At 55.1% G+C, this 55,135-nt stretch overlaps 3 protein-coding genes across 8 annotated transcripts; 1 reads left to right on the top strand and 2 right to left on the bottom strand.

The window, feature by feature from the left end:
- Positions 1 to 8,735: 8,735 nt before the first annotated feature.
- Positions 8,736 to 16,587, bottom strand: MAPRE1 (microtubule associated protein RP/EB family member 1). Its single transcript, XM_080558669.1, has 7 exons — positions 16,432 to 16,587; positions 15,905 to 16,028; positions 13,486 to 13,631; positions 12,124 to 12,328; positions 11,659 to 11,768; positions 10,798 to 10,950; positions 8,736 to 10,407 (listed from the first exon to the last, which is right to left on the bottom strand). The coding sequence occupies exons 2-7, from the start codon at positions 16,023 to 16,025 to the stop codon at positions 10,351 to 10,353; spliced, it is 792 nt and encodes a 263-aa protein (XP_080414795.1). The 5' UTR covers positions 16,026 to 16,028; positions 16,432 to 16,587; the 3' UTR covers positions 8,736 to 10,350.
- A 700-nt stretch (positions 16,588 to 17,287) lies between these two features.
- DNMT3B (DNA methyltransferase 3 beta) lies at positions 17,288 to 36,530 on the bottom strand. 5 transcript variants are annotated; one of them, XM_080558678.1, is made up of 19 exons: positions 36,368 to 36,530; positions 31,577 to 31,718; positions 30,853 to 30,956; positions 29,488 to 29,640; positions 28,843 to 29,031; positions 27,608 to 27,766; positions 26,887 to 26,994; positions 25,855 to 25,996; positions 25,158 to 25,286; positions 24,731 to 24,775; positions 24,282 to 24,361; positions 23,864 to 23,976; positions 23,357 to 23,540; positions 23,158 to 23,242; positions 22,538 to 22,683; positions 22,352 to 22,442; positions 21,971 to 22,206; positions 21,578 to 21,663; positions 17,288 to 19,103 (listed from the first exon to the last, which is right to left on the bottom strand). In XM_080558678.1, the coding sequence occupies exons 1-19, from the start codon at positions 36,374 to 36,376 to the stop codon at positions 18,962 to 18,964; spliced, it is 2,343 nt and encodes a 780-aa protein (XP_080414804.1). In that variant the 5' UTR covers positions 36,377 to 36,530; the 3' UTR covers positions 17,288 to 18,961. The 5 variants fall into 5 exon arrangements, with proteins under 5 accessions (XP_080414804.1, XP_080414802.1, XP_080414803.1 ...); XM_080558676.1 differs by having other exon boundaries at positions 29,488 to 29,568; positions 36,272 to 36,530; XM_080558677.1 differs by having other exon boundaries at positions 21,971 to 22,119; positions 36,272 to 36,530.
- A 9,012-nt stretch (positions 36,531 to 45,542) lies between these two features.
- On the top strand, positions 45,543 to 51,104 carry COMMD7 (COMM domain containing 7). Of its 2 annotated transcripts, none has more exons than XM_080558680.1 (9): positions 45,543 to 45,719; positions 46,817 to 46,870; positions 46,969 to 47,071; positions 48,684 to 48,740; positions 48,819 to 48,856; positions 49,396 to 49,486; positions 49,608 to 49,657; positions 50,156 to 50,204; positions 50,716 to 51,104. In XM_080558680.1, the coding sequence occupies exons 1-9, from the start codon at positions 45,636 to 45,638 to the stop codon at positions 50,790 to 50,792; spliced, it is 603 nt and encodes a 200-aa protein (XP_080414806.1). In that variant the 5' UTR covers positions 45,543 to 45,635; the 3' UTR covers positions 50,793 to 51,104. The 2 variants fall into 2 exon arrangements, with proteins under 2 accessions (XP_080414806.1, XP_080414807.1); XM_080558681.1 differs by having other exon boundaries at positions 45,585 to 45,677.
- The last annotated feature ends 4,031 nt before the right edge of the window (positions 51,105 to 55,135 follow it).

Raw genomic sequence — 55,135 nt, forward strand, 5'->3', positions numbered from 1 at the left:
AGCAAACACATTGCTTGAAGACCTGAAGGAAAGTTACAAACGGTTGAAAAACGTATACCTGAACTGACAATCAAATGTCAGTTTTTACCTCTATACGTTTTAGTAGTGGGAATAAAAATGCCGTATTCTTGCAAAAGATGAACAAGCAACAAGAACCTGAATTAGCCCACAAGGAACACACTGGCGATTACCTGGAATTTGGCACGGGGAGGCTGCTGCACACTGCAGCCACCCAGGCCAGCACAGCACGGGCGGTGCGGAGCTCAGAGCCCAGGCACTGACAGCTCCCACCTCCGGCGCTCGGAGTCGTCGTCCCCAGGAGCAGAGCGCCCAGAAAGAGCAAGCATCATTTTACACCCCAAGGAATGCAACCAGAGCTCATGAGCCGTGTTTTTTTTCCCCCCTCAGGAACCTCTCTTGTAGAAGGGAGGCACAGGCCTCTGATCCAAAGTCCTGCTGTAAATAAGTCATTCACCCGTCTGGAGAAGCATCCTGCCAGTAACCCAAGGCCGTGGCACAGCTGTCCCGTTCAACGAGGCAAAAGATCCCGTCACATTTGTTGCCACTGATACCAAGGAATTCTGTGCCAGATCCGTGGGGAGATCCCATGACATAGGGCTAATGACACGCTGATGGCACCGTGTCTTCACACGCTTCTAACCGAAGGCATGCACAGCCATGCAGACAGCAATTCACAAGCATACACAGCATTAAATATGCTGGCAACATCCTCATTACAAACCAAGGATAAATTTTCTTTGACTTCCAAGGTGAAGACACTGTGCACAATCCCAGAACAGGTAGTCATTTTTATAATTTTTTACCAATGGTTTCATCAATAGATCCAATTGCCAGCAGGCTGGCGTTGCTCAGACACACCACACCAGTGACCTGCACCCGATGCACTCCCCGATGAGTGCAGCCAAGCTGCAAAGAAACCAGTTCCCGGCACAGGCAAGCCGGGTGCCACTGTCTGCCGCTCCGTCACCTTCACTGTCACTCCAAGGCACAAACGGGCTCCCTTGTGCCTCTGCTCCAGGGTGAGCTCCACCCCAGAGGAGCTGCAAGTCAGATACTTTTCATCTGCGATAGCCTTTAGAGAAAATTAAGAAATTCAAGAAAACTCTACAAGGAGCGTTCGTTTGAAGCTCACTAATGACAAGATGGAAAGAAACAGGAATCAAGGGTCTAATTGCACCTCTCCAGCGCTCAGCCCTGATTCCTGATTCATTACCTTGCACTCAATCTAGAAGTTGACTTAGCAGGCAGTAATTTGAGCCAAGACCAGCTGCTTCTGTTTAAACAGACTCTCTTAGGAAACCAATTTAAAATATTCCTTATATGAAAATTTGATTGTTTGCCCTCTTAGGCTTCCTAAAAATTTTTCAGGAGAGCAGCAGCAATATGGAGGAAAAGCATTTCTCGCAGACATCTTCAACCATGAAGTCCTGCACACTTCCACCACCTCGCAATACTCAGAGGGGGAGCAGAAAACCTCCCCATTGCTGGGCACAATCTACTAAATTCAGGGTTTTATGTACAACAGCCAAACTAGATTGATTAAACCCAAAGGAGAACCCAAATTTGCTAACTTTCAAATCTCCGGGGTTTCGCCCCAAAGGCTCTCTCTGGATGTAGAGTTGCAAGGCTAAGGAAAAAGATGGTTATGAAATGCAGCAGGAAAAGGGATATTCTGCTTTGATTAAGAGGCAAGCATACACAAGAAGCACATCATACTTCACCTCAGTGAAGACCTCTACAACCCCTAAAAAATCAGAACCAATTGTCTTTTGAACCATAGATTCAAGAAAAGTAGAAGGAACCTCAGGGCCAGGGGGACCTAACCCAACCCCTGCCTACAGTGGAATCAGGATCTTTACCTCTCAGCTAAATGTTTGTGAAACCTTTCCACTCCTCTTACAAAGTCACGTTCTGCTCGGCCTTTGGTATTAGAACAGGAAAAAAAAAGTCTGTTAAATATGAATAATTGAAGTTTAATTCCATTAATTTGTCCTTTTTCACCACGGACGAAGTCAGACTCTTTTCTTTGCAACAGCCTCTTATGCATACAGGCTTAAGCCTCTTCCTCCATCCTCAGTGCAGTCTTCTCCTCTCTAGGTTAGGAAGATTAAAAGAACTGAGGTCGATCTAAATAGGCCATTTCACCTTTGTAAATCTAAAACTCATGAAGGAGAATAGCTGTAATGTCTTATATCCTGGTTTGTCTTGGTAACAGCACAGTCTTGCACAATCTACTAAATTCATGGTTTTACATACAATAGCCAAACCAGATTGATTAAACCCAAGAGAACCCATCTCTAGGAGTCATTCATCAGCAAATCTATTATCTTATAATAGACACTGCTCTTAAATGAGGGACTGGTTTATTAAGCCAATTTCATCTGGGAAGATGTTCATGTTTTCCATTTGATGTAAAATGAATGCTTAAGTAGTAGATATTTTTCATGGCTTCACAGGAGAGCCATTAAGTGGAAGATAAATACAAGCAGCTCTTAATGTAGGATTGCTCCTCAAAAATATCTTACAATGGGATTACGGTGGTGGGCATCTTAGAAAGCGGATGTGATTTGTTTTCCAACATGGTAGCATTGCTTCTGAATTCCTGTAGCACATAGTCCAGATACTCTTCCTACAAGACAGACACTGATCTAATTTGCACAGCAACAAAGGAAGAGCAGAATTAATTATCTCAGGTTCTGTGGTGTTGACAGAGTGAGAATTATGGTAGATAGCTATGAAAATAAACACTGCCCTACCACCAGTAACAAATGATATTCGATTTTTTTTTTCTTTTAAATAAATCAGGAAATTACTTTTGCAACTGCTATTCCTTAACCCTCATCTTTCATCACAGAGGACAGTGTCATTACCCGGGCTATGAAGCATCACAATCAATGTCAGTCTTCATAACATATCAAAGTCTTTATTGTTTATATTATAATTTCTTTCATTGCAGTGCAGAACTCGTTCATATCCAAACCTGTGGAAATAAGCATCACAAATTGACAACCTGGACTAAATCAGATAATTCATTTCTGAGCAAAAAGATCACAAGGAGGGCATTCTGTAAAAACACTGTGTTAGAGGTGGTCCCAAAAAGAACCCTGCAGCAAATTTCTAAAGCTTCCAAATCAGCAAATATGTTTACTGGAAGTCTAAACTTTGCAGACAGTTTATAACTTTCATGCACATGTCTAGCATGCAATTTTTTCTAAATTTGGTCATTTATACATGCACAGAGATGCATGCATTTATTCTGCACAGAGATTCTGATAACAGCGTCCTGCAGAAATGAAAGACCTGCAGCAGAGCAAGTACACTGGAACACTCTTACAAGGTTACTAGTTCTGGCATATTATCTAGAGCTATAAGAAACTCTCTGCTTCAAAACCTTTACCATCCAAGGTAACCAAGCTTACACCTCTTGCTAGTGTAAGCAGACTTTAAATAGCACTGTGAGATCAGGGCTAAGTAGGAGAAATTTAGGATAACGGAAGTGTTACGACCCAATTTAGACACTGCTTTATAACAAATTCTAATCCATCCTTAGTAGCACAGGCTTCAATCCATAGCTGTGGTGGAGCTGACAAAGTTATCAAGATAGAGAGAACACCCAGCCCTTGTGGACACAGCTGACGTAGGTGGCTGTCCAGCCACCGTGCTGCAGCAGCTGAAACAGTGGCATCTTGTGGCTCATTTGCCCAAACAGCAGAGTGAAAATAGTAAAGCCTTCCAAATGATTTGCTCAGTACTGAAAACAAAGTCTCCTCTCCAGAAGTATTATGTAAACTTGGATGTTTTCCACCCAGAGCACAGTTTCAAAGGTAGGGGTAGCTGGATGCACATATTTCTGAGCAAAGAGAATTGCAGAAAACCCAGTACCAAAGAAGACTTATCTCCACTGTCTCTCTTCAGGACCCTGAAAGCATCCCCTTTTCCTGGAGATTTGGCTGGAAGAGATTAGAGCATTCACCGATTTCGATATATTTCATACAATTTTTATAGTTGTAAAAATATAACTTAAAATATTAATGTTTATTATGGACAAACAGTTAAAGTTATATAGAATACCCAAAGCAGTGATCAAAAGTTTCAAAGCACCGAGTGACCTGTTGCAGCTGTTTCACTTAGCCCATCAGAACTGTTTTCAGACTTTCTGCCCTCTATTTATCTGCACCGTGGCTGCTCGCTCACGTTGTGCTGGTTTTGAAGACAAAGCGATCATTAAACAGGAGCAACCCGTGTCTGGATGAATGGAAATAACCTTTATGAACATGCTCTCCATGACAATGCCTTTATTGCAGCTCACACCCATGCTAGTTTAAGATTAGCCAGCTCAAATAATACTATCAAGGTAGCCATGGCAGCACCAAGCCCCACACATGCTAATCACCCCCACTCTTCACCTCCCAGGCCCCCAGGACTTGAACTAACCTTAATAAAACGGCAGTAAGAGGGAAGATCTCCCATTCCTTTGTTACACCGAGAGTTACACCGAGAGCCAAGCTCTGCCTACCCGTCCAAGTATTTAATAAGGATCTGCTGTGACTGGGATTTTGAGGAGGTTCCAAAAGAACAGCCTTATTTGCAAAAGGAGGAAACTATCTGCCACCAGGTGCTTGTCTTGTCTCTCAGCAGTGTTATCGGAGAGAGTTGTCACTTCTTGTGGTGCTACTCACCCTTGTAGCAGCACGCATTTATTTCATCTGCCCCTGCTTCCCCTGCACATCCACTGGGAACCTGCCTGCGAAGCCATCAGCAAGGTCTCTTATTTCACAGACCCCAGACAAAAAACAAAGGATGCAAGAGAAGAGCAAGAAAGGGGGAAGGTCTCAGGACCTATTTGTCAGGGATGCACCGATCTTGCCCCATCTGGTCCTGATGGATGAAGTGGTTCCTCTCCAGCTGTTGTGTAAAAGCACTTTCACATAATGCCAAGCAGTCATGGGATGTGTCGCTGCTCCTGGGGTCACCGGGACGGTTCCCAGGGTGACTGCTCCACCTCTTCACCCTTCCCTACCTTTACATGGGGCTGCTGCAGAGCCGCACAGTAACCGTCACAAACCTCTCCATTTTCTCCCTCCTCCTCCTCCTCTCGGAAAGCCCTTTCTGGAGAAAAGCCAAGAAATATGGTTTTGTATTCAGGTTTTGAAAATACACCCACCTTCACTGTCCCCGTCCCCGCCCCCTTTTAACTTCATCCGCTTATCACTTCATAAATATCAATCTGCAGAGCTTTGAATGCGTTGAGATTTATATCCAGGCAGCCCCGTGAGATTTAATGCTTCCTGAATGTCCATTCAGCCTTACGCATCCCCTGGGGACAAAATCAGAGTCAGAGCACTATCAGAAGATTGGCAGCCAACCATTTTACAAAATTACTTTCAAGAGAAAAATCTCTGCAAAACATCTCTCAGAAGTAAAACAAGAACCACATCAGTTCTTGTTTCCTAAAGACCTGATAGGTCAGCCAAAGATTTAATTGACATATACATATATGTGTGTGTATATATATATGTTTTGTATGTTTATATATATACACTTTATATATATATATACTTCATGAAAATTGTATATAAAGAGCACAGTTCAAAAAGCTAGCCAGCTGTGTGGAGAAAGAATAGTTTTTACAGAGATTGGCCTTTGCGCCTTCAAAGCTGGAATTGCCTTCTGCAAATGTTTTTTTTTCCACCATAGAAAATGTTCAGGTTGAAGTTTAATAGAGAAGGAACAAAACTAAAGAGAAAAAAGTTTCTTGAAGACAGATTGTCTGTCTTAATTAAGGTTTATTAGTTAAGGTTTAAGTATGCGTATTTTCAGAATACCATTTCCTTTCTGATAGTCAAATCGTTCAGTTTAACAGGTGTTACTCAAAAAAGAAAATGTTTGTTTTGTTTCTTTGGATGAGCATTGCTTGTATTAAAACTCTAGCCCCTCTTCTGCAGTACTACTTCCTAACCTCATATTGCCTGTCCAGGATTTGTGTACTGATTATTTCTCTTTAACCCCGGAATATTCCGCTACTCTTTCCTTAAAAGTGTTCTCCCACACCAGATTCCTTTCCAGTTTTTTTCTACCATTTCATGGTATGATTTTATTCACATGCATTTATCTTGGTCCTTTTACAAATGCAACCTTCTATAATTTCTACTTCCATATATACCCCTAAACGTTCTCTAGTCACATTAGTTTAGCACACTTCCTTCCTCTAATTCTAAGATTAACTATCCAAATACTTTCTGCGAGGAATTGACAGCCGCAGTCCCAAAATCTCATCCCAGGAGCTCTCACTTACCAACTGAGTTTACTGAGATCTCTTTTCTGCAAAACCATGGTTGTATCCCTCTGTTCCAAGCATTGTCAGCTACAGCACTGTACGCTCTCATCCAAACCGTTTGCAGTTTCGTATTCCAATTAGCCAGAACTAGACATGCAACAACTTTGTGCCCTTGTTTTCTCTGCATCAAAGGACCAGAAAATTCTTCAGCTGTCCTGCCAACAATGCACAGGTGCCCTAATGCATTCCTTTACATCCACCGGTAGCCTGAGTACTTTGCAGCCCCTGCAATAGTTTAGTACATTCTTCCAGTTATTCACAAGGTTGCAACCACCAAACCCCCACTTGTTTGCTGACCTACAAAGCTGGAATTTTACTTTAGAGCTCATATTCTTTTTCCATCTTAAATTGGTTTACACTATTTTATACGTGCTCAACTCTAGAAAAGATATACTTGACCTAACACTCAAGCATGAAGTCTTTTAGCTCAACCCATGCCTTGCCAAGAAGCCACTACCCTTGATTTAGTTCTAGACACACAAGTTATCCCAGCAATGTTGCTAAGCCCATGCTACTATCCCCTGTATTTTTTCCGCTAGGTTTACAAACTGACTTGCCAAAAATATCTCTTGTGAGAAGTAGATTCCAGCCTTACCCTTGGAAGGGTATTTTAAGAAAAAATCCCACTCCTGAAGAACATGGATATTCTTGAGAATAGACATTTGACTAGACAGACAAGATCACCGAGTGCTCCAACAGTCACATTAAATAGTGATATGATACAACAGTGAGCAAGTTTCTGGCCTTTATTTGAAGGCTTTTAACAGTTACAGTAAGAATTGTCATTGCAAACCAGGAATTTTGAAAAAATTGAACAATAAGAGTTAAAAATATCCACAAGCCCACCTGCAAATAAGACGTACAGAAAGGAGATGTGAGCTTTTGGTTCTTCCTTTCCGTTCATTTTTCAAATATCTGACAAAACTAAGATGCTAAGAAAAGTTGGATGCTATCTGAATTGTTCCAGTAGGTGAGCATTTACTATTTAACAGCATATACTGTACCAGTGTAACAGAGTAGCTATGTTAAATCTATGGGTTTGAGTTGGTTTTGTTGTCATTTATTTCCCAAAAAGGACATTAAAAACAGATTATGCCAAGATATCTGTAACATAGTCATTTAAGTTGACCACGAGCTTGGCCCCATTCTAACTCATCTTAGTAGCACAGAAGCTATTTAAGCAGTTTGAAATCTTACCAACATTTGACTTACAAGACTGCAGTTTCAGTTTAGTTTCACAATGCACATCCAACAGGCCCACACATTGTCTCACAAGGCGCACTGACAGTTTTTCTGACTCATCTTTCTCTCAGCATAAAAGGATATTTGCTTGCTTTTAGTAGCAGTTGCTTGCTTGTAACAGCAAGAGTTCAAAACTGACCTAATGCATCCCATCTGATGACCTGGTTGCCTCATAGTTCCAAACATGCAATCTCATTAAAAGTAGACTTTAAGCAACCATGTTCCAGTGTGCAACTGGACTGCAAAAAAGCAGACACCCCAGAAGTCACCTCCAAATTCAGCCATATGCTATCGCCATCTTTTGCTTTGAGTTGCTGGAATAACAGAGTATTTGGAGTTGATAAAAGCATGCTTCTGACCTCAAAGCAAACAAGTAATGGTAAAGAAGATTTTATGTGCATCAAACACCCTGTTCTACGTCTGCACTCCCGTAGTCCAACACCAGTTTTGAAATACCAATGATGCCAATTCTTTAGAATGAGGCATCCATGGAGCGCTTGGGCAGGCCAGGAGGGTGTTCTCCAGCATGACAGAGAAGCCCTTCAGGGACCACTTCCAATTTCAAGGTTAGATACATCACATAAGCACTTCTCTGAAGAAGCTGGTCTGCGCATACATCTGAAAGAGTAACATTTAAGCTCATTTATGAAACATAATCCAAAGGAAACAAGTCAACTACTAGAGACTGGTGACAGGTGCAATTAACATTATTTGTTTATAGAACCACAGAATGGCTCGGGTTGGAAGGGACCTTAAAGATCATCTAAATCCAACCCTCTATTAGTTATAAATAACTACTAACCAGTGTTTTAGCAGTTTTAAAAACACTTTAGTCATACACTGGCATTCCTGTTCTCCAGCCCCTTTCTTACACCATTAGGAGGAAGTCAACAATACACTCACATTTCATCCGCTTGTGGGGGAAAAAAGAAAAAAGAACTCAAGCAATGTTTTCCCCCAGCACACTCCAAAGAAAATTTCAATATTGCTGCTGCTCAGGTTAGCAATGAATGTAAGTAGGACCAGAGAAGGAAAGTAGATATTCCAGGTCCTGCAAGCTTCATAACGTAAACCACCACGATCTCTAGCTTTGCCTAATCATATCTGAAAGTATGAGAGACTCCAGCAGACATGACACTCTTGAAATACAGAACTTTATTTAGAAACTGCGTAAAATAGAAAAACCCTGTCAAGAAAAGTCCGAGTCAAATATGGTTTCTCAGTAAAATGGAGTTTTAGGGCAACAAAAGTCTAAAAGGCCACAAGAGAAATAGCACCACTGCAATTTTAAACAATGGCTAGATACTTGCATTTTTTGGCATTCACTGAATTTGGGTTTTTCTCTGAATTTCACAAAGATTCATGCACTACACAACAATTACCATAAAATGCTCTCCTACACACATTTTAGGACAAGCTACCACCAGGAACAAATGAATACAAGCACAACAGGACTGATCAATCTCAGTAGTGAAGGGGAATCAGAAGTCTTGCAGGATCTTGCCAAACACAACAGTAACGCGGGGCATGATAGCAAAAAAGAGGGACAGTTAAAGAAAGTACTTTAAATATTAATATTTAAGTTAGTCTCAGTACTGTATTTTCTGCAGGAACATTAGCTCTGTTAGCCAGCATCTTTTACTTTTGACCCCAGAAAACTAGTGAAGTGGCAAGTATTATTATTATTAGATACGTCCTGGTTTAAAAAAAAAAGGACAAAATCATCCTCACGTGCTCAATTCATTTTCATTCTAAGAGAGTTGCACAGTGCAAGTCCCGTTACAACCATTGGGTTTGATAGCACTCCTTGGGATTGGAAAGAGAAGAGAACCAGTGAGAGACCAAAAAGCATACCAACAAAAATAAACAGTTATAGAAACAAGAGCCAGAAAAGAAAATTACTTCTGAAGAACCTTTTAGGCAGTAAGACTGGATGCCCTTTGCTTTTTGTTGTTTTTTGATTTGTTTTTAAACAGAAAACACAGTACGTTTTGGCAAAGTCATTAGCCACAATGCCATAGAAAAAGGCTTTAGCACTCTTCAAGGTAATTTATGTGTCTCAGCTGTTCATACTCCCTCTAATCTTGTGACAGGCAACGTTAAGGCCTATTTCATCGAGAACTAATCACTCAGTAAGCAGCTTTACATAGGAATGAAGTTTTGTTTTAATAGCCCCTTTTGAGCACTTGCTGACAAAGTGAGACTGCCATGCAAGGCCTCTCAGACAGCAGTGAATGGAGTTAAACAAGCGTCTACCCCAGTATGAAGCACATAAAATCTCCTGTCACATTACTTCAATTTGGCATATGGAAGCATATTAAATACTCTTAAGGCATTTTATTATAATTTCTGTGCTGCAATTTCACATTAACTCAATCTTTCTGTGAGTCAGAGTCTTTAAGTTCTCTACTACACGCCACCTCAGATACAAAAAGAGTCTTTCCACAAACCAGTGTTTTACCAGCAAACCATTCTGCAACAAGTTCCAAATATTCAGCCTCTTGCTCCCTAAATATACCACCTAGATGTGAATACTGCTCTGCTACAAAGTGAGAAAGAGCTCCTAACTCAAACCCACTGTAAAAAGAGTGAAACTTCTGCAAAGTGCACTTTAAGAAGAGGTACTTTTTTGCTTATGAAAAGAAACCAGTGAGTCCTCTAAGAATAAAGTGGAGTATTTTACAGTTAAGCACATGATCTGGGGCAAAGAATTCTGATGTTGCTGCTCTGCTGGTACAGTATGTGGTCTGTTAATACTCTTCTTGTTCTTCCTGCGGTGCTCCTTCGTCAGGTATCACAAAGCCTTCCTGAAAGGGGATAAAACAAGTGCTTTAATGAAAAACTGATGTTAAACCAGTTCCCAGCTACTCTGTACACTCCTTTAATGTATTTATTTATACTTAGAACAGTGAAAAGGAAGTACCCTTAAGTCAACCATTTACAGTGTCAAGATAAATTACAGTAGGCTTATTTTCCTCATCTTTGATCTATTTGTTATATACTCTTCATGAGAGCCTGATCTTGTTTGTTGCCTGACTATAATTATGTTATCTGTTCCTTTATTGCAGGAAAAAGCTATGTCATAAACCTAAAGAAAAGAAAGTAGAAAGGGGGAGCACTGTAAAGCAAACCAGCTCCCAGTAACAAGGCGCAGTGCGGGGAGAACTATGCAATACAATTTATACAAGATTACTTACATCTGTGGCATAAAGAATTTCCACAATCCTCTGCAATACTGGATCATTCTCCCCTTCATTCTCCTGGCAGATCAATTCAATGTTCCTCAATTTGCCAAAGTAGAAGTCTCTCTCCTTCTCCAGATCTTCAACAGTAAGTTTCAATACATTGATCTGTCACAGGACATCAACGATAGTTTATCCACCAAAGAGAAGGCAGTAGCATCTATTCAAAAGGCAGGATCCCCAAAGTTCTCAGAAAGGTGGTTATATGCAAAGCACTTCAGAAATAACCAAGATACTGGAGAAAGGCAGGGGGAGGTCTTACGAGGAAGAAAAGGTCTATTTCTTAAATTATAATAGTATTTCCAGAATAAACACCCAACCCAACACATGCAATACCACTTGGAAATTCCAAAGGCTTAGTACATGACATAGGTAAAAATTTAACTGCCTGCAGTTTTCTTTGCTAACACATTCCTTCAAGACAACTCTCTCACACTGAGGGCAGTTTTAGTTGTACTACGTTCAGTATTTCACTGAAGTAGCAGCTGCTCATAGCTCAGTTGGAATGCTGCAATATCTGCAACACAGCTGTGGAAATGCTTAAAAACAATGCTATGTGTGATATGGCACATACTAGATTTAAATGCCTGGGCGCTCATGTACTGCATAAGTGGTTTTGCTCCTATCAGGAGAGCAAAACCTTTATAACAAAGGCTCCTGATTAAGTGATTCCAAATGAACTTAGTAGATACAGATCTCTTTCTGCTATCTCCCTAACACAGTCATTTCATGCTATTAAAATATATATATATGCATAAAAGCACAGGGCAGTTCACAAAGCACAGGGCAGTTCAGAAGGCCATTTTGGCAACACACCTGCTCAATCAATCCTGCTGATTCATCATCTCCTGCAGCCTTTTTCACCATTCCAGTCCCAGCTTTCGCAGTCGTTGGGGTCCTCTGTGTAACGATGGGCCTCTGTGGGGCTGCAAGATTGACTTAGCATTAGCTCTTCCTAGCGCACCTTTTTTCCTGCCCTAAGAGTACTGTCCCCCTTCCAAGCATGCAAAAATTTGAAGACATTTTCGTATATGAAGTATTCCTCCTTTACTCCATGTGACGTGCATTTTCTTTCACGTCTTGGCAGCAATCCTAGCTGTTTTCTCTTTCTGTAGCTCCAAGATAACCGGGTACGAAAGCATGGTTCAGAGTTTGAAGCCTAGCATCTCAGAAATAAGCTGCAAAATAATACAGTTTCATACACTGATTTTAATTAGCAACCCAGTCTCATTTCCCCCAGAGTTTTTAATGATTTAGAGAATCTTTAACCGTCTTCTCTACCTGCACTGCCAGAACCGAGAGATTTCTTGGGTTTGTTCACAACTGGTGCAACAAGATTTGGCGCTACTGTCTCTTGGCCTTGTCGGGCTGCAACGGGATCGTACTCCTTCCCATCATAGTTCGCATCAAAAAATTTTTTGAACCACTGAACAAATTCAAAGTTGTCCTGAAATTTTCCTTTCACTAGTTTGTCCACAGGAATTATCTGAAAAAAAAAAAGATTCAACTTGTTTTAAGGGTAAAGAACCTCTCTCTTTCTTACTACATAAGTTTTAAAATAATAAGCAAATGCAATTCTTTATGCAGTCCAAGGAGGATTTTCTCTATAGACATAACTGTATATAACACAGATTTTTTCCTAATAATTAGGAATTAAAAACAAATCTGGTTTCACTGCGAGGGCCGAACTAACTTGAAATAGTTCTGCAGCAAGATTTCTTCTGCATCAAGTTTCATTGAAAAAGCTTATCTGTAAATTTGAAGGTGGCTCACCCAGTGCTAGCTTTCATATACCTGAACTGCTGACCAATTTCATAGCCTGCTCACACAGAACTGCTACAAGGTTTAAACATCACCTTTTTAGTTTATTACAGCGTCTCTAGAACGAGGAAGATTACTACAAAAGCAGCGAATTGTGAAGATCTGTCTGTAGGCCACAAGCTTTCAGTCTGTGAAGCCTGGCAGTGGCCGGGAGTCATTACTGTTAGGTGATCGTTTGGCACTTTGGGCACAGCTGCCCAGTTCTGGGCAGGCTGCACAAGTTCCTTCCCCAAGGTATAAGACCAACCAAGCACGTGTTCAAGCTGTTAGCCAACAAAGAACGAGATGCCTTCTTAATCAGAAGTTTTAACAAGGGAATGTTCTGCGTTGTACCAAACATGCTATCAGTAACTAATAACTAGATAAAGCACGCTTCCATAAGCATAACACACACTTGATCTACGAAAAAACTTACATCTCATTGTCACCAGTTTAAAGTTACACATACCTGTAAAGAGGAATTTGAAATCCTTAAGACTACCATACCAATAGCTTATGGGAACACACTGTTTGAACCATCTTTGTAGTATATAAGCTCGAGTAAAATTTATCTCAAATTTCAGCATTAGTCCGTGCTACAGAAGCTGTACGGAACTAAAATGGAAGAAATCATCTCCATCATTAAGAAATGCACACCTAACCTCAGCTGGAGTAAAGCAGATTGTACCAATACAACTGAGGACCCCAGTGCAAGCCAAAACTTTTGAGATCTGCAAGCCAAAAACAAACTCTGTCCCCAGATTTATTCAGCTCCAGATCTGAAAGTACATTCCATCTACTTGGGTGTTAAGAGCAAGGAGAACCAGTTACAATCCAACTTACTTTGTCAACACCCATTCGTTTAAAACCCGCTTGTAGAACCTTGAAGTTTTGAATGTATTCGTGTTCCAATTTTGCTTGAAACTTCACTTTCTTGAGCGCTACAGAACCCGGAAAGAGCATGTCCATGAACTGACAGTACGCAGCACCTGCCGAGAGAAGCACACGGTTGAGGATGAATCAAGTCACCTCAGCAGCCTACACAAGCTGTTTTTCAGTCAGATCAGCAACCTGACCTGACTCATTCCGCAGCTACACATTCCCTTAAAGGCAGCAACAGCAAGATAACAGAACCCTTTGATCTGTTTTGGTGCAGCATGGCTGTAAATAAGCTTAAGGGAACCGTAGAACTAAACTTTTGGTCTCATGGCTTCAGGTCTCATGAAGAAGAGCAACAGCGCCTCTATAACTCCCAGAGAAAAATCCAACGTAATTTGGCTTTCCTTTACTCGTGGGTATCAGTACAGATCTGTTACATGCATCTGACAGGCATGTAATCTATTCTCATCAACACTAACAGAACTAGAAAAAGAATTATTCTAAAAAAGTATACTTAATCATCAAAATAGTGTCTTATTTACTTACTAAAACCAGAACATAAACAAAATTCAAGGGGCTCTCCAAGTTAAGAGGCCAAATTAAGCTGAATTATATTTAAATCAAACTTTAATCAAAGAACTGATATGAGACTATTTCTCTCCATTCATTTTAAATCCTTCGTGTCCTTCAATTCAGCTCTGGCTGTAAGAAGAGCAGGATCCAGTTCAGCTACAACGAGCAGACAACCACCTCCAAAAAGTGAGCTTTTGTAAAACGTACACCTCTACTAACGAAAGATATTTAAAACTGTTATTTTATCACTCTACAGTGATGATCTGCAACCGTACCATTGAAAATACACGCATCAAATTCTGAGCATTATTTCCCACCCCACGACATCAAAGAATTAAGTGCACCAGGAGAGTAACGTGAGCCTTGCCCTAAAACATCCAATAGCTACATGAAAAGCCTTTTTTTTGTGATATACAGAAGGTCAAGCAGTAACACACCCTGATGCTGCCCTGAACTGGCCTATTCATCTCAGGCAGGGGTAACGGTCCCGCACCACCCACGTTCTGTCAAGATATTTAGCAGGTTGCTTGGAGCTCCCACTTTCACCTGTGACTACAAGATTGCTGCTCATACACTGACACAAAGAAAGAAATTCCCCATCTCAAAACAACTTGTGATCTGTAAAGCAAGCATGATTTAAAAAAAAGAAAATACACATGATTTAAAAAAAAGAAAATACACAGCATAAGCCAAAATGATCTGTGCATTTATGCAACCCCAAATTGCTGCTGCCAATACTGCCCTTACCAAAGGTAGCAAAGCCTGGAAACCTCTGCTCTCACATGCCTGCGACAGTAAAAGCCACCTCCACACCTGCAGAGGCTGGGAGTATTTTTGCAGGCACTGGAAACGTACTGACAGTTCCAAACTTATTTTAAGCTTTTTCCTTTTACTCAGCTCCCAATTTCCACATCCCTCATTCTTTGAGCAACATCTTATCTCAAACTCACCGTATGAGACACGCTTCCACTCTTCACCAAGTCCCTTTCATCTCTCTGCTGCAGTTATTCAAATCACCATCTTCTACCTAGGCTGCATTTTTAGCCTTAGGTTTTTTTTTTCTGCTGTTACTCCACACACTATTATTTTTTATTCATTCCTACAAGCGCCCTCCCACACACACAAACACACACACTCCTCCCTGTGATGACATGTGACTTCATCTCCGTAGCGTAGTCACTTCCCCTTTTCTGCTCACAGCTATCAGATATTCATCTTTGCTGAAGTCAGCTCAATCCACACTAACTTGGGGTCCCACCGGCTGATGGAAGGGCAGTTTAGTAAGAGCAGTTCACTAAAAGCAGTTGCAAATTCCTCAAGGTGAGCCCAAGAATTACCAGGACGCTTTCCCTCACGCCTCTCCTTCCGCCCAACCTGAGCCTTTAGGCACTTCCCAAACCTCCTCGTGGTTCTCCTCCACAAGAAATCACATTTGTTTACGCTACTTACCATCCTTGCAAGGCTTAACACACCCATCAGAGTGAAGTCCCTACAAGAAAACAGCTTCTCCTAAGAGTCTTTTATGCACGTTAGTCCCCATCCCTTCTTACTCTGTTTATGCCGCAGTGAACCTGGAGAACACACCTTTTTTTAGCAACACAGTGCTAAAAAAACATTTTGAAGAAGCTCCAGCTATAACCAGACTGCACCAGCAGACGCCAGGTTAACGTTAACCACAGCCCTGCTCCTGCCCCCTGCTCACCCAACCCGGGGCTGCGGAGGCCGGCACGGGCAGCTCGGACGGGGCAGGTGGGCCCCGGCGAGCCCGGGCACCACCCGGCCGGGGCTCCCCTCCCCAGGCCCCCCTCACCTGAGCAGAGCTGCTCGATCTTGGTCAGCGCCAGCTGCAGGGACTCGTTGATCCACGCCAGCATGTCGTGCCGGCTCAGGTTATCGCTCGTCACCGACGTGGAGTACACGTTCACCGCCATCTTCTGCGGGACACAACCGGGCCGTCAGCCCCACGGGGCGGCCTCGCTCCACCGGAACGGCGGCGCTTAAAGGGGGGGGGAGCAGCCCGACCACCTCTCGCCTCCCGGTGCCTGCCCAGGCGCCGGCCCCGCTCCGCTCCCGGCCCCGGCGGCACAAAGCGGGGCCCGGCCGCGCCCCCTCCCCCGGCCCGGCCCGGCCCGGCCCCGGGGCTGCTCCGCGCCGCTGTGGGCCGCGGCCCGGCTGAGGGGCGCGCCCGGGGCAGGCGGGGCCGGGCCCTGCAGGCCGCACGCCGGGCCCCGCTCCGCTCCCCGCCGCCCGGCCCCGCTCCCCGCTCCCCTCAGCCCGGCCCGGCCCCGCTCCGCTCCCCGCAGCCCGGCCCCGCTCCCGCCCCTCCCCGCCCGTTACCTGCCCGCTCCGGCCCCGTCTCCCCCGCGTTCAAACCGGCCCCGCCCGCCTGCCCCGGGACCACGTCACGCGCACGCTACGCGCTCACGTCACCGGCACCGTCACGGCGCCGCGGCCCCAGCGCCGCGCGCAGCAAAAAGGGCGGGCGGCGGCCCGGGGGGGGGGCGGGGGGGCGGGGACGGCCGCCGCGCCGCTACCGCGCGGCCCCGCCCACCCCGCCGAGGGCTCGCGTGTGATTGGAGGAGCCGGCGGGCCCCGCCCCCGCGCCGCGGCCCCATTCATTAGAGCCGGCCTCGAGGCGCGTGCCGGCTGGGACGCCCCGCCCCCAGCCTCAAGCCCCGCCCCCAGCCTCAAGCCCCGCCCCCCGCCGTACGGGGCCGGGCTCAGCGCGGGGCCGGCGGTGGCGGGGGGCGGGACCCGGAGCCCCGAGCCCCGAGCCCCGGGGCCTCCCCCTGGGACAGGCAGCAAAGTGCTGGGGCAGGGCACCGGTGTGAGTTCCCAGAACAAAAAAAAAAAAAACAAAAAAACCACACACGAAACGCGTTGACCAAAACACTTTTTTTTTTCTCTTATTTTCAAAGATTGTATAAAAACCCGCAACACTTTTGACATCAAAAATCCTTAACTCTAAAAAAAAAAATAGCACCGGGGAGAGTGAGGAACCTTTACCGAGTACTAAAAAGGCTTTTCTGAGCTCCACCTCTCCTTACAACAGCGTTACAGACGCGCAGGAGGCTCCGGACCAGGGCCCGGCCGCTGCAGCCCCCAGGCAGCCCCCCCGGGCCCGCTCGCTCCCCTCCTCTTGGTTCGCTTTCCCCAAGTCCTTTCCGATTTTTTTTTCCGTTTTTCTTTCGAAGGGAGAGGAAGGGCCGTGAGGTGCGGCGCACGAGGTGACGGGTGCGGCTGAGCGGAGGTTACACGTTCACCTGCTTTGGAAGATAACGCTCCCAGGACTGAACGGCAGCAGGACAGGCAGGAGGGGCCGCCCGAGCCCCCCCCCCAGCACCAGCAGAGCCCCCCCCGATGTGGGACGGGTGCCGGGAGGTGCCGGGGGGGGGCCTCGTCCCTGCGGGGTGTGCACGGCGGCAGGTTGGGGTGCGCTGCTGCAGCGCAGTCACTGGGGAGCACCGCACGGAAGGGGGGGGACTCAGGAGTGACCCCCAGGCAGCATCAGGAAAAACGCCTCGGCCTTCAGCTGGGATTTCAGCTGGGCTTCCCCTGCTGCAGAGCCCCGCAGGCGGCCTCAGCGGGGGGACGGGAGCAGGCAGCGGCCACGGCACAGCCCGGGCGCAGGGGGGACACCCGCGAGCCGCTGGGCAGAGAGGTAGAAGGAGCAGGGGGAGCCCTCGGTCCCACGGGTGCCACAGACCCCAGGTGCGTGCGGCACCGAGCACCCAGCACTGCACCGGCTGCGGCTCGCCCCGACCAGCAGGGGGGCTGCAGGGCGAGCGGCCCCGGCGCAGGGACACGGGGTCCCGGTTAGGGCAGCGGCGCTGCCACGAAGCCCCGCGGTGGCCGCCCGCTGATGCTCAGCCCCGGGGGTCCCGGCAGCGCTGCCCGGTGATGCTCGGAGGGGCTGCGGTGTGGATGGCGGTGGCCACTGTGCTCTGTCCTTCCTGCCCCTGCAGCGCGTTCATTTGGGAAACGAATGCTCAGAGAACATTTTCCTCTGCGGACGCTAGAGCCCAGATCCTCCCTGCTCTGCTTACTCTTTAACCTTTCAATCCACTCAGCAGGATTTGGAAATGCGAGGAAAAAAATTGTAAATGCTTTGAGAAGGACGTAGTGAATATTCGTAAACTACAGCCAAACATAGAAAACAGTATCTCCCTGTAGAAATATTTTCTAACTAGAAAAGTAATTCTATCAGCTCACAGTTCAGTTTCAGCTACATTCAGGTCTAGGAGTCTCCACATTCTTATGTAATGCCTTAAAGCAGCAATAGACGTTAAACAAAATTAAAGTTTATCAAAAAAGTCTTTTTTTAAAAAAAAAAATAAGATTTGGTTTGTGTATCCTGCATGTTCAGTGTACGTAACCTGACCAGGGTCCCTTACACCTGCTGCTGCAGTTTGGGGATTTTTTGGCAGTCATTTCAAGAGAGGTTTTGTTTGTTTAGGAAAAGCAATCAGCCTCTATAGTCCGCGTTTGTCTGCAGCACGCCAGCAGCTGCCTCCACCACTTTCTCCTCTTCAGCTCTGGGGTAAAATGGAATATTTAATGCTCTGGAGGAGACTTCTCGCCTCGTCAGTGATGCACGCAGCTTCCTGGGCTGGGTAATTAAAGCTCTTTTGTCCGTCATTTCCTACGTATCGCTGTCATCGGTCCCTTAAGGAAGGGTTACCCTGCCAGGTTCTTTGGTTGAAGTTCCCCCAGCCCTGCTGCAGGGCCGTGCGTCCTTCCCGCAGCGGAGGGACGGGGACGGGGAAGCCGCAGGGGCCCGCGGGAGAGACTGGCGGTCGCATCCTGCCCTCTCCCCCCAGGCAGCTGAGCTGCGTCGTTACCCGAGAGACGAGGGACGCTCCGCTTGCTATTCACAGGCAAAGTAATCCTTGAGCGGGGTGAAGAGGTGCTGGATGACGGGGATGCTCCAGGACCTCCCGAGCAGCTTCTGGCGAGCCCCGCGGCTGATGTTGGAAACGTCGGTGTAGTGGAGGGGGAAGCCAAAGATCCTGTGGAGCAGAGGCATGGGGTGATGCTTAGCAGCTGGCCCCACCAGCCTCCTCTCGCCTCCCTTCCCCGGCCCAGGGCAGCCGGTCCCCACGCCTCGTGCTCCCGCAGGAGCCCCAAAGCACCCGCGGAGGTGCCCCTGGCAGAGCCGGCAGGGGCAGAGAGCCTGCACCTCCTGAGCCCCAGAGCCTGACCGACCGTCCCTGAGCACCGGTCACAGCTCACCTGCTCGGGACACTTCCCCACAGAGCCTCAACCTACAGCCCATCAGATGCAACACAAGTGTCCCGTGCTTTCCCGAAGCACAGCAATGAATTCACCTCACCGGAGGCCTCTTGTAGAGCCTCCCCGGCTTCCCTACCGAAATACAAGAGACCTCGGCAGGCCGCTGCCCTCGGGGGCTGCAGAAGGCGTCCGATGCCAGAGCATCGCTGCTCAGGGCGGCTGCAGGGGAGGCAGAAGCCCTGCGGCCCCGTGAGCGCAGCACGGCCGCGTCCCGTGCAAGAGCCAGCAGCCCCGCAGCGGCCGGTTCCCCCAGCACGCCTCCAGCAGAGCTCAGGCCGCTCAGTTAGAGGGAGATGCTGGCAGGGATTAAGACCCTGGGGTGCTGGCTCTTTTAGGACTGGATTACAAAAATAAAAGGAGAAGCAAAACTGAAGAGCCACCAGTAACGCCTCAGCCGAGAATCAGCACTAGCCTTGAATACTGGCCAGCGAGAAACAGACACCAAAAGGCTGAAGACAATAGACCGTTCCTGCTCCCTCCCAGCTCTGTGGCAGGTCCTCATGCAGCTCTGCCTTGCCCAAGGCCAACAAATCACCCCCGCGTGGCGCCGAGTTGTTGGAGGGCACTCGCCAAAGCTCGCACCCTGCTGCCCGCTCCAGCCAGATCAGAGCGGCTCCTCCCAGGCACAGAGCAAGAGCTTTTACCCAGGGCATCGCCCATCCCGAGCCACCCAACGGCGACGTCGGGAGCCCGTGGGTCCCTCTGCTCCCCATGGGTGACCTGAGGCAGGGACACACAGCGCTGCCTGGCCGCAGCCTGCCCAGGGCTGGGAGCTGCGAGCCTCTCCCTGCTCCACTGCAGCAGCTTGAAGAATCCTGAGCACGATCTCCTGCGGCACCACTGGGACGGGGAGATCATGCTGGGGTTCAGGAGCAGAGGCACAGCACGGGTCTGCCCCGTGATGCGCACAACGGAGACCAGCGATGGCTCCTGCAGCCTCCTCCTCATCAGCTGCTAAGGAAGTGGCTGAACTTGCAGGAGAAGGTTTTGCATACATGCGTATGCATGTAAATAATAAAAATACTGCTCCCCAGCACAGCTCTTGCCGTGTGCACACCTCGCCCCACACGCCTGCTGCTCTCCAAATGCACGGGGAGCAGCTGTGGCTCTTCGGGTCCCAGCAGACCAGGGAGGTTTAACCCCAGCCCCGGCTGCCCCATCGGCCCGTGGCCACGGCAGGGAAGGGAGGAGGCAGCGTGGGAGCCTGCAGAAAGGACTTGCAAGGTCAAGACCAGAGGGCGATCCTGGCTGGTGCCTGTTCCCTGTCCACCGTCCTAAAGCTGGGCTCCCCAGGCAGCTGCAGCCTTCGTCACAGGGCACCTTGCACAGGTTGTGCAGTGCCAGCCCAGTACCCCCAGCACCCGCCCAGTATCCCCAGTGCCTGCAATGCTTTGGGAGGAGCCCTGAGCCCCTGCCCACGCTGAGGCACCCACGGGCCCTGCCCCGGCCACTCCACAGAGACAGCTCCGGGTCAGAGCCACGTCTCTACCAGCTGCGATCGGACCAAGCCCAGGTGCCACCTCCGTGACAACGGCTCGGTAGCTGCTATTTAACTTTCAAATCCCTACATGCCTCTGGCTCAGCTTTCATTAGCTTTAATTCCAACAAATATTGGCAATTTAAATATAAACATGGAAAAACACTTAGCATGAGTCCGTGTTTACTGGCTGAGGCCTCAAGAGTGCCAGAACTCCACCTTTTGCTGCTAGGAACGTGCGGTGCACAGGGCTGCCAGCGACCGGTTTACCCCCAGCCATTCCGCTGGGTTTTGAGGTGAGCTTTGGGCTGCTCCAAAGCATGCACAGGGCCTGGAGCAGCGCAGCCAGGCTCAGCCGAGCACCCCCATTTCTGGGCTCTCCCCTGGCAAACCCACGCTCGCGCTGACCCACACAGGTCACCCGTGCAGGACCCCCGCAGCAGCCCCCACCTTTCACAGAGGCGGGTGCACGCGTGCATCTCCAGGCCAGGGAATCCCGAGCACCCTGCTCACACCCAGCACGCTTCCCTCCGGAGGCTGCAGCCCTGGGGACAGGGACGCCGCTGCACTTCTCCCAGATTCTCATCATCGCTCGTTAGTGAGCACATCACCACCCGCTGCTCCCCGCAGGGAAATCGCACCGCCTGTGCTCCGGGGCGCAGGGGAAGGGAAGGCAAGCACCACGAAACCAAACCAAACCACGGCGAAAATTACCTGTTCATCCCCGGGAGGTTGCCCCAGAAATAGCGAGCTCTGTGGGTAGCAGATATCTTGATAGCGTCGATCATAACCGGGTTACACTGCAGCCCGAGAGAAGGGAGAACAAATTAGGGGGGGGTCAGTGCACGTCTTCTGCTCCCATGGGTGTGTGCGGGTGCCCCGGGCGCCTCGAGCCGCAGGGCTGCGGCGCGGTGAAGGTGCAGCACGGCCCTGCCCTGCACGCGGGGTCCTTCCGCACAGCACCACGCTCCTCCGCCGGTCCCTGCGTCAGGCGACAGCATCGGGGCTGTGCCAAACCGCAGCCAAATGGCACAGCCTGGCCCGCTCAGCGCGACCCGGCACGCGCCCGGCTCCTGCGCCCTTCCCGAAGCCGCGGCGCGCCCTTACCTCCAGGAAGCGAGAGATGTCCCTCTTGTCGTTGACTCTCATGGCCACCACGTTCTCAAACATCCAGAAGAAGGGGCGCTCCTCGCCCGCCTTGGGCCGGGCGTAGTTGAGCAGGTGGTAGAACTCGAAGAAGAGCCTCCCGGTCCCTTCTGCACGGGGGGAAGCGGGAGTGCTGGGTGGGGACCGGCCGCGGCCCCGCAGGGGAGGCTGCGGCGGGGGCGTGGGGGCCGGCGGGCCTGGGTGGAGACAGCATTTGGCAGGCAGCCCCCGTGCTCTGCGGCTCAGAGCGGGGCCGCCGCCACCACGGAGTGGTCAGAGACGTGCGGCCCCGGACCTGAGCGTCCCAGGGGTACCCAGCCCTCGGGGGCGGAGCGGCCTTACCGTACAGCGCCTTCCTGGACGGGCTGACGAGGGACAGGTCGTTACAGGGGCTCCCGCCGATCACCAGGTCAAAGGGACCCCACTCCTCGATCTGAGCGGGCGGACAGACCCGGTTAGGAGGCACCAGGCGGGTGACCCTCCCCGTGTGGCCGCGGCACCGCCCCCCACCGTGCCCCCAGCGCTCACGTTTCTCTTGGTGATGTTCCGGACGTCGTGCACGTAGGTGATGTTGCCCTCGTGCCGCACGGTGCCCACGGCGATGGGGTCCTCGCAGATCTCGGAGGCGATGTACTTCTCCACCTGGATGCCCAGGTCCTTCAGCACCAGGTACCCTGCCCCGGGACACGGAAAGGGCTCTGAGGCAGCTCCGCTATCGTCGGCCTCCTCCGGGAGCACAGAGACCCGGCGGGTGCCGTCCCAGATGACTTCTGGGCAAGCAGCCCCCTTTTTGCTGTGTTCTGCCATTTAGGTTTGCTCCCAGAAAGCAGAACGGCCGTGCTGACCCAACTGGAGCCAAACCAGTGCCCTTGGGCACTCCTTGTCTTGCGGCCGGGTCCCCAGCACCCCCACAGCTCTTGCTTCTCAGTGTGCCAGGGCAGCCGAACAAAAAATTCCCTCCCCTTCCTTCCCCTGCTCCCTGCTTCCAGCCCCATCCAGCAGGAAGGGAGCTGCTGCCCTCACCCCTTCTGATGGGGACCCACCTGTCCCTCGTCCCCCTCTCCCCACCAAGCTTTCCAAGACAGGCTCGAGGCTACGAAACACCCAGGGCTGCGAGCCCTCGGAACAGTGCTCCTCCCGTGCCTCACCTGTTGCTATGCCGTCGAACAAGGAGAGCACTCTGATGGGTCTCCTCTTGGCTGGGGGCACTGCTGGGTAGATTTTGGGTGCGTCCTGCGATGGAAGACAGCAACGGATGAGTGGGACCAGGGCTGGGGGATTTTGAGCTGTCCCCGTGCCCTTGTCAGCCCTCTCCCCCCAAACCCAGCGTGCCAGGCTTATCCTTACGTATTCCTGTCCCTTGTCGCTGGTGAAGAAGTCCTGCAGGCGGGTGTTCCAGTCCTGCCGGCGCTGCAGCACCCCGTAGCTCCGCTGGGGCTGGCACATGTAGCAGTTCCAGGGCTCCTGCTCTTTTGCCTTGGCCGACGTCCCTCGCCCCACCAGGACCTCCAGACACTCTACGCAGAAGCACCTGCCCAAAGCACACCACCTCGTGCCCGTCACTGCCAGAAACCCCGTGGGGTCACCCCAGCCTCCCCTGCAGCCTCCCCTGCCATGCACCACAGCCCTATGCCCATGTTGCAGGATGCGCTTTGCAATGGTACCCTGGCATTTAGGGCTGCTGACAAAAGAGCTCCTGCCACCCTCACCGGGATCTATTCAGGTGCAGCCTGGCTCTGAGGGACAGACAGGCTGCACTAGGAGGTGCTGGTGGCACCGACCCACGCACAGCCCCGCTTCCCCCCAGCCCCGCACCGAGCACTGCAGGAGCCCCTGGGGGCGCGGGGGTCCCACCTGCAGCAGCTGGCGTTGCTGCAGAGCAGCAGCTCCTTGCCCTCGCAGCAGACGGTGCAGTAGGACTGGTAGCCGTCTTCATCGTACATGTAGAAGAGCTCCAGGAATCTATCCTGGCAAAGGAGAGCCAGGAGGAGGGAAGGGCGAGGATCAGGATCCGTGCTCAGTGCAAGAACAGGGAACGCGGCTTCGCCCCGTCCCCCGTGCACGCCGAGAGCTCGGAGATGCGCACCCTCGGTGCTTCACGGGCAGCACCCAAAGCACGTGGGAAGCAGAGAGGAGAGCATGCAGAGGGACAACCCCGTGGTGGGTACGGGGTCCAGAACGGATTCCCCACCCCGCCCCATCCCGGCGGTGCAGCTGGAGCCCCGCGCCCGCACCGCAGCCTCCTGCTCAGCCCCGGCACGGCGGCTCTTACCCTGCACGTCTGGCACAGGCCTCCCTCGAACAGCGGGTGGAAGGTGGCCGGGTTCCTCCTCCCGCAGGACAAGCAGCTGTCTGAGAGGCAGAGAGCTCCGCTCACCCGGGGCTCGGGGTGCTCCGCACCAGCGGGTGCCCAGGGCACAACCAGGCGCACCCACCCAGGGTGATCGGGCTCGGCGCAGGATCTGCGCCTCCGGAGCGGGGCTGGAAACGCCCGCAGGCTTTTGCCCCGCTGTGGGCAGGTCCTGGCCCAGCTGTGGCTCCCCCAGGGAGGATCGGAGCAGCTTGTCCACGAAAACAAGCAGAGGCCCGTGGATCTGCAGCACCACCCCCATTTCTGTGCGGTGCATTTCAGGAGGGACTGACGGGTTTTGTCTAGTGCTGCCCTCGGGCACCCACATCGTCCCCAGGCCCCTTCCCAAGACAGGACAGGCAAGCGATTACCTTCGAGACTCCCGCTGTTGTTCGTAACTTCGGAAACCATTTGCTCTTTATAAAATAAAATATACAGAAGTAGATTTAGCATTCCTTAACGTAACAAACTGGAATTGTGCTCTACTTAGAACTGACTTATTGCATTAAAACTGCACAGAGAAGGCAGGCTATGGGCATGTTAGAAATGTTGGGTGTACCCAGGGTGTACCTGCGAGTGGCAGACAGAGGGCTATGTCCCGATTGCTAAACCAACCCCGTTTGCAATGCCACAAAACGGAGGTGGTCTCCAAGGTGAGCAGTTAGGGGAGCCCAGCTCACCCTTTGGTCTGCCGGTGCCCTGCAGGGTGCAGGCGAGCGAAGCGAGACCACAGAAGCTTTTCCCTCGGGGAACCCCGCACAACCCACGCTCCTGCCAGCCCACGCCGCGCCCCGGTACCTCGGGTCTGGTCCTCTTCCACTCGCTGCTCCTTGTTGTTGTTGCAGAGGGTGGCCTTCAGCCTCTTGGTAGGGGGGCACTGCTCGAGGCACAGCACCTCCTCCGTGCCGTTCCGCGGGGCCCCGTTCTCTACAAGGGACAAGGGACAAGGGACGGGCGGCTCGGTGGGGACGCCTCAGGGATGCCTCCTGCCCAGCCCTGCAGCCAGGTCCCACCTCAGAGCCCCACGGCACGGCCCCCGGGGGGTACATGGGGGGTACATGGGGGGATGGCACCACCCTGCACTTCAGGGGAGGGCATCCCTGCCCCGCCTGCATCCTCCTCCATCACGGTGCAGAAGATGGGTGCTGAATTCCCGCCCCTGCTCCTTTCCCTTTCCCATCCCAGCTTGTGCCCTGTGCCAAAAAGGCTCTAGGCTGGGGGAAGACCACCAAGGGAAGACCCAAGTGGGACCCTGCCCAGTATTTCCTCAGAGCTGGCAAGCTTCCTCCCATGCCCTCCTCACGGGAGGGCTGGGTTCCCGCTGCTCTTCCCAGAGCCCACCGTCCCCAGGGAGCCACGGATCACATCTGATTTCCAGCAGCAAGGTTCCTGAGGGTGCTTTACAGGGTTTTCTGGCAAAGCTGCCCCAGGGCCACCCCAGCCAGGCCAGCTCCCCCAGGCCCCCACAGCGTGCCCAGCTCCTGCCCCTGCGCACCTGAGGTTTTGGGCGGCCGCAGCCCCTTGAGGCCCAGGGGCTTGAAGCCGGTGAGTGCCCAGTCGATCATGGGCTTCAGCTGCTCCTCCAGGGACTCCCCGGGGGTGGCTGCAAACGTCTTCCCTGACCGGCTCCGGGCAACCTGCCGAGACAGGAGGGGTGGCGGGGGCCACAGTGACCGGGGTCCGGAGTGACCGGTCCCCTCCGCTCCCTGTGCACCGGGCTGGGCTGGCCCCGGCACGGCAGCAGCTGCTGGATTCCTGCGCTGGGTGTGCCGTGGCCACGCTGGCCCCCAGCGAAAGGAAGCGAAGAGAAGGCACAAGAAGTGCCCGCAGGCTTGCGGAGCTGCAGCCAGGAGCATGGCTCATCCCCTGGATGGGGATCAGGCCCACGGGGCACTCAGTGCCAGCCCATCCTAGGGAAGGATCCCGGAGTGCCAGGCACATCCCAGTCATCAGCCCAGGACAAGTGTGCCTGGTGTGACACTGCCTCGTGTGACACTGCCTAGCAATTGCTCCCGATTCCCCCGGGGAAGCCAGGGCAGAGATCAGCCCCATGTCTGGAAACCTCCCAGCAGAAAGAGGCAGGTTTTCCTGCACACTTCTGTCCACGTAACCCCAGCACAGATGGGGGGGGGGGGAGAAATGATTAATTGTGGATCGTGGTGTGGGCTCCTTTTGCTGAGAGCTCTCAAGGTGACTCACATGCATCATCCAGAGCCACCCCAAAGGCAAAGCCAAGCCACGTGCCATGGCAGAGCAGCGAAGCCCCAGCCCCCTTCCCGCAGCGCCTGCATGCACCAGGGCTCGCTGCTCGCAGCCGGTGCCCAACTTTCCGGCAGAGGCTCCTCTTCCTGCCCCCAGCCAGCATTTCAGTCGTTTCCTCAGCACCGAGCCCCCGAGGCAGCCACCCCAGGCCCCAGCCCTGGCCAAGCCCAGCTCGCTGCTCCCCCAGCCCCCGCGCTGCCCGCAGAGCCCAGCGCTTTGCTTTGTGCCCTCCCCAGCCGCAGACCCAGCTCTGCTCCGCAGTTACCTCCAGGGCATGGAATATGGCTCGGCGATAGGAAACCAGCTTATTAAACGTGGCAGAATTGAAATGCTGCCTAAAGGCCATCAGCCCCACCAGCTTGTCTGCAGAAACCTAGGACAGAGCGACAAAAGCTCAGCGTTGGGCACGGGCACGGCTCCTTCCTGTCCCCCATAGCACGGTGCCCTCGCGCCCTGCAGCGAGCACCGCTCTCGCGGGGAAGCCAGCGCCGGCTTTGCACCGAGAGCAAGCCAAGCTGCAGAGGGGAGGGGGGCAGCGGCATTGCACATGCAGCTAGGACGGGCTGTTTGCACCCTCTGCTGGCACCGCACCTCTGTCAGCGCAGCCGAGCGCCATAGCAAGGAGGGCTGCGGGAGGGCATCGCGCACCAGGGCAGGGAGCGACCGGGGACGCCTGGGACAAGCCAGGACAGAGCCCGCAAAGGGGCCAGGCGGGGGTCTGGAAGGGGACGGGATGTCACCCTGCCCCGCTGCTGGATCCCGCTGCCAGCCCACGGTGGGTGGTCAGTCGCTGGTTACTGGCACCAGAGCCACGAGAGCACACCAGAGCCTGCGCTCCAGGCAAAACGCGGTGGGTCCCTGCCCTGGGGAGGCTGCAGGTGGACACGTGCACACCACTGGGCGCAAAAGCAGCCCCAGAAAGGGAAACAGGCTGCAGGAGGAGGAGACCTCGGCCTGTCCCCAGCCAGGAGAAGCAGCAGGCTTACCTCAGAGAACTTCCCGTCTCCAAACCACTGCACCCATCGCATGCCCGAGACCGCCTGGCGCTTGGACGTGGCTCTGTAGGAGACGACGATCGCCGGCCACCAGGAGAAACCTTTGATCTTTCCCCAGACGAGTTCCCCAATTCCAAATTCCTTCCCGTCCTGAAAGCAAAAGATAGAACAGATAAGCAAAAGAGCAAGCACCCACCCATGCCTTATCCCTGCACGCCGCCAGCCCTGTGCCGAGCCTGGCACGCCGGCACACGCTGCCTGCTCCGTCCTGCACCCGCAGCCGTGCGTGCCCACTCCTGCCTGCCCTCGCGGGGTCTCTGCAGGCAGCACAGAGCCCATTCCTGCGCTCACACAAGCCAGGAGCGAGGAAGCTCCTCCAGCTGCACCACAAAGGGCTTGCAGTCCCAGGGAGGGGAACGGGCAAGGCAAGGGGGCAGCAGCTCCCGAGCAGCACAGACATTCTCTCCCGAGCCCTGAGCCCACCGGTCACGTTTGTCCAGACAAACTCGGCTCCTGAGCTGCCGTGCATGGCCCGTGCTGCTGGAGATGCAGCCCGGGATGCCGCGGGTCCCACCTGGCTGCAGGGGCTTGGTGTTCTCTGGGCTCCCGAGCAGCCGAGGCAGCTCCTTGGCTCAGCAGAGCCCCTCTCGATGGGGCCACAAAGCAACCCAGGGAGAGAGCAGCCCCCCGCCTCTGCTTCCCCCAGGGCAGAACAGAAAACAAGGCAGAGCTAAAACCGAAAGAGAAGGGCTGGGGAAGCTGGTGAGACCATGCCAAGGGCCTCCAAGCTGCAGCCCAGCAAGGAACACGCCGACAGTGCTGGGAGCAGGAGTTCTGCACGGGAGCTGAACGCTCCTTGGAGCTTTGTTCTGCAATTAGGCACCTAATTATGCAGCAAAACGCTATTGCCCAATTCCTGCACGTCTCAGGCCCTGCCCCGACGCCTGCAGGCACTAAATCATTCTGCAGCTCCAGCAACTTTGTTCCCCTTCAGCATCTCCCGACAGAACCACTTTCTGCCCGTCTCCGCGGGGCACGGCTCCCAGCCTAGCGCACGCCACGCTCGGGGGCTGTTGGCAGCGCTGCAGCACGGCACAGACAGCTCAGTGCTGCGGCGGGGCCCATCCTGCCACAGGGGACGGGGATCCACCACCCTCCCACCGCCCAGCACTCGGGGAAGGGGAGGCACACAGCGGCGAGGCTGTGGAGCACGCAGCCCCCCGTACCTGGTACTCCAGCGCTATCCGCGCCTCTCGGCTCTCCGGCTCCTCAGCCGCCAGCTCGGCGGAGCCGTTCTGGCCCTCCTGGGAGCTGCTCCCCGAGAGCGTGCTGCTGCTCTGCGACGAGTCCCGGGAGTCGTCCTCCGTGAGGTCGATGGTGGTGAGGACGGGCATGGCCGATCGCCTCCTGGAGCTCTGCGCGGGGGAGCGAGGTGTGAGCACCCACGGGGAACGTGGAGGGTGCAGGAGGGAGCAGGTCCCTCACCTGCCCCTGCAAACGGCACGTCCCCCCCCCAGCCTCTGGAGCCAGGGACCGGAGAGCACGGACCAGGGGCACTGCTGCGGCTGGGAAAGGATGGGAGGAGAGGGCCCAGGACTGGGCGCATCTACGGGAGCGCTGCTTTTGTTTGTAAGACACGCAGACAGCAGGGCAACTCTTGCTCTCTTCCCTTCTCTCTCCCCAGTTCATCCCAGGCAGTCAAAGCACCCAGCACAAAGCAAGGGCAAACAATAGCACACACACGCACCGCCTCAGAGGGAAACTGAGGCACAGGGCAGCTGCAGTGTGCCCAGTCAGCCACCCGGCCGCACGCAGCAGGACCACGCACGTCCCCGGAGCCCCGGGAAGCCCTCGCCCTGCAGGGCCCTCACCCGCAGCGGCGTTGGCAGGTCCCTGAGATTCTCCTCGCTGTTCGTTTCCTTGATTTTCATCTCGTGCCGGGTCTGCCCTGCCTGGAAGATGAGGCGGACAGGAGGCTTCTGCCTGAGGCTGCTCTCCCAGCCGGCGCTGCCCCGAGGCCGCATCTGCAAGCGGAAACAAAGAGGTCCGTGGCATGGCCGCCTGCAGGGCGTGAGTGGCACGTGGGGACAGGGACAGGGACAGCAGCGGGGACAAGGGCCCGGGGAAGGCAAGAGGAGTGCGGTCGGCTGCAGGAGGCCCCTGGGGTGCAAGACCCTGCCTTTCACTCTGTACTCTGCAGCAGCCCCCCTGCGCCAGCCCTGCACCTCACTGCCCCGCGGCAATCCCCAGCACCCCGCGTGCGGGTAGCAGCACCAGCAGCCGCTTAAATCAATTCGTGTTTCCAGGCATCGTGTGCATCCTCGGCTGTATTCTCCCCCTTCTCCCCTACAGCCACAGCAGCACAACAGAAAGCAGCGGGAGGCAGCGGCTGGGAGAGCCGCGGGCGCCGGGCAGAGCTCACACAGCACCCTGCTCACACGGGGCTGTGCTCGGTCCCGCAGCCCAGCCCTGCGGAGGCTCCGAGGGCAGCTTTTCCTCTGTGGTTTGCAGCAGCCGCAGTTTACAAAACAGTCTAAACCAGGCATGCTTCCGGCATCCGGCGTAACAGTTTCAAAATGAAATGAGATTTTGCAGTGGGCTTTGCTAGCGAGCAGCCCCTGAGCCCAACGTAGTGGGAAAGCAGAATTTTCACCCAGCTGAATTTATGGCTCTCTCTTTGGGAAGCTTCATAGTCACAGGCAGATCTCCAACCTTGGGGTTTTATTTCAAAGTCAAGACAATAAAGCCAGAAGGCAAAAATGCTTCCAGACCCTAGAGGTTTGTCAACCTAGTAAACAAAAGGGAGGGGGAGCAAAACTGGGATCCAGCCCCCCAGCTGCTAAAACCAGGCCACCCTGAGAGTGGGAGCCACGAGATGTTTCTGTCCACCAATACAGCAGACTTTTTAAGGAAAATATCCGCACAGTAAGAAATTAAGACTGCTGCAACACATAGCGGGCATCACTACATTACATACCACACCCTCCTGCTGCTGCTGACATAATGTAAATCACCTAATTTCAATATGAAAACAAATATTATGCTTGTAAATGAAAAATGCATCTGCTATCGGACCATTCCCTGGCACTGCACACGAGAGCCACAGCAGCAGGGCCACGTTCCCAGTTAAGACGGGAGGGCGAGGGCCCCGGCCGTGACGCTGGCACCAGCTGCCCCCGCAGTGTGTGGCTGCCCGCGGGCAGCAAGACCTCGCAGCAGCCTCGGCGCACACTCACCTCCTGTGCCTCTGAGAGCGCGAGCGGCCAGGACAGGTCCTCCTTGGAGAGTTCCTTGCTCACCCTCTTGTTCTTCAGGGTCGGCAGTCCCAGGCTCCCAGCGTCTGCACGAGAAGCCAGAGCAGGCTCAGCTCCACGAGCCGTCCTGTGCCTCTGCCCGTGAGAGCAGCCAGTCATGACCTGAAGAGACTGAAATCTTGCAGAACCATGGCTGAGAGCAGAAGACAAGTCCTTGAAGCTGCCATGGTTGTGCTGCCACCACAGCAGTCCCAAGCCCCAGACCTGCTCTAAAATCTGCCAGGGACTTGAACAGCAAGTACGGGGATCTTACGGATCTTTGTGTTTCTGAAGCTCAGAGGAACAATGAAACTGTGCACCCACTATTCAGGGCTTCATCAGTTCATTTAAAGCACTTTCTGAAAGAGGCAGGTTCTGCCATTCCCTCCAGCAGGGCAGAGCTTGGCAAAGAGCAAGCGGCTTCGCTGGTGCTGCCTGGGCTTCCCTAGGGCCAAGGGCCAAAGCATCCTCCAGGCATGGCCCCACCAACCTCGGTTTCTATTCCCTTCTAAAAGCAGAAATCTTCCCCTGACCTCGTGAGTCCAAGAGCCAGGATCTGGGGACCATGCCCAGAGCATCCCAAACCCAGGACACATCCCCTCCGTGGCAGCAGGCAGCTGGGACATCCCCAGCCCCGCTCACCCGGGCACGGCACAGCGGGACTCACCCGGAGCACTGGGCTTCCCGTTAGCCTCCAGAAGAAGGGCAGGCGTGTCTTTAGCAGCATCCGTGCAGTCCCCGTTGAGGCGGATCAGCCCTGCCCTGCAGTCCGCCTCATCCCGGCTGTGGTTCTCCTTTTTCATGGTTGCCTGTGGAAGCATCAGTGGAGAGGAAATTCAGCCACCCAGAAAGCCCCCCGGAAAGGCAGAGCAGACTGCGTGCGCTACCCAAGCCAGCCACAGCTTATTCCCTTGGCAGCTCCCCTAAAGCACCCAGGGGGCAGGCAGAAGGCTCTGGTTGGAGATGCATCTGGAAGTGCTGGGCGCTGATGAGCACCTGGACAAAACCTCCCCAGGCACGGCCCTGAGGATCCACCAGCTTCAGCGAGCAGAGGCCCCAGCCACAGCCCACTCACATCCTTCGGGAAGCGCCGGGGCTTTTCCCCAGGGCTGGCCCACTGTGGCCGCTCGGAGCTCCCAGGCTCCGGGATGTTCCTGCCCCGACGGCCACCAGCCTCACCGTGCTCCCACCACCCCACAAACCTGGCAAACCCAGCAGCGGGGCAAGCGGTTACAGAAGCGGGTACAGCAGAGAGCAGGACACGGGGGAGCAAAGTCCTGGCGCCTGCCGCACGTTCAACTCCCCTGAAGGCCAAAGGGGCCTGGCTGCAACAGGCTCCAGGCAGGAGACGCAGAACCCGCCTCAGGAGATGGGCCTTCCCGACACTGAAAAAGCAGCAAAAGCCACTTACACACGTGCAGGGCGCGTGGTGGGGAGGGCAGCAGGCGTGCAGGCAGCACCCACGCAGGGACGGTGCCTCCTGTCCCCATCACAGCCCCAGCGCTCGCCTCCACACCGCTTAGACCAGACTGGAGCCCCAGCAGCTCCCAGAGCCGAGCTGGCCGTGGGCACGCCAGCTGATGCAAACATCTGCATTTACGGGCATTTGCACTTTTGTCGGCCACTCGGGCACTCGCTGCTCTTCACACGGGGACACGCAGCTCTGCGCAGCAGTGCGGCCGGTCGATAACCTCCCCGTGGCTGCTGTAATGATGCTTTCGAGCCCACAAAGCCAAACCCGCTGGGCATTTCTAGGCCAAGCGTCTTTACGCGCAGTCTGACCCCAAAAGAGCAGAGCAGAAACCAGCCCAAGGCGGGCGTTTCCAAACATTCCCACCACCGAAACCTCTCCCACCTCCCCACGCCGCCCGGCACCCTCTGCCCTGGCGGAGCAGCCATTTCACTGCCGCAGCTCCGCAGGCCGCACACGGCGCTGTGAAGCGAAGGGTTCCTGTCCGCGGCCGCCCGGCACGGCTCGGGCACGTCCCCTCCCCAGGCGTGCCCCCTCCCCGGGCACGCTCCCCCCACCCACGGCCAAGGGCAGCGCTGCCTGCGCCCCGTGCCCCCCGGCCGCCTGCCCCGGGGCCGCCCGGCCCAGCCCGGGCGCAGATAAAGGCTGCCCAGGCGCTCCCCCGGGAGAGGTGGGGCCGCCTCGCCTGCACCCCGCCGCCTCTGCCTTCCCTCGGGTGCCCTTCCTGGATCCTGTTTTCGGAAGCGGGAGCTCCCAGACTCTCCCAGAGGCACCCAGGGCTGCGCTAACGAAGCTGCCTCATTGCCGGGCTATGGATCTGTGCTGCGACTTGCCCCTTCGCCAGCACAGTCATTTCAGGAGCACGTAACGCAGCTCGACGAGCTACGGAGCGGTCGGCTTTACCCCTCTCCAAGGCCCTTTGAGGAAGGGAAGGCAGCCCCCCCACCCCCCCCCTCAGCCCCACACAGACCCCAGGCCCCGGCCCCACCGCCCCTTCCCGGCGCTCCCGCTCTCGGCATCGGCTCCAACTGCTTCGCTAACAATTGAGATTTCTGCTTTGAGATCATCTGTCAGCACCTCTGGCAAACAAAGACCAGTCGGGGTTTGATGTTTCAGATGCAGCGGGCTGCGTTAAAACCCTGGTAAAATCCAAAAGTGAGCGAGGGCAGGTGGCCGCCCGGCACCCACCTCTGCACACCGAGACCCCGGCTGCACGTCCCCCCCCGCCCGCCCGAGGCACGGCTCCTTAACAAAGGGACGGGAAGGAGGAAAATGGCACCGGCAGAAACCTAAAGCTGAGTAAGCCCCTACAGCTGTGTGCAGAAATCCCGCTGCTGCAGCACATCTGCTCCAGACCCAGCGAACAATTCCTGGGAGCTGCCCAGACTCGCCGGGCTGCCCCCGGCTGCCCCAGACCAGGCTCCCGGCCCCGGCCCCGCGCTCCCCGGCCCCGGATGCCCCCGGACGCAGCAAGGCGCCGCGGCACGGCGGCACCGGGCTGGCTGCTGGAGGGGCTGCTCCCAGCCCCAGCCTGCAGAGAGCAGGGGCAGCGAGCACGGGCAGCAGCGATGCTGCCACAAAATCCAGCGCATCTCACTCAGGAGTCCATACGGCAGGGTGGGACAGGACACGCTGCTCTCCTCTCGGCGTGGGAGCACAGGCGAGGGACGGGAATAGCACTAGGCTAGCGTGGCTGTTAAGGTCCAGGGAGGACAGCAGCAGGCATGGCCTCCTCCCAGCCCCGCTTGCGAGCCCTGCTAAACATCCGCAGAACCACACCAGGACCTTGAGGGGAACCTCGCCCTCGGCCCTCCCTCAGGAGCCCACCTGGGAGAGAGCCCAAGCACAGGAGTTCGCAACTTGCACCCCAAAATGGCTTTTCCTTTCTCCTGGGGCTGCGCAGGGCCAAGCACTGCAGGTCTGCAGGCAGTGTGCTGCCCCCGCCAGCCCCGCACTGGCCACAGCCACCACGTGAGCCCACGGCAGCAGGGCCACTACATCGCTGCGAGGGGCCAGCACAGCCACGGGGAGGGTGACGCAGCGGCCACCTCCCATCCCACCCCACGGGAAAGGCAACTCATGTGGCTGCGCTGCGGGATGCGCAGCCGGGACTCCAAGCACTTCCCATGTGCCTGGCTCAGTTCTGCTGCCTGCACAGGGAGCTCCGACTTTTTCTTTTGCCCAGTTATAAAGTGGAAAAAGAGTTATTACATCGACAGGACGCAAGCTGGAGGGCTCTGCCAGTCCACGGGCCTGGCTGCAGATGCAGGCACAAGCGCAGACATCTCAGCTCACCAGGTACAGGCAGGGCCTGCAGTGAATGCATTGCTTGCTCCCTGCACTTCTCCAGCTGCACAGACTGGGATCGCTCAAGGACATCCCATCACCGTCCTCTGATATGCAAGCAGGAAAGAGAACATTATACCACAACCAAACTGCAAAGCTAGTTAAATGCTTGGTTTCCAAAAAATCTTCCCCTAGGCAGCAAATACCCATCCCTTCTCCTCTTACTGCTGGCTTCTGCACCGAGCCACGAAGCTGCGCACCCGAGACTGCCCACCCTGCTGGTGAGGGCAGCCCAGCGGGCAGCTCCCGCAGCAGCCGCAGTCGTCGCGAGCCTCACCACCTCCTGCTCCAGAGCAAGGCTCAGCTCTTTGTCATTGCCTCCCCTCACAGACACACACCAACATGTGCACACAGGGCATTACGAAAATAATAAGAAACAGAGCACTCCCCTCACATGCTTCTCTCTCACGGGGGGAGGAGAAAAACAGCACCAGCGTTTGCATTGCTTAATGCACTACAAGCATACAGACATACGCTACGGCGATACAGCTCGTAGAAGAACCCCTGAAGAATGAAATAATCCAGAATTCCAGCTCGGATGTTTAAAGCTCCCTGAGAGGCTGGCGCTAGCTGCAGCCCATGACACTGCCTCGGTGACCAGGACATTCCCTGCAGCGATACCCCATGGAGACAATGAACCCGCTGACTCCGGATCCCGCCCTAGTTTTGCAATACCAGTTTCTTTAAAGTTTGCCAAACTGGTTAAAGACCATGCCATAATGTTAACTGCTTAGAGAGCCTGCTGGCCGCAGGATGCCCGCTCGCTGCCCGGCCAAGCTCACCGCAGCCCGGAGGTGCAGAGCCTCTGCGCTCACCTGTGAAGCATCCTGGTGAGGCTCAGCCTCCCGGCCCGGCTGGCCTCGGGGACCAGGGCAGCTCCCCTGGCCCAGCCTGGGCAGCTTTCAGTTTTACCTTCTTGAGAAAACAGAATCGCCCTTATCAGGTCCGTTTCCCCAGTAGGTGGAGAGATTGCAGGGGAGACAGGCGGACTTTGCCTCCAGACAGGGGCATGCATATCAAAAGGCTGGAGGAAAGCATTTTACATGATGGCTGGGATGGCAGCCATCACCCAAGCCCTGTTTGAATAACAAAAAGAAATAAAAGACCCCAATGGCCGGGGCTAGCTCCCTCCAGCCCCGGCTCCTGACGAGGGCTCTGGGCTATCACACACACAAATGGCCTTTAACTGTCCCCAAAACCGAACATTTCCCTCTAATCCTGCGAAGAAAAGAGTCGCTGGGTTGGCAGTTTAGTAAGAAAGGGAGCCCATTTTGGCAGATATGCTCATTAAAAGGCCAGCCTCTCCCCTCCCCTGCCCTGTTTCCTGTGCCTGGCCCCTCTCCCCGCTCAGGCTCTCCCTCCGCACGCCCGGGCTCCGGCACTTCCCTCCATTTTCCCCCCCGTTTCCTTTGCTGCCCTCCCAGCCCCGCCGCGCTCCCCGCCGCACCGCCGCAGCCCTTTTGTGGCCACCCCCGGGGTCCAGCAGCACGTCGCCCCTTCGCATTCAGTGAAGCTTGGTTGAAAGAAAAGAAACAAAAAACAAACCGGCCCCTCCTCTCCCAGTGAAGACCAGGCCTGAGAAGTCTCCTGGGCAGCCACCATCACAGCCAGCCGCTGCTCCAGCCGCTCTAGGCTCTTTACCATGCTCATCTCGGTCTCGTCCTGCCGAGCCGAGCCGCGCCGGCTCTGCCGAGCCCCCTGCCCGGGCCGGTGCTGCCTGCGGGCAGGGCCGGGGCCACAGGGGCTCCGCCGTCGCGCAGGTGGGTCTCGGGTCTCGCTGGGCAGCGGAGTTCCTCCGTCCGGAGCGGCTACTGCATCATCGTTCCCCTGCACAAAAGGAAATAAAGTGATGACAACGCCACCTCGCTGTCCCCATCTCCCCCCCGCCGGCTGCTTCCAGCAGGGCACGAAGCTCCAGCCCCTCCCAGGGCCCAGGGCCAAGACCCCCGCACCCCTGCCTCGCTGCCCCATCACTTGCTTGGAACCTAAGTGGATAGAGGCAGAAAGGCAAAGCTGCTGCTGGGGCAGCGATCCCAGACACCTCGTTCCTCCTCCTGGCCCATTCCTCTGGATGCAGCATCACCGAGAGCTCCCGGGCCCCCGCCCCGGGTGCCCACCGCTGGCCCCCGGCACTCCGGGGGCTTGTGCCCCCCTCCGGGGCCACCCCGCGCCCCCCTGCGCTTCCCCGATGCGCTCCCCTCCCCTGGTCCGCCTGCGGAGGAGCTGCTCCGGGCTTGGCGGGGGGAGGATGAGGAGGAAGATGAGGAGGAGGAGGAGGAGGAGGAGGCGGCGTTGCCCCGGGCTCACCCGCTCGCCCCCGCCGCTCGCCGCCGGCTCGGCCGCTGCCCGGCAGCCCAGCGCCCCCCGGCTCCGGCCGCCCGCTGCCCTCGGTGCCCAGCCCGGGGGTGCCTTCACGCCTCAGCGCCGGCCGGGAGCCGCCTTCCTGCGAAAAGAGAGAAGGAGAGGGATGATGTCCTGACAGATCGCCGGCCCGAGGAGAGCAAAACAAAGGTGTTTCTGCCCTGCACGCCGGTGGCACCGCGGGCTCCCGGAAGCCCTCCCGGCTGCTCCCGTGCCCGCGGGGAGCCGCTGCCCACCCCCGGGGCCCCGCCGAGAGCCGGGCCGGGCATTCCCCGAGCCCCCCGCCCCGAAGCCAGCCCGTGCCGTGCCGCCGTCGGGGGCCTGGGGCCCCGCGGCTTTGCCGCGCTCCCGCCGCAGCCCGGGGCTCTCCGGCGCCGTCGTCCCGACATCGCCGGGCTGCGGGGGAGAGCCCGGCAGGAGACCCCTCCGTGACAGCCCCGGGACGGGCCCGGGCTCCGCCGGGATCTCGCCGAGTTGCGGCAGGAGCCGGCAGGGCCGGGCGGCACCGGCGGGGCGGGGAGGGAGCGACCGGGGCCGGGGCGAGCCCCTCGCCGAGCCCCCCGCCGGCCCGCCCGGGGGCCGAGCGCCGGCAACAAGTGGCGGCGGAGCCCGCTGCCCCCTCCCGCCGCCCGCTGCCCCCTCCCGCCGCCCGCTGCCCCCTCCCGCCGCCCGCTGCCCCCTCCCGCCGCCCCTGCCCCGCGCCGCCGGGGCGGCAGCGCCGCGACCCCCGGTAACCGGGCGCGGGGCGGGCGGCCGGAGCCACTCCCGCAGGACCCGGTGCCGCGTCCCCGCCCGGCCCATTGTCCCCCGCCGCCGCCGCGCTCAACAAAGCCGCCCACGAGGATGCGCCGCGGCTCCGGCCCCGGTGGCCCCGGTGGCCCCGGTGGCCCCGGTGGCCCCGGCCTCCCCCCGCCGCCGCCCCCGCCCCGGTGCCCGGCCCCGGGCTCACCTGCGCCGCGGCGGGACGCGCCGTCCAGCGGGGCCGCGCCGCCGCTCGCCGCCGCCCGCGCCCCGGCCGGCCCCCGACAGCCCCGCGCTCCGGTTACATGGCGCTTTAACCCTGCCCGTGCTGGGCAGCCCCTCCTCCTCCGCCGCCGCCGCCGCCCCACGCCGCCCGGCGGGGGAGGGGAGGGACGCGGGGCCCGCACCCCCCGGCCCCCGCCGCCGCCCCCGGGCCGCGCATCCCCCGGGGCCGCGCCGTGCCCCGGAGCCCGGCACCCCCGGGGCTCCGCACCCCCGCCGCGCCTCCGGCGCCCCGCGGGGCCCCGCATTCCAGCGGTGCCCCGCGCCCCCGGGGGCTCCCCCGCTCCGCACCCGCGGGGCTCCGAGCACCCCCCGCCGCTCCGCAGCGGAGCCCCCGGGGCAGGCGGAGCCCTCGGCCCGGCCGAGCCGCCCCGTGCCCGCGGCTTTCCATCAGCACTCTGCCCCTGGGCGCGCACCGCGGCGCGGACAGACAAAGCGGCGCAAGTTTTACAATAGTTCTTCGTTTGTTTGTTCTTCCCCTTCCCCGTACGGAGGCGAGCACTTGCGAGGGCCGTGCTGGGGCCGAGGGAAACAGGCTGCACGTCCCCTGCCCGAGACAAAGCATCCGGAGCCCACGTGGGGTATAATCTTCTCCGCTCGCTTGTTATTGCCTCTAGGTACAGCAGAAAAGTGTGTATCAGGAAGAAGAAGGAATATTATTATCCCGCTGTGATAGAAATAAACTTTCAAGGCCAGGAGTAAAAATGAGCTAGCCAAAGCGGCAGCAACCTGTGGGAAGTGCCTGGACCGACCCACAGGCCCGTACAGCAGGTTCCCCGCAGCACCCCTCCAACCGTGCAAAGCACGAGCATGAAAAATGTGGCTGCATGTGCATAAAGAGCCCTGCAAGTGAAAAGAGAAGGAGCTGAGAAATCTGGTCTGGATAAGCCTTTGGGAACGCTGCAGATTACAGCTCAAATAAACACACGGCAAATAAACCTAAAGCTAATTTGCAGCTCTGTTGTCTAGACTAAAACCAAGCAAACAGATTTTACTCCTGTTTGGTTTTCCAAATCTGGAAAAGCAAAATGCTTCTGTGGGTTGCACTCAGGCAACTTTCTAGGCCGCTGTTAAGAGCAGAATTAGCCCTTGCTTCAGGGATACACAGGCTCCTCTCCCTTTCGAGGGAAACCTTGCTGCTGCTGTTGGCCCCACTGACCTGCCATCAATCTCCCACCCTGTGGAAACACACTCTTTCTCTCTCTTCCCCTTGGTTATCATTTAATTCAGGAGAGCACTTCTGTGCATACTGTTTGGAAAAGGCATGGTACCAAACAAAGCAGCTCCGAGCAGATTATGAGCTAAACCCTGACCCTTTCCTCTTTCTCTGCTACACACAGCCACAGAGAGATGCTGCGAGTTTATTTCTTAACTGTCAAGAGAGTTTGTGTGTCATTTCACGGGAGAAAAAAAAAAAAAAAGGTTCCTCTAAAGGGGATTTCATACTGAGGCTCCCTCCAGGCATTTTTGGCACCCTGCGTCAGGCCCCCAGCTGAACGAGGCCCTGCTGACCGAGGGCTTGCAGCCCGCAGCCTGTGCCAGACCGGTGCCGGAGCAACCGCAGCACCTCTCCCACCAGCCTGAGGTTCTCCACCATGGACAGGAGGGGGGATGTGACTCTGGGAACAAAGCTCCTCTGCTCTGTCACCAGAGCATCCGCGAGAAGACGTGAAACATGCCCAGGTGTTGGCTACAGGAGCAAGGAGCAGGGGCTGGGGACAGGCAGAGGACGCAGCGCACCGTGTCCTGGATGCGTCCCCGCTCTGTGGCAGAGTGACTCTCCCACCGGCCGCAGAGCTGGACCTGCCCGGTGCTTCTGCAGGGAATCATTCCAGCCAGAACCACACTCACACCTGGCTGCGCTTCCTCCACCGTCATTTCGAAGCAATGCAGCCTGTGATGGACCAGGTGAGAGCCACCAACTGCCTCCATCACGACAGAGTCAGACAGGACTGGTAATGTCCATCCACGTCAGAAGTGACTCCTCATCCTCACCTTCCACTGTGGATGCTTACCAGCATCCATGCCAGCCCTTCCTCACGTAACTCAGCACTCCTGGCCCTGAATCCTCCTCCCCACCAAAGGCTACTCAGCTGCTGCCTTCTCTGCAGTGTCCCCGTGTTATGGCACCAGTCCCAGATCCTGTCTGTCCGCCTTATTCTCTACCTCCAATCCTCTTCCTTAAAGTTCTCTCTGCTGTCCTGGCCAGGCAAACCGATACTGCTTCCTCCCCAGTGCTCACCTGCTGTCTCTTACTTTGCACCAAAGTGTTTGGGTTGGAAACTGCTCTGTGTTTCGTAAGCAGCATGCCTGGAGATCCTAGACAAATAAAGCAATTGAGCAAATACGTTTTGTTACCTACAGCCTTCAGCAGTGTAACCTTGTAATTTCTGGAGACTGTAGGTCCCAGATTCCCAGACCCCAGTAAAGGCTCAGCGTTTGCTTTGTCTTCCAACAAGTAGAGAGAAGCACCAGCGCCATGAAATCCCCTCAGACTGCTGCAAGCTCTTCTAGTGGCCCTGAGGCAGGGAGCACGCTGAACTCTTCCTTTCACTGAAGGCAGCAGCAATGCTCCTACTGACTTCAGGCTTGGGGGGTTTCCCGTGCCGGTGTGCAGACACCGCACAACACAGCAGCTCCTTCCTCGGGCCGCAGCTGACATCACTTTCATTGCCTGTTACCCTTCAGTGCAAAACCCCACCTGAGCACATCTCCTGTGCTCTGTGAGCTGGCTCCACGCTCCGTGCCCGAGACCTCGCCCCAGCCCTGTGCTGGCCCCAGCCCTGTGCTGGCCCCAGCCTCCACACCAGCTCCACCGGCTCCCCCCCCGCTGCTCAGCCTCGGCTGCTCTGCAGGGCCCGTCCGCCCCTCGCCGCGCTCCCTGGAAAAGCTCCTGCGCCCCCAGCTTTGCTGCTGAGCACGGCGGGGAGCCACGCTACAGAGCAGCGCCATGGCGGAGCTCAGGCTACTGAAAGCAAGGTCTGTCCCAGCTGTCGGAAAGCCTCAGCCCGCTGCCACATGTGGGAGCAGAGCCTCCAGCCGCCCGTGTAGCTGGGCTGCCTTCTCACATCTGCGGGGAATTGGTGTTTACACGGAGATAGGAAGTGTTATCCCGCCTACATGGAGTTTCTAGCCCTTCCTGTGGGCTGGCCAGGACCACACGATACAACTCTCTAATAAAAATAAGGTTAAAAACAATTATCATCTGTGCAACCAGAACATCTAGAAAGATTGCGGCAACCAGCGTGTAAACTTCAAATGAGAAAGCACACAAAGAGAAGTCTTCAATGCCTCTGTAACAAAGCTGGCCACAAAATCCTCTTTTTCCTAGAAAACAGGATGCGCCTGCTACAGCCCAACCTGCAGAGACGAGCCCCCCCCCAGCCCGCACGCAGGTCTCTGAGCAGCAGGGTGGCGGCGGGCAGGGTGCCACCACCAGAGCCCCTCGCGGGCTGGGCCCCCCCCCTGCTCCCGGGCAGCCCGGCGGAGGAAATGTTTCACCCAGCCACCAGGCAAGTGCACGGCAGGGCCCAGCAGAGCTTCCAGCCCCAGCCCCTGCATGGGGTACTTGCAATAATTTACTCCTGTAACGACACTTCCCTGGGAGTACAGAGTGTGACAGGAGAGAGGGAGAGGCGCTGAAATGCAGGAGAAACTGAAATCCTGATCTCAAAGGCATCACTTGGGTCAGCCTCTGTAGGAACAGAGCTCCCCCCCCAGCAGTGTTTCAGCTGGGCAATATCCATCACAACAGCAGGCAGGGAAGTTGCAGCATTCCTCAGCTCTCTAGACAGATGCTCTCCCAAATCCACACAGCCTGGAGGGAGACGCAGTGCATCAGCAGAATAAATAGAAGCCGTGGGCCTGGTGGGGTGAAAGGCGCCTGGGTGCTACCTGTCTCGTTTGCACTCTCTCACCCTTCTTCCTGGGCCTTCCTCCAGCCCGCAGAGGCAGGCAGTGCTCCCACGCCAGGGAGGTGCTCCAGGGCTGACCGCGGAGCGACTGTGAAGTGCTCTGAGAGCTTTGGGTGGAAAGTGGCAGCAGAGAACGCGACAGTGACACCCAGGATTTGATCTTGGGGAACGTGTCTGCCCAAGGTAACCTTCTCCATGTGCTGAAGAAGGCCAGGCAGGAAGCTCCTCAAGTTGGACAGGTGAAATGAAGCTGAAAAATGCCTCTTAAGAAGGGCACATCAACCCTGTAGCTCATTTTGGAGTGCACCATTTTAATACCCTATTTCCTTGTGTGTCCCCCCCCCAAATTGCTCTTTGTTGCTGCTTTTACTGCAGTACTCGTGGTGGACAAGAGCACCTACCTGTAACACACAGATGCCATCCTCAGCCTGTCCTCAGCTCGGGGGAGCCCATCAGTGACACGCTCTGCATGAGAATGGCCCCGCTGCAGCGCCCCGCTGAGCAGCCCCAGCACCCCGCACCCACCGCAGCCTGGAGGGGGGAGCCCGGGGGCTCCGCAGGCACCAGCCCTGCCCTGGCACATAACTCGCCCACGCAGGCACCCTGTGGCCTTCTCTCTTACTGGAGCAAGTCCTTTCTGAAATGACTGCTGCCAGATCCTGGTCCCAACACCGCCAGCGCTGCGGGAGGGCTCGTGGCACTCAGCTGTGTGCCATGCCTCAATAAACCAGCATCCTGCGAGGTGGGATTGCTGAATTTCCTGTTGATTGTTTAAACAGGATGTTATGAGCACGAACCTCAATTTAAACTCTTCTTCATGAATCCTGTCACTCAACTTTCCCCAAGAATTTGGTTTGCTGCCTGGGAAGTTCTTTGCCACCACGGGCTTCCCCCTTCTGCCATACCTCATGCATGCTCACACAGGCACACACCGTGCACCGAGACCATCGTTAACTAGTTCCTAAATCGTCACCCTAGAAAGATGTGGGGAATTAAAGATGACTCACACACTGCTACTGCATGGCTAATCCTGGCACACAAACCAGACAGAAAATTGTCTCTTTCCTTGTTTCATTTTTTTGGCCATAAATGAATTTTGGGTTATGGAAGTGCGCACTTACCTGCAATTATTATTTTACACTTAGGAAAATGTACATAGGACTTCATGTGACATTCTAAGGCCAGAAAGGTGTACCGTGTTCACATGCACTGGCACCCATAATTACACAGTCTGTAAATAATCCTGAATTAATTTTAGTAAAGGTTAACTATTGTTTAGAGACAAACATATCCCTGTGGTTTTAAAACTGCCAGTGTGGCCAGTTCACCACAGAGCCTGATAAATTATTCCAATAGCTAATTACCTACACCATGAAAAATCTGCACCTTGTTTTAAGGTATACTGAATATTTAGGGTCGAATCCTGCAGGCAATCTGACATGTAACTTTTTCGCCTCACCAATCCTATTAAACCGAGGCGCACAGTTCCACCCCACTCAGCGTGTACATGAAATAGAAAATCTCCTGGCTGAGGGAGAAGAAAAGGAAGTGTGAATGCTATTTCCAGCCAGACCACCAGTAAATATCTCTTAACTCCTCATCATTACTGGTACTTTGCTGCTTTACTCCTTGTTTATAAACCACTAGTGGGATATCTTCACAGTGAAAGACACTATAAAATTTCTATGCTCTCATTTGCAACTGAAAGTTTCAGTAATAAACCAGCAGCTTTGTGAACTGCCAGTTTTACCTTTCACGGGGGCTTTCGTACGCTGTTTGCTCAGGCAGCTGGTGAACACCTTCCAAGATAAAATGGGTCAGATACACTCACACTGACAGAGAATAACTTCTGCAGAACTTATTTTGCTGCTGTTGGAAAGCTGCAAAATAGCAGCTTAAGGCAATGGAGTCCTTAAACACAGATCAGCCCCATTGTCCTCAGCGGGAATACATCAAGTTTTAATATTTTCTGGATCAAGGCCTTTCTCCTGAGCACAAATGGAAACTAGACCATGTAACAGGATGAGAAAGGGCTGATTTTTCATCTCACCTGCCCTCGTACATGTCCATGAGTCAAGGAGACCTCCTGCTTACTGTTTGTAGTGAGAATCGGCTTAAAATCTTCCTGTGAAACCCTGACCCCTTTGAAACACAGATACTTCATGTCAGCGGGCTCTCAGCCCCAAACTGCCTCCTCAGCTTCTACACGGGACCTGACCACACCACGCGGCCCGGCTGGAGATGAGCTGCTGCGGACAGACACTGCCACAGGCATGTGGTGGGCTCAGGAGTGGGACTGTGCTAGGAGCAGAGCTGGAAAACTACAGCTGAGTTTTGTGTCCCAAGTGGAATCTACAGGGGGAAAAAAAATACCCTGTAAACTATGGCTTTTTAACATTTTTTTATTATTTTTTTTTGGTATAGAAAAACAACATACACCATTTGGCTCTCATCCAGACATCTGCAGGTGAAGTTTAAAGCCTCTGCTCACTGAGGGCACCCATGACTCTTTCCGTTTTCACCTATATTTTAGGCTCCACACCCTTACAAGCAATCATACACTGTACTTTCCATGGAAGGAATCAGGTGCATAAAATTAAACACATGGGTAAATAATTATAGGACGGAGATCTTAGAGGCATGAAGAGGGATAAACATTTATCGGCACAGACAGACAAGCAAGCATGCAAATATACACATAGCAGTTTTTGGTAGGAAGGCAAAAGGCCATCCCAAACCTTCGCACCAAAAGCAATCGTTCTGTTTGACCCATGCATGGAGGATGAGCACGCGTTCGGAGGAAAGCCCTGGCCACGTTTCCTCCCTCCTGCACGAGTGCAGCCTGTAGGCCGCGTGGCCAGCTGGGCTCACGGCACAGCACCTCGTGCGCAAGCTGGGGGGGACCAGACCTGCCATCCTGCCATCTGCCTCCCCCAGGAAGCACAGGAGCCCCCTGAGCCCCTTCCCTGTCTCGGAGCAAAGCTGCGGAGGCAGCGGGGTCCCCCCGGTGCTGCAGCTTTGTGTGCCCAGGCTTCGGGTGCGGGGCCGAAGCGACTGCTCCGGGGTACCCTGGGGGGTGCAGCCTGCCCCGTGCCGCAGCTCCAGGGGACAGGGAGCCAGGATCGGTGCCTTCCGCCACCTCCCTGCACAGAGCAGATGCGGCAGGAGGAAGAGGGGTGACAAGGGGTGACCCATGGGCCCTGGGGTGCCAGCCCTGGGTGCAGGGGTGGACGCAGGGAGAGCGGCACCGAGGGGCAGGGAGGGAGCCCGGGCAATGGGGGAACACCACAAAGGGGCCAAAGTGGGCAAGGGGCGCACGCCCGGGGTGCGGGGGTCCCGAGGCGCCCGGTTTAGATCTCGTGGGGGAAACACGCGAGGGTGGTGAGGCGCGGGCTGCGCAGGGCCGGCAGCACCCGGCCGCCGGGGCCTGGCTTGGGGTGCTCGGCACCCCCAGGTGCGGGGGTGTCCCGGGGGGTGCCCGGTCAAGGGGTCCCGGGTCGGGCCGGGCCGGGCCGGGCGGCGGTGCGGAAAGTGCGGCCGCCAATGCTCAGGCTGAGGCGGGCGCCGGCGGCGGGGCCGGGCCGGGCCGGGCGGGCGGAGCCGCGGCCGCCATGGGGCTGCTCAACTTCACCCGCGACCCGGTGCCGGAGGCGGTGAGCGGCGACATGCACAACCTCAACCAGCTCAGCGCCGAGGTGCGGGGCCGGCCGGGGGGGGCGCGGCGCGGCCGTGGCTGCGGGCCCGGCCCGCACCGACGGGGCCCCGCCGCAGCCGGGTCGGGCGGCCCGGGGACCGGGCCCAGTGCGAGCAGCGGCCCCGGGCCGGGCCCCGCAGCCCCGGAACCCCATGGCCGGGCCCCGCAGCCCCGCAGCAGCCCCGGGCCGGGCCCCGCAGCCCCGGAACCCCATGGCCGGGCCCCGCAGCCCCGCAGCAGCCCGGTGCTGGGCCCGGCAGGCCGCGGTGCCGGGGCCCCTGCCGGGCCTCAGCGCGCTCCAGAACAGAGCGGCGTTTTCTGATGTCCGAGGCAGCTCCGCAGAGCCGGGCCCCACGTCTGAGGGACCACAGCGTGCGTTCCACGGCCCTGACACGGCACAGCCTGGTGCCCGGCAGGGCCAGCCCCGCGCACAGCCTGTTCTCAGGGTGCAGGGCGCGGGGCGCGATGGAGGGGCTCGTGTCGTGCCCGGCGCAGACAGGAGGGGCCTGGGCCTGTCGAGCGCTGGTTTTTCTCTGTGGGGCTGTGCAGCTTTGGGGTACTCGGGCCAAGGCCGGCACTGGTGCCAGTGGCAGAGGGAGTGTGGTGGGCTCAGCACCGCAGGCGGGCTCTCCAGCTCTCCTGGCTGCGAGTGCAGGAGGCTGAGGGCAGCAGCCAGGCCTTTAACCAGTTCTTTTCTTTCCCGAGTTAGTCTGGTTACCCTGTGGCTTCCATGAAACATGAGAGTGGATGTTTGCATCCTTTCTCTCTAGCAGTTTTTGGATTACACAGGATAGAACAGCAGCTTCTGATTAGCCAAGAACCACAAAAGCCCTGTGCAGTGCCAGCTACCAGCTGCACAAACCCTTCTGAGAGTCTGAAAAGCATCCATGAGCAAATCCCATCCGTAGGCATCTTGTCATGCCAAGGACTGGGGTACAGTACCAGCATGGGAGATCAAACTCTGGGACCAATGTACTGGAGATAGGTAGAGCTGCATCAAGGTGGTGTATCACCCCCGAGTCGTGGTGACGATTTGGGTGGCGAGGTGCTGAGAAATGACACATGCTCAGCTCCTAACACTGTCCTGTTTCTTCACAGCAATTCTCAGCGCTGACCGAAGTGCTTTTCCGGTTTCTAACAGGGCCCAAAGAGGTAAGGCATGTGCAGAACACCAAGAAGTGTGTAAATGCAGCTCTTGGGTGAGATGCACGCAGAGATAAGATTGTGTTGCTGCTCTTTCTCTCGAGCAGGTAGAAAGGTTTCTGACTCAGCTCTCAGACTTTGCCACCATGAATAAAATCAGCTTGGGCCCCCTGAAAAACATTGTCAAAAGTATTCTTCTGGTACCTAATGGTAAGTGATACATATGCATATGCTACCCTGAGGCCAAACAGTTGTGTCCATTCCTGCATGCTGCTTAAGGCTGTATGTCTTCAGAACTGCAGTGCACTTGACTTACACAATGAGTGCTAATAGCAGCTAATAAATGGCTTAGCATTTAAGAATCAAAAATTCAAAAATTGCTCTCCTGTTGGAGTATCCCTGTCTGGTGACTCAGGCTTTGTCTTCTTTACACCCTGCCTGCGTACACATCTCACAGGCCTGACTAAACTCGCTTACCTACTTATTAAATGCAAGCACAACACTTTGTGACAGCAACAGAGCTTGGTTTAACTTGTGCCTATAAATCCATTTTTACTAGACCAGTGCAAACTTCCATCTAAATGATCCAGCACTGTAATTCCAACAGTGACAAAGCACTGTTTGAGACAGATCTGAGTGCATTCACACCCCTCTGGAGTGGGCTGGAAACCGGCATAGTTCTAGGCCACGTAAATGTGACGTCTGCCGTTGTAGTCTTGCTTTAAAAAAACACAAAAGTGCCTGGCAATTTCTCATTCGTAAGCAGTGGAGAAGAGGGGCAGGAGGGATTCCCTTCGGGTGCCCCAGTCAGACTCCAGCACTATTTGAGATTGCTGTGATGTTGGGGCTGCCATTGGACGTGATGCTGCATCGGACATCTTCCCTACATGCATGTTCATGCCATGTTGATCCTTCTTATTATTAATAGTTCCTTATAAATATCCTTCGATCCAGGGTTTCCTATAGCTTTCCTCACAACGGTGAAGCCATGCACAACTGTTTCCTGCATTTGGTCTAAACTTTCATTCTACTACTTTAAGCCTTTTCTTCTGTCCCAGAGAAGCACAGAATAATTTCCTTCCCTACAACTGTCTGGGAGGTGTTTAATGTGGAATTGGCATTTTCTCCCTTCCTGTTTCTGGGCTGGGCGCATTCAGTCTCACAGTTCCTGTTTGTGTGCACTGGCTCCAATACTGTTACACCTTTTCATTAGCTCTGGGATGCCACGGCCAGCATCAGAACAGATTCCAGCAGATAACTTTGCCTATGTGCTACACAGACAGAAAGCCACGTGGGGCTGGCAGTCTCTTTGAATTTATGAGATTCCTGCTCTTGGCTTCAGAGAACAGAATCCTTGTAAACTTCCATGTGCTGCCTGTGCCCCAGAACAAAGGAGGCAGGCACAGCAGGGGAAAGTGTTATATGCACACGTTCACACCCGTAATCCAAAACACAGCAGGTAGGTCAAATTAGTAGCCTGCCAGCCTTAACAGTTCCCCTTTAACAAGCAAAGCTTCTATAGGAGAGAAAGCAGCAACTTCAAAACACAACTGCTGCTGCTGTTACCATGGTTACCTGCAATGAAATCTCCCTCTCCCTCTCAGGCACTTCCATAGGACTGACTTTTAAAGCACTGGGCATCCGCAAAGATATCGGCAGACACAACTGTATTTCCTATCTCGCCGAGCTGTGGTTTGTTTCAAAACACAGTCCAAAACCGGTCTTTCTATGGCAGGGTCTCCATCCCTGCGTTTGTTTGCCTCAGTAAAGATTGATTTGACTCAGTAAAAACTGATTTTCTTTCCTTGCGTTGTTTATTCAGGTGCCCTGAAGAGAAATCTGTCTTCCGAACAAGTCAGAGCAGATTTTATTGCGCTAGGTAGGTCACGTGACTTCCCTAAATAAAAGCTAATTAATATTTATCACATATAGTAATCTCATATGGTTTCTCCCACAGGCCTCAGTGAAGAGAAAGCCACTTATTTTGCAGAACAGGTATTAATACATCTTCGCTTGTTTCTAAACTAACAAAAAGACAAGTCTTTGAGTGGGAACTTGTAAAACCCCGCTGACATGCATCAGCTGCTTTCTTCAAAACCAGCTCAGCATTTTGAATGAAAGATCCCCAGATAACCGAGAAGAAACACTTTGTCTAATGATATATCTGGCTTGCTGTGGCCTCTACCCCTAGGTTTAGTGATTCCTGCAGTTCTGTGTGGCTTTCATTGGACTGTTTTTCTGCTTTGCATGCTTTGAGCCCTGGGGTCATGCAGTTACGTGAACACATGACTTTTTGTGCAGATATTGTTACATTGAACCAGTGTTAAAACAAAAACAGTGAGTTTCATTTCCAGAAGTGACAAGGCAGAGGGGATTCCTTGTAGGACTCAAACATCTTTGAAGACTCCCAACCACGTTAGTTTGTCCCTTCACACACGCACATTGGGCTACTGGTTTCCAATTTATGTTGAAATCACAGGTACCGTAAATAGATGTCCCTCTGAATTGATTGTTCGTGTGTCTTGCTCTTGCAGTGGAAGCTGAATTCCCCCACCCTAACACGCCTGGCTGTTGGTCAGACGCTGATGATTAACCAGCTGATAGATATGGAGTGGAAGTTTGGAGGTAATAGAGCTAAAAGATAAACCGAATGGGTTGGGAAACCCAACAGCAGCTTTCAGCTAAAGAACTTTTTACTTCACAGCTTAGCTAACGTTATCTCCCTTCTGTTCTTTCTGACTCACAGTTACTGCTGGGAGCAGTGAACTGGAAAAAGTGGGAAGTATCTTCTTACAGGTAAATCTCCTACATCAGAGAGTTCAGGTTATAGCGCAGTTAAGGAACAAGCTATGACCAGGCATGTGGGAAGTGCTGGCTGTGAGAGGAAATAGAGGAAAGCTACAGCTCATAGGAGCAGGCTCTGCAACAGTGCATCTGCTTCAGTCTTCTCGGTGCAACTGCCAGCAGATAGCAGGCACACTGCTATTTGTTACTCTTCAGAAGACATCGTGTCACAGAAGTGTAGCCCACTCTGAAAATCTGTTCAAAAAGCTCAATCTAGCAAAGGTCGTGCTATCTCGGGGAGGGAGGGGGAATGCCATCATTTGTAAGGACTTCCCGGAGATCCTCCCAATGCCTAATCTGTTCCTACAGTGACACTTCTTGAAAAGCCTGTCAAAGATGTGTGCGCTTTGCAGCAGTCTGCACTAAAACTCTCAGCAGACTCCTGTCTTTTCACAGTGCTTGAAATACAGGCCTCTGAATTAAAATGCCTCTGCTTTTTCTTTCCCCAAGCTGAAGCTGGTGATTAAAAAAGGAACCCAAATGGAAAACGTATATATAGGTGAGTTAACTGTTCTGGAAAAGAAGCAAGCATTCAAGAGCACGAAATCTGAGCTGCAGTCAGAGCTTCTGGGTTGTTCGTGGAGGTAGGGGAGCTTTGGACGCAGACCCAGCAGGGGTCACTGTGAGAGCACTGCTGGTAGATGCTGCGGCTGCTCCCGCCCTGGCCTCTCCCAGCCACAGTCGCTCAGGGAAGCGCTTACAAACACTGACTCTTGGGCAGTCTTCACGTCTTGGCATGAGTAAATATAGATATGCCACGGAGCCCTGAAAAGCAGTCAGAGCAGCATGACAGAAGAAGAAAGTAAACAATTCCAAAGTGTCAGTTGCTGTTAGGAGAATCCTCGCCCTGCACGGTCCAGCTAGCGTAAAGAAACAGCTGCTGAGAGTCAGTGTCTAATCCTGCCTAGCTTAGGTGAACGTGAGTTGCTCTGCAATACACCAGAATGGCTTTTCCAATGTTGCATGTGTAAACTGAAATCTAAGACTTTATGCCTCTTTTTTTCCTGCAGAGTTAACTTTGCCCCAGTTCTACAGTTTTCTGCATGAAATGGAACGGGTCAAAACCAGTCTGGAGAGTTTCAGCTGAAATTACATGGGTCTGAACTGACATCTGTCCAGGATGTTTAATTTCTCCTTGTGGGCTGCAGACCTGTTCTTTCCCAGCCGACTGTAACAGTGGGATAAGGGAAGACAAGGCCGTGTGACAAACAGTAGTGTCACGGCCCGGAGAGACCCATCAGTCCTTCAGAACCTGGATCTTTGGAAAGTGTTTTGAAGCAACTACAAGACCACCCATCTTTTTTTTTTTTTTTTTTTTACCATTACGAGAAATTATTGTCAGAAATATGTGGATGTTTGTACTAAAATAGCAAAGAAATAAATGCATCCCCATCCTGCACCATTTGTATCCGAATTTAATTTTTTGAGAAAGAAACGGAGCAAAGAACCATTTTCAAACTTGGACAAATTAAGCAGAGAGGACAGGGAAGCAAGGAGAGCATCTAACCTGGTGAATCACTTAATGCTCACTTCCAAGACTCTCATTTCTCTATTATCAAAAAATGGAGTGATTACATCGTTTCCCAATCATGCCTTGTTATGGAAAATATCTCAGTAGTAGATGAATTTAAAACATCTTAACAAAACATCTACCTTCACGCAAAGAGGAAAGTCACAAACGGGAAATGGGAACTAGATAAATCCAGCTGTGTGTGTGCTGGGCTCGCGCAAGCAGCTCTGTAGCCTGCAGTTGGTGTGCAATAACACAGTTAGGTTCAAACCATTTCCCTGTGGACATACGTCCAAACCCCACGAAGCACCGTTAGCCCGACTGGCCAACAGCAAGGATGAGTTCTCCGTTGGGAAGCAGAGGGGCTCCCTGGCCGGACCTGGGGGCAGTGAGAGGCTGTTAGGTTCACTGAGTCCCTCCCGTGTCTGAACCGTTTAATTGTCCAGCACCTTTTGGCAGCCCGAGCTCGCTGTAAGTTCCCATGGCACAAAGCTGAAGGAAATTCCCTCTTACCATGCAAACTCCTTTCACCTCTGGGCCTTCCTGAGCCACCATGTCCCTGACGAACATGGCAGTTGAAGCGAAGGGCCTGAACGGCAGCGCAGGGATGGACGCCGGCAAGGCGCCCTTAGTTCCCAGCCTGCCTCTGAAGTAGTTCCCTGTCCTATGGCATCCTGCAAGCCTGCTCGGAAAGAAGCAGCACTGCAGCTCCCTGGGCGTGCGTTTGCTCCCCATTAAAGCCACACACAAGAAGACAGTTTCTTCCCCAAGGAGTCACAAAGCTTCCCGCAACTCCCAGCTTTACACGTACCTTCTTGGCTTGCAGAAAAGCTGACATTTTTCCCCATTGCAGTCCCCATTTCATGCAGTCCTGGATGAGTGACTAGAGCCGGTAACAAGGATAGGCTGAATCGCACGCCTGGAAAACAGTACAGGGAATCCTGCTGGCAAGCCCAGGGACAGTATCTGCATATTTATTTTCCCATATATCGGGCCATTCACAAGCATGTTAAGCTTAATAACATGATTAACGCAATTTAAAAAAGAAAAAAGAATCTTTGACAATGTCCTGCAAAATATTCCATCTCATTTTGGGTGTCAGGAAAAGCTATTTCAGGGAGGAAGAAAAGCTCCGAAGGGCTGCTTTCTGAAGACAAAAGGATTTTTTTTTTTCTTTACGTTCTCTGCTGCCTGTTCCTTTTATTTCTCCTCACCCTCCTGGTGCCACGGCGGCACCGCTCAACCCTACCCAGTCGGGGCGGAAGGTGGCCCACGGCGGTGCCGGGGCAGATGCCAGGCCCAGCTGCGGGTCAGGAACCCGCCGCCCCCTCCCCGTTTCGGATTAAGCTCCTCGGGGCTGACGCACACCGCGGCCCGCTGACCCCAAGCGCAGGGGTCGCCTCCATGCTGCTCCGCAATCCCCACGGGCGTCTCTGATCGGCGGCATTACAGAGCTGCCGCCGCGCCATCGGGACGCGGCGTGACCTCCACGCTGCCGCCCGCGGCCCCCCCTGCCCCCCGGCAGCCCCCTTTCATCCCGCGCACTTGGCTGTGCATGAGCGGAGCTGGCAGCCCCGGCGGGGAGGGACCGGGCTCGGCGCAGGGCGATGCTGGCCGCAGGGGACCCGGGGCTGGCCTCGTGCCCCCGTGGCAGCTCCCGAAGCCCGTGCCGGGGTTTGGGCGGCGAGCGCGGCCCCGAGCAGCAGCAGCAGAGCATGGGGAGGGCTGAGCGGGGACGGTGCCACGAGCGGGGGCTGCTGCGGTGCCCGTTCCTGGGGGGTTTCCTGGCAGGCAGCGGGGCCTCCCGCGGCGCCCGGTGCGCGCGGCCTCTTCCGGCTGCCCGTCAAGCCCAGCCAGCCGAGGGCTAATCTCCGCGGGGCAGCGGGCGCGGGGGAAGCGGGGGCCTCTTGCAGCGCGGGGTGAAGCTAAACTGTACTGCTGCAGCGGTTTGCCTCCCCCAGGGCTTTCTCGGCCCATTTCCTCCGGTGCAGCCGTGCTGCAGCCCCCCCCCGCTCCTGCCGGGACCCCGCGGCGGGGGCCGCAGAGGGGCAGGGGCAGCTCTGCACGGCCGCAGCTGCAGCGCAGCCACCCCCACGTGCTCAGACACCCGCACGGCCCTGCTTGACATGGTGGGGGCCACCCCGCTGCACCCCAGGAGGTCTCTCCTGAAGCCAGGAGGGCACAACGCAGCGCCCTGTGCTCCCGCCTGCCCCTCCAGCCTCCCACAAAGCCACAGGGGGGGGGGACGGGGGTTGCACCCTCAGAGTCTGTTCCTCCCCCCCCCCCAGCATGGCTTCAATGCGGCTGCGATCGCCAGCCGTGGCAGATAACGATGATGGAGGGGGGCCAGGAAGCTTTAGGACACGGCACCTTCTCCCCTCGGCGAGACGCCGATGCCATTTCCCTCACGGGCGAAGGAGCCCCCCAAGGCCCGAGAACAAAAGCCCCGGCGGCCCCGCCGCCCTCCCCCTGCCCGGGGCAGCGGAGCAGACGCAGGCTCCGCTTCCGCTCCCTCCTGCAGCCGGCGGGGAGGAAGGAACCGGGCGCTGCGGCTCTGCCTGACCTTGAGCAGGTCGCGCAGGCAGCGGCCGAGCTCCCGCGGGAGCCCCCGCTTTCCCAGGGCTCGGGCAGCCACCGCAGGCTGAGCTCTTCTGAGAACCCGGTCTTTATCCATGGCCAGGCTTTCCTGTTTGCAAAATAGGGCGGCTAAACTTGGGGCTGGCCAGCGGCTGGGAAGGGGCTGTGGTAGGCGAGGATTTTGTAGGTTAGACCACAGACGAGCTGGGGAGAAGAAAGCCGCTCCTCAGAGCAGGCCGGAGCCCAGCTCAGCGCCAGGCCAAGCCCTCAGCGAGGCTGTAGGGAAGTGCAGGGCCTGATCGAGCTGAGCAGCAGCCCAGCGGGCAAGGAGGGGTTGCCTCCACCGTGGCTTCAGTCCTGCACTGAGCACCGTGGCAGCAGCCAGCCCTGCCGCTCCTCACCCCACGCCTTCCCATCCCCAGTTTCTCCAGGTTTTGGGGCCATGCAGCATCCTGGCTGTCACCGAGTGGTTCTGGGGACCCGGCCCAGCAAAAGCTCACGCTGCAAACTGCAGCTCCCAAATCCGCTTTGTTTCCCTGGGTACAGCAGCCCCAAGCACACCCCCGGGAGGGGCAGCGGGAGAGGCCCTGGGGCAGTGCCACCACCCCATGGTGCCACCACCCTGGGGACAGGGACCCGCCGGGGTGTGTGGGGCTCCGCATGGCCGAAGCTCTGGGCAGAGCCCCTCAGTGCCTGCCCACCCGGCCGGCGTGAGCTACACCCGCTGAGCACCGTCCCCCCCCGCAGGCAGGGTCTCCAGTGCAAGGAGCTGGAACCAGACCAGATGCAACCAGAACACACAAATACCTATGGAGAAGTGCCAAGAGCTTTTCCTAGAAAGCGTTTGCTGTGGAAGAGACGGTGGCGGGGCCCAGCAGACCTCGCTGGAAGGAGACAGTGGGACCGCGGTGGACCGTGCACCAGCACCAGCTCACCTCGCCTGCCTGGTTCAGCAAGCAGGGCATGCAGGCAGGGCACCTCCTTCGCTAATCCAGCCACGGCTTTGTCCTTTGCTCCATTTCTGCTCCCAGGCTGTGCATGTCTGCTGCCTGCGGACAGGGCTTGGGGGGGATGCCCCGCTGGGAGCCAGCAGCAGAGGGTCCACCCCCAGCACAGCCCCAGCTTGGCGGGCACAACTGCACTGGGACCAGCGGCACCGGGACTGGCCTGGGAGCAGGGGTATGGTGAAAACACGACCGGCCCCAGCTCTCCACATCAGTCTAGAGCAATTGCAAGAACAAGTTCAGGTGCCCTAACCCCACAGATCAGCAAATTCCTTGCAACAGGGGCCAGGCCCTGGGTTTGCACAGCGGGGCCTCCACGACCCCTATGGTAGGAAACAA

Source organism: Anser brachyrhynchus (genome assembly GCF_964034855.1).
Source record: "Anser brachyrhynchus genome assembly, chromosome: 16".
Taxonomy (NCBI): Eukaryota; Metazoa; Chordata; class Aves; order Anseriformes; family Anatidae; genus Anser; species Anser brachyrhynchus.

Excerpts from the sequence above, each read along its gene's own strand:
- DNMT3B (XM_080558675.1), bottom strand. The coding sequence starts at position 36,376 with ATGAGCATGGTAAAGAGCCTAGAGCGGCTGGAGCAGCGGCTGGCTGTG. Across the intron at positions 31,719-36,271 it reads CACTGGGAGAGGAGGGGCCG|GCAACCATGAAAAAGGAGAA; the intron begins GTTTGTTTTTTG and ends ATGCTTCCACAG. Across the intron at positions 23,541-23,863 it reads AGCAACGCCAGCTGCTGCAG|GTGCTTCTGCGTAGAGTGTC; the intron begins GTGGGACCCCCG and ends TGCTTTGGGCAG.
- MAPRE1 (XM_080558669.1), bottom strand. The coding sequence starts at position 16,025 with ATGGCGGTGAACGTGTACTCCACGTCGGTGACGAGCGATAACCTGAGC. Across the intron at positions 13,632-15,904 it reads GATCGAGCAGCTCTGCTCAG|GTGCTGCGTACTGTCAGTTC; the intron begins GTGAGGGGGGCC and ends TTCTCTCGGCAG. Across the intron at positions 10,408-10,797 it reads AAATTCTTTATGCCACAGAT|GAAGGCTTTGTGATACCTGA; the intron begins GTAAGTAATCTT and ends ATCCCCTTTCAG.
- COMMD7 (XM_080558680.1), top strand. The coding sequence starts at position 45,636 with ATGGGGCTGCTCAACTTCACCCGCGACCCGGTGCCGGAGGCGGTGAGC. Across the intron at positions 46,871-46,968 it reads TTCTAACAGGGCCCAAAGAG|GTAGAAAGGTTTCTGACTCA; the intron begins GTAAGGCATGTG and ends TCTCTCGAGCAG. Across the intron at positions 50,205-50,715 it reads AATGGAAAACGTATATATAG|AGTTAACTTTGCCCCAGTTC; the intron begins GTGAGTTAACTG and ends TTTTTCCTGCAG.